General features: G+C 37.0%; 1 protein-coding gene across 3 annotated transcripts; it reads left to right on the top strand.

Moving 5' to 3' along the window:
- Positions 1-1524: 1524 nt before the first annotated feature.
- Positions 1525-40753, top strand: LOC145990307 (uncharacterized). Of its 3 annotated transcripts, none has more exons than XM_083126000.1 (7): positions 1525-1675; positions 17547-17659; positions 23072-23162; positions 30792-30836; positions 31934-32019; positions 33629-33782; positions 40238-40753. In XM_083126000.1, exons 2-7 carry the CDS (start codon positions 17585-17587, stop codon positions 40348-40350), a joined length of 564 nt encoding a protein of 187 aa, XP_082982126.1. In that variant the 5' UTR covers positions 1525-1675; positions 17547-17584; the 3' UTR covers positions 40351-40753. The 3 variants fall into 3 exon arrangements, with proteins under 3 accessions (XP_082982126.1, XP_082982128.1, XP_082982127.1); XM_083126001.1 differs by lacking the exon at positions 1525-1675 and adding an exon at positions 14888-14976; XM_083126002.1 differs by lacking the exon at positions 30792-30836.
- Positions 40754-55307: the final 14554 nt, after the last annotated feature.

Below are 55307 nucleotides of genomic sequence, written 5' to 3'. Positions count from 1 at the left end.
TTGATGACTTTTCGGCGGGGGGGGAGATTTATTCATAAAGTACAAGTAAGACTTTACTTTCATGGTAATCGAATCGTCTTTCGGAAAATAAAGTGGACAGACTCGCGCATTCTTCGCAATTTCCTTGCAGCATTTACATGCCATCCCCCATGTAAATCTTCTTCTTCAATCAACTCTGTTTTCCCTGATTTATTTACAAATTTCATTTTGTTGATTCCACGGGGTGAAAAACACATGTAAACTTTTCACTTTTCCTGATCCACAAAACTATTTAGAGCAAAAAACTGAACAGTAAACGATACCTTTTCGAACATTTCCCATGCTTTTGAACGATTTCAACACAATGTAGTATCCTACATAGAGTAAAAGTAAAAAGAAAAAAAGTCTTCCCCTGTGCATAGCACCACGCCATGAAGGCGTATAGGGGGTGTGGGGGTAACGCCCCACACTTTCTTGATCCGGTCGTGAGTGGGGGTGATGTGATCAGCATCACGCCCCTGACCGCCTTTACCCCCCAGGGTTTCCCCCAGGTACCCATGTTATTCGACGCTGGGTAGGCGCCGGGGCCGCTTCCACCGTTAGAAAAGTTCCCGGATTTGAACCGGCCGGGGATCGAACCCGGGAGTAGTTCCGGAAAATCCCACCAGATGTCATATAGGATAATTTTAATCGCGAATAGTTTCTATCTCAGGGAGGATTAGAAATTTAAAACAACAACAAACAAACAAACAAGAAAGAAAACCAAATAATAATAAAAAATGTGGTTCCCTGTAGGGAGTACATAATACAGAGAGATGGTTTCGAATATTTATATAACAAGAAAAGTTTTATAATCGAACTTCTTTTTTACCAGAAACATTAATATTTCTGCTTTGGTTTTAACATTTATCGCATATTAACTTCCAGATGTAATTTTTTCATTTGTATCTATGTGCTTTCATCTCATCCACAAAAGTAGAGCTGTTAGACAGGAAATTGTTATGTACAGGACTGAATAAGAAGACGCTTTAAGACTGATACTGTTTAGTTTTATTTTTACAAACATTTTTTAGTTGAAATTGAGAAAGTCGGAAGGAAATTTATCGAAATACGTGACCAGTTTAGACATTTGTAGATACGTATAAACATGTTGTTTTCAAACTCAAATGCGCAGTGGTAGAAAAGTGCTAAAAGCAATATTGCCAAATACTTGTTCAAATCTGAGCAAATAAAACGCTAGTATATCGGTTTAGTCACTTTCCGAATAGGTTATTTTCATCAGTGCATTTTCCGGCTTCCTATTTTATTCGATCGACAGTGCGAGGAATGGGTGTGATACTTTCCCAGTTTTCCTTTTTGTTCTTGAATCAGTATATCGTAACGATCTCCCACACAGAGAATAAATGATACATGTCATTTTTTTAATGGTTCCCACGTGATTCTGTATACATCGATAACATTTCGTCCAATCACGAAACATGTTGAGACTTGCGCAAGCGTCTGTGAACACTGATGTATACTTATCTAGTGCCAGGCACTTTATCATTATTGCTAGAAGTTTTACCATTACCTTTGCAGGTAAAAGTTCTCGCGTAAACACGGTAACGTTTGACCACAATGTCGATCCATTCCTGAAATGCACGAGTTGTATTCAAGCTCTGCGTGACTTGTTGCTATGGAAGTATGTGTTTAGCAGGTAAGTCATCTTGCCCGTTAGTTCTTTGACTGTGCAAGAGCAAAGTAAGAAATCTTGTTTGAAATCTTCAAGGGTGTAACCCTCCATTAGGCGCGTGGGTTAGCAATGTCCCCCTTCGATATTCATGGCAAGATTGCAACACTGTGAACTACACTGCACAGGGGTTATTTTGGATTGATTTGGTGTTTTAATTCCACTTTAAAACTGGGGGAGCAAGAACAGTTTATTTTCTCTTGGTAGACAAAGGTTAGAGACTTTAGTACGGGGCTAATGGTGGGGAGACAACTGCCTTTATCTACCAGAGGCGTCCGCCACTGGTCACCTGACAAGCCTTCACAGCGTAGAAATGTCATAAAGGCAAACAAATGTTCTTATCATCATTTTTTCTTCAACGCCTCTCTTTGACATACGAACCTTGCAAAACGGAATATTATCCTGAATATTTATTTATTTGAGAAATCCTGAATACAGAGAGAATCCATTTTATATCAGGATATCAACAGAGAGAAAAATAGAAATTAACAAATGAGAAGCACGCACACATATGTAACAAGAATAATAAAATAAAAAATAATAATAAAAAAATAACAAGGGTATAACAAATATTAATTTCTCTTCAGCTGCTTGATGCACGCATTTCTGAAAGCCTGCTTAGATAGATGGAAGCCTGGAGGATCATTTAGTGTATTGTACCTTGTTTGTAGCCTATAGAGAAATTACCTTTGTTCTAGGGATAGCCTTGAGGCTTTTGTGTAAAAGAAGTTTTTGCATTTGCTGTTGGTACGTGGGATCCGGATGTGAAGATGTGGCAAGAGTTCGTTAGTGAAAAATTGTCCATTCATGATTTTGAAAAGAAATGTTAGATCTGAAACTTGACGGCGAAGGGAAGGATCGTGAATTTGAAGAGTGGATAGAATTTCATGTTTGGAAAAGTTTGCAAGGGCTGGACATCTATGTTTGACCAATGTGATAAAGAAATTTACCACTTTGTTTGTTCTTTTTATATTGCTATCACAATTTTATATTGCTATTGACCAAATACAGGAACCATATTCAAGAATAGGTACAACGTACGTTGTAAAGTAGGTTTTGAGGGCAGAAACATGTGTGATATCTGTAAATCTGTAAATTAGCCCAAGGGTTTTCATGGCTCTCGAAGTTATACGCAACCTCGCAATACAGGTCTGCATAGTAAAATAAATTTGATTTAGTTAGGATTTTTAATATCGTACTAAAGCCTCGATGAAAACCGTGAATCTCGAACGCTAAGTCTCGGTCGGATCTCGATTTTACAGAGTTCTGTCTTATTCTCCTCTCGATTTGTTTGTATGTACAAGTCCGTCTCGGTCTAAGTCTCGCATACAGCTTCTATTCTGTTTTTTATGCTTTTCTTTACCTCTATTATCCTTTTTTCTTTCTGTGTTCCTCTGTCTCTTTCGTTCGTTTCTCCTCTGTTCCTCTTTTTCTTCGGTTCTTGCTTCTTTCTTCTTCTTCTTCTTCTTCTTCTTCTCTCTCTCCCTCCTTCGTTCATTCTTCTTTTTCCCCTCTGTCTTTCCTCCTCTGTTTATCTCGTTCATTCTTTATTTTATTCTTCCTCCTTTTCCCCGTCTATTTCGTTCCTTCCTTCTATATTTCTTTCTTTGTTTATCCTGCCCTCTGTTCCTTTTTTTTTCGTTCTGTCTTTCCATTCTGCTATCGTCCTTCCTCTCTTCATCTACCACTGTACTAATTTCTTTAATTCTTCCTCTTATATTCTTTCCATCTCTTTCCCTGCCGCAAAATTACAGTCGGGACGCGTCAGCAACCGGCGTGGAACCACCCACTCTGGTAGCGACGCGCTATTGCCGGATTGACCTCCTTCAGAATTTTCGCGAGCCCATAGAAACACGTGTAGGATTAAACATCTGGTTAAACAGTCAACAACGGGACACTTCCATTGTTCTCATTCCGACTCTGTTCATATTTGAAGGAACAACGTTAATATGCGGAGAGCTTTTGGCTGAGTGAAGTGAGTTTTTCTTAATATTCAGTCCGATTTCTGTATTGAATACTTTTGTGCGTGAGCGGGCGTTCGTGTGTGTGTTTGTAAGAGTTGTTTGGAGAAATTGTTCTGCAATGTCGGAAAGAATAAAGAAAGTAATTGGTACACAGGATCCCACTTCCAACTGTAGGTCCATCCCAGATTAGCCGTAGTGTGCATAAAGTGGACTTTAGAACACCAACTCAATCAATCAATCAATTCACACACAATTGATTTGTTCTTGATAAATTCTTCTCCGTAATACAGTAACTCACTTCTCTGAAATTCTGTTTCAGAGGTAAATTTTTGTAGGTTCCGCAAAATATAATTTAAAAACGTGTTAACGAAACGAAACCAAGTTGTACGTAATTTGTTTATACGTGATTTCCAAGAAATACATACGTTCTGAAGCTTCAACAGTGTCACAGAAGAATACATTCCATGTCGTTACATATCAAGGGGTGAGTTTCGTATACAAAAACAATATGCTGGCATAGCTGCGGTCGGTATCGAGTTTCGAAAAAGAGGAACGTCGCGGTGTGACAAAGGCAAAGAGAGGCGGCATGAAATCAGAGGAGAATGATTTGCCACAGTTGTTCATAACACAAGACGCATTTTCTTTTGTAGGTAATTGTGATACGATACAACACAAGTAAAAAGATGCCGGTAGCTGATGCTTGCAATGTACCATAATAAAAACACAACAAAGGTTCTTTCAGTGAAGGTTTTCGGTTGCTGTGTCGAGCAGGAAAAGAAAATGTTTCATGCTTGCCAGAAAGTAAAATTCACACGTGAAGTTAACGTTAACCTACAAGAAACTTCAGATTCAAACTTCTAGATTCGTTAATTTATCACTTAACGACGGAAATAACATATATTAGCATACTGATATGTACGTGCTTAATTTCGCGTGACGTTTTATTTTTTCCCAGAGCTTGCCAACAGCTGATTAACCTGTCTGCCTGTTTGTGCGAACGTGACAACGCAGAAAACCCCCAGCCACATGGCAGCCAACGAGGAGACAGAATTTGGTCACGTTCTGCGGTTCTGCGTTCTGATTGCACACCGCTTGTTATCGCGTCGCGACTTTTTGTAGTTTGTTATTGAGAGCTGAAGGAACACGCATCACGGTGTTGCCATATCGTGCAGTACGGCACGGTACGCAGTGCAGCCGTCTGACGCTGTGTCGAGGAAACGTGTTATGAAAAGGAACAACAATGATGAAATGTGTTATTGTTTTTCGAAGAGAAAGCAGAATAACAATGATGACAACAATGATGAATGTGTTATTGTTTTCTCTCTTCATTCCCATCTCCCTTACAACATGAACGAATTAACGAAACGAGCATTGTTTACAGGTTACCTTTTCAACCCATTCTGAAAATATTGAATATATACACTTGCAATAACCATTTCTTTCCGAAGTCGCCGTTAAAGTCTGCCCATCTTTCAATTATACCGCAACTGAAGCGCACAAAAGTTGGTGGGGCGTCTGACCACGCGGGAGACCCACGGTGGTTTGTGGAACTTTTTCAAATACCCCGAGCGGCTCCGGGGTCGACTCAGCCCAAGTGAGTACCTGGAGCAAACCTGGGGTAAAGGCGGTCGAGGTCGAGAATGTGTGGAGCCCTACCTCCACATCCCCATATGCCTCCATACTTTACATTAGAGGCATGTTTAAAATATGGCTAAAAGAAAGATAAGACAAGTCAGTTACATCAGATATATAACATAAGATAAAATTGTGCTTCGTAATTTCCCTGAGGAATCTACATCGCCATGCAGGAACGTAAGGTTTCTCCATCAGTATTTTGCGTTCATTATTTTTTTTGTATGAGAATCCCAGAGATTTTATGATTGTCCTTAAAGATTATTCCCAACTTTGAAAAAAGTCCCGAATCTTTCAATGAAAGTTTTGAAAAAACGTCATTGTGAGCGGTCGAAGACCGCACGGCAATCCATAAAAAGGGAGGTGTTGCTTTCTCAATATGTACGCAGTTTCCCAACAGTGGGGTGATCTTTCCTCCTATAATAAGAGTAAGTATGACAACGAGTAGCGTCTTTTCCGAAAGGTATCTAAATTTGTCACACATTTACTGATATTCCTCTTCTTTCCTGGGATTTCCAATTTTGAAGCCTCGCATTGATTTACTTCCACCACAATATATTTTTTTCCTATGTTAACAATAGTGTTCTTAGACACGCCGACAGCAGCAGTCCTGTCCAGAACTTTATTTACTGAAATGATTGAACCTCCATTGTTTTTCTCTTGCTCAAAATATTTGCGCGCAGAATAAACCATCTCCCGCGTTTAGCCTTTGAGAGGAATTCCTTTACCGAAGGCTTTCTTTCTTTAAGTGAATGGTCTCTTTGGTACATTGTCATCTCGAGTATTGTCTCCTGTGTTTGACATTCATCTCACAAGCACACGGACACACACAAACAGAACACAGAAAATTATGTACAAAAAATAATACACTAAAACAACATGCTAGATACAGTGCATCACACATATCTTTGCCGTTGCGCACATACCAATTTTCGTTTCGTCTCCCTCTCTCTTAACATCACGTGTTCTACGCTGCTCGCCAACCTTCGTCATTGTTGCCATATTGTCATTCCATTCCTGGTCACACTCGCGCAAACATCATTGAAAACAATTGAATAGCGCTCCAGCTCGCGGTTCACACCGTTCGGCAGGGACGGTAATGTGGCAATATAGCATGACGAAGTGGTTGCTTCTTTTATGCAGTGCATGTTCATTGGCTAGCTAGTAACTAGTGTTGCCAACTGTAATAATGAAGCACTATTTCTGTCACTGAAGAAGAAAGGCAGTTAAAGTGACGGTGAGTTTTGTTGTATTCGAAGCACCATATTTTTATTCATACTAAGTATTTGACCGGTTTGACGTTGTGTGCGTTAATTGGGTGTGTGTATGTGAAAGTGTGCGTTTGTTAATGAACGTTAAATTCCATAATGCCTCCAGTGATGTCAAAGTTGAAATCAAAAACCTTGCATAGCCAAGCTCGGGAGATTCACAAATTGTTCATATTTCATAATTTTGGAATTGTTCAAAAGAAATACATTATGTGGCTCCATGAGCATTTCAACTCTTAGCTCCGGCACGTGTTCTTGTAGAAATTGCATAGAGGAGGCTGTCATTTTTGCTGCTTAATGCGATGCATATTCTTTTCTGTGTTAAAATTGCCATGCTTTGATGGGTGACAAATTCATAGCAAAAAAAAAAGAAGCGCAGCTTATCGTCTAGAGTCGACGAGCCATATGAAAGCGGCTGACCTTGAACAAGCCTCGATGCGCAGTAGCAAAAGGAGGTGGTGGAGACTGCCGTGCAAAACGCGCGATGTCGTTCTTTTGTTTTACGAGCGGCAAGAATCGGTTTGGTTTTCGTTGTGACTGTTCGTGTTTCTTCAGTGTGATCACAAAAATTTGTCAATATACGTGTGCAAGATGGCTACAGAAACACCTAAGCGTCGTATTCTACACAAACAAGCGCGAGATATGGTGTACAAAGTGTATCAGTTCTTCCAAAGTGAATCTCGCAGTGCAGACAGTGCCTCGTGTTCGTCAGGGAGCAGTGTTGCCAAATGTCGTAGAGAGAGAGGAAAAGGAGAGAGAGGAGCGTACAGCGGCTGCATGTGGGATAGGTCTGCGTACAGTTCAGACGATTGCGAAGGAAGCCAGGTCGTCGATCGGCGATACAGGGTCGGTTTCTTTTCGCTCACCTGGCAAACGTCGTAATCGGCGAAAGAATGTTACGCACTTGGACGATTTTGATAAAGGGGTATTGCGTAATATTATATTTGATATGTACGCAAATGGCGGATTTCCTACTGCAGTGAAACTTAGGGCTAAATTGAAGGAAGCTATCGGGTTTGCAGGCAGTACGTGGTCAGTGTTAAAAATTTTGAAAAACATGGGGTTCAGATATAGGAAAGGCAACGACGGGAGGAAATTTTTAATGGAGAGGGGTGATGTTGTAGCTGCGAGAGTGATCTTCCTCAGAACCATGCACGAAATCAGGAAAGCTGGTACTGCAAATATATACTATTTAGATGAAACCTGGGTCAACCAGAATCACACGAAGACGAGCTGCTGGAGAATGAGTGATGGTTCTGGTGGGTTAAAGGTGCCATTAGGAAAAGGTGCTCGTCTTATAGTGTGTCATGCTGGTTCAGCTGCTACAGGCTTTGTGCCCCAAAGTAAATTGGTTTTCCGCTCCAAAACAAACAGTACTGACTATCATTCAGAAATGACGTCTGCCGTGTTTCGAAAGTGGTTTTGCGAGCAGTTCTTGCCGTTTCTCGATCCCGAATCCGTGATTGTAATGGACAACGCGAGCATACATTCCTTTGCAAGTGGATAAAACGCCTTGTTCGAATACAAGGAAGGCGGATATTATGGCATAGCTCTGTAACAAGAACATTCCCCACACAAGCACGCAAACCCGAGCAGAATTGTTGCAGTTGGTGAAACATCATACACCAACTCACAAAAGTTACGAAATCGATATAATAGCAAGAGAATATAGTCACAGAGTTGTTTGTCTCCCACCTTATCATTGTCAGTACAACCCGATTGAAATGATTTTGGCCCAGGTGAAGGGGTACGTAAGAACAAGACTTTCAAAATTGCCGACGTACAGAAACTGACTCACGAAGCAATAGACAGAATAGGTGTTTCCGAGTGGGCAGATTGTGTGGCTCACGCAGAAAAAATACAAGAAGATGACTTCCAGCGTGAAATAGTCAGAGATGATGTCATCGAGAAGGTCATTATAAATTTGCAAGACACGGATTCCGAAGAACTTGAATCAAGTGACGAGGTTGACAGCAGTACGGAATGAGCGTTATGTAAGTAAATGGCATTTTATTTTTTATTTTCAGTTCATGTTATGCATGCCAGACAGTTATTTTGTTATTGCGAGTGGCACAAGACTGGCGCATGATATCTGCGGCAAACGAAGTTGCCTTTGCCGCGCCGCGAAAGAATGAATCAAGTTCTTCTCTCGTTTTCTCAGTAACCAAATAACATATCGCTGTAAATATTATACGAACTTAAAATTTGGAGTTTTCTTTGTAACTTTCTCACTGGAAGTTATTTCAAATCTAATTTAATAAAAATCGGCTCGCAAGAGAACTTTTTCTCTATATAATAATGGTCAATAAAATATTTAATTTCTTTCACTTACTTTCGAGATTCTACACATTTAATTTACAGCACAATATGATTGTCTAAATCTTTCTGGTAATACTCGTGCAGGATTGGTATCGATTGTTGCAATAATAGCCGTGCAGCGGCAATTTACAATTGTTCGAATGTAAGCCATTGTTTTTTTATTTTGAAAGAATGGCGAGAAACTCGAACGGTGAGTAGGTGGCAACAGCGGAAATGTATCTCCCTCTCTCTCTGCGCGGACTTGTCAAGGTCAGCCGCTTTCATATCGCTCGTCGACTCTAGTTGCAGTATATGTACTTGTTATTGTCGTGGAAGCCGGCATCGTTTGTAAATGTACAACAAAGGCAACCGACTGTCGCCGATCACAGAGAGGCAATAATACTGCTTGTGGTCCAATTGTCGAGGTTTAACACGTTCGCATGTTATTAGTTCCAGGGGCGCCGACTTGTCAAAATTATTGGGAGGGCCTCTGATCACTGAATTGTAAATGAATGAATGACTCACTCCCTCCCTTTTTTAAAAAAAATAAAAATTAGGTCTTCGTATAGCAGTTTTTAAGCAGCTATTATATTCCTCATGCAAATGAAATGTATCATGAAAAACGTGTGTCTGCTTATTTGTTTTTTAGATAACAATTAACATCTTTATTTAAAAGTAGGCTATGTATTTACATTAAGAGGCCAACATAACAGTTTTATGCCGCCCTTGGTAGCTGAGCGTGTTGGGTGGTCGGCTCGACTCGCTTTGATCCGGAGGTCTCGGGTTCGAGTCCCGGCGAGGGCATGGATGTGTTTTAATGTCCGCAACAGACTTGTAAAGAAAGGACATGTGACAGGTGCAAAGAACCTTAGTGCTGACGTACCCATAAAAATAGCGAATATTTACAATATTTAACAGTTTTATTTAATTATTTGCATAAATGCTAACACAAATCGCAGGCAAATAATTTTACTTTTTTGTTCTTGCTACAATATTTTACTTTTTAAATTTAATTTTGCAATAATAAATAAACACATAGCACGCCGTGCTTTAGCAATAATGCCTTTGATCATAGCCTGTTCCCGCTTTCGTAATTAGTGTTGCCCACGATACGAGACTTTGGCCTGTCTCGTCTCGTGGAAATGCTGTGAAATGCTGTATCGTCTCGAAAATATTCGTTTGTCTCGGGACACATGATCAATCTCGTCTCGTCTCGAATTTTTAAAAGCCTGTCCCGTCTCGGCCCGTGGGCAACACTATTCGTAATACAGACTTGTCATAAGCTTTCCTTGCGTACTTTACTGCAAGCCAGTGTTAAATAAACTCGAAGACTTTAGAATTATTTTCCCCTTATTCTTTGGACTAGAGAAGAGATTTCGAGGATAACCTAATATCGTACATATCAATATTGCCTGAAAGTCGTGTTTACGACCTCAAATTGTTCAGAATTCACTAAACAACATACTGGTATAATTGTCATATCACCTCGTTATTTTGAAACTTTTTTTAGTAAAAATGTTAACAATACTCATAATTATATACTTAGTATATAGTAATAAGTCATGTGTTTTGCTGTCTCCGTTCATAACCCCTCCCCCCAAAGTTGATGGTTTAGCGGTCTCAGCCTCCCAAATTTGATGGTCTAGAACATTTCAAATGTGTGTTTAAAGTTAAGTTCATGTTGCACAATTCAGAGTAAACTTTACAAGAGAAGCAAAATAATACATTAGATCCTCTTAGGCAAAATTATTTGAGAGACTCTGCCCCCCATCATTAACATGGGGGGGGGGGGGGGCTAGAGCCTCCCCAAGCCCCTGGAGTCGGCGCCTATGATTAGTTCTCAAAGCAGTGGTAGTGTCGGTCGTGTATTATCTGTCGTTGCAGTTCCGTACCAGTGTAGACGGGTTTTGGGAGTGAACAGTTAGAACGCCACCAGTGCGTTAATGCAATGGAAAATAATAAAGTGTTTATTTTGTTTGAAATCACTCAAATAAGGAATCACTATGAAGAAGTCTTCTTTGCAGCATTTTTGGTAATTTTACGTATATGTGTTAGTCCATATTTTGCAAATTTTTAGTCCATATGTATGTAGCTACATACAAAGCCACTTGTTAGTACATATTAATCCTAGTCCTGGTATAATGCATGACGTTTAAAGCTCAACGTTAGATAGACCTGAATTCTCTAATTTTCTTGTTGTACGTAACAGCTGTGAATCGGCGCACTCCAGCAATTTTTCTATCTGCTCCATTAGCAACACTGCTTCTTGAGTTGTGTCGCGCATCGCACGGCAGAAATATCTGTGTTGGGCTCCAACAAAGAATACGCTAAATTCAGTTAACACTAAACAAACGGATCGGTTAAAACATCACAGCAACGCAACAAACAAACAACACGTCCTCTCCCAACAACATGAAAACTGATCGCAAGAAAATCGCCAGATAAGCGGCAACACCGTGATAAACGTTTTCTGTTGCTAGGTAACCAGAGCTTGGATGAAGCACTGGGAAGATTTTGATTGGCTCGCAAGCCAGCAATCCAGTCTCCCGGAGTGAAGTAGACCCGGTTTCGCCACGTGCTTCACAAGCGTCAATACCAAACTAATTTCGCGGCAGGTATAGTAAAGAATATCGAGGTTGAACTTCACCCATGAATAAAGGAATTTCTTTTTCCATCATTAGACGTGGTTTAATTTCTTAAACTCATAATACTTATACATTTGGACCAAGGATTACCTATTACAGGGTGGGACACTGAGCATATTCTCTATTGACTTGTGCGAACACTTTTCTAAGGCCTTATAAACCACATACTGACTATACATACCCAGTACAAGCAGAGCCATCTGGCGGGGGAAGACAACGTACTCGAACAATGACGAACTATCGATTAATACGCATATCGATGTTTGAGCTCGATACTTGGAAAGCAAATCGACTTTTTTCGCTGGAATGTGTTAAATAAAGAAAAAGGAATAATTCAAATTGTTGCGTCTTGTCTTGGATTGTGCAAAGAAAATACCTGGAAATATTCTAACTTATATATTTACTAAATATACGATATTTACTCGTATATGATATTGGATTTTTATCTATATATTATCCTTGCTTGGACCGTATAGAGCTTTCCTAATGACCAATAGATGGCAGACTAAAACAGCTTTGATCGAAGAATCACTTACTGTAAACAAAATGAACACACGCCTATAATTAGGTTGTGTGATAGATATGTTGTTATTGCACGAGAAAAAATGAGGTGTTTGCGTGAAATCCTATCAGATAAGGTCTCGAGTACCTTTAATAATAGCTATATCGCAAATAGTCTTCTTGTTTTGCATGTAATAATAAAAGGAGAATCTGCTTTCCGTTGTGTAAGAGTTGCTGTTCAGATTCTGTGTAGGATTATTGTATGTACAAAAATGAGTTTAAAAGTAAGTCAAACCTAAATTCATTTCTTTTACGGTATGTTGTAGCCAAATGGCTATTGCAAACGCATATTTCCGTTGCAAACAGTGCAGAAAGGTCTACCACTCTGTGTGCAACATGAGCGAACATTTTGGCCAATGTCCTCCTTGATATGGCTTTTACGAAAATGTTCCTTCTTGGATAAATTATTACCAGCAAAATTACCTTTCTTGTGAGAAAATAATTATTGTTATGGAATTAATATTACACCTCGCAGGTTAATTTCTTGTGATTTTTTTTCAATTGTGTCATTACTTCTTTGCTTACAATTTATTACTTTTCAACTTGGATAAAAAGTTTCGAGTTAAGGCTTTTCCTTAAACAAGTACCTTTAAAATGAGATACGTTTCACGATTTCGTCACTACCTTTTACGGCATGATACACAGTAGTAATATTTAAATATTATAAAAAAATTAAAAGTGTAATGTGTAAATGGAAAAATACTCTAATACTACAGACTTCCATGACCAGGAGGTAGTAGATCGTGCTCTGAAACTAGAAGACCTGGTTTCGAATACTCAAATATTCATCATTATGTTTACACAGTTCATTTTATTTTTATCCGGAAATCTTTCTATTGTATTTTGACAGGAAGGACCAGCCTGATTTTAGGCCCACTATGCCCTCCTTAGCGCTGCCTCTGCAGAACCCCTTTTTGTATTAGATAATTCCCCTGACGAATTGGCGCCATTCATTTTTGTTTCTCACATCAAATTAATCAGTTTTATCCATTAATCTTCATAGTTCTGACAAACATTTTGCTAGTTTTGCTAGTTTTAAAAATAAATATGTCGGAACAACTTTCACGCGTTCTCATTCTTAACTTCGAGAAAACTATCCAGATCTATTTGTTTGTTTTCCAAATTTATCCAATTTATTCATCGAATAAAAAAACATGCGAAATTGCAGTGTGGAAAATTTCACATTGGTTTTTGACCAGACAACTGTCCTTATCAGTAGTTGGTAATAAATGTTTCTTAGTTTTGATAGCCGTTTCGTTAGTTTTCCAAACGCATCCAGTTTGAAGCTTGCTGACCCATTTTACATTTTGGTTTTATTTTCAATTTACACCTTTATGTTTGAAGATAAACTGAATACCATTATATCTTTATGTAAACTTGGAACGTCGAGTGCAATAAATTAATTATGTTAGACATATACGTATGTTATAATATATATACAGCGTTATTACAAAAGAATGGTACAAAAGTAGCTAAGGTTAATTTATTTTTAAGTGAAAAGAGATACAAAAGCAATTCTGATGGGAAAGAAGAAAGGAAGGTTGTAAATTTATAGCCTGTGGTTGTAGTTGACGTAAAATCAGCTAGAGGCGCTACTTGTTGTTGATAGCTAAAATGGCAACAACAACGAAGGTAGAGCAAGCTGACCTGGCCTCCACGATCCCCAGATCTTACTCCATGCAACTTCTTTTTATGGGGGTTTGTGAAAGACACTGTGTACGTTCCTCCATTAGCACATGACCTGGATAATTTAAAGCAGCGCATCTCTCATGCAGTGGAGCTGATAACCGAGGATATGTTGGAACGCGTCTGGCAAGAAATGGATTATCGTTTTGACATCTGCCGTGTTACCCAGGGTGTAATTGCCCAGGTAAATTTTCAACCTTCCTTTCTTCTTTCTCACCAGAATTGCTTTTGTATCACTTTTCTCTTAAAAATAAATTAACTTTACTTTTGTACCATTCTTTTTAATAACTCTGTATATGTTATGGTAATTGTTATATGTACTAAACATAAAGTTTCAGTGTTATTGCATAAACAGCTAACATTGTATTGTTATTTTTCCTCTTGTTTGCAAATTTTGTTACTGCATGAAGCAGGCCGATTTCTATGCAAGTACGTGTATAATGCTCTTTATTTCTAAATGCACATAGTGAATAGAACCTGCTGTTAAGTTTCTCATCCGAACCGATTGTGAGAATGTTTACCCTTCATGCTATTTTATCCATTCACACAAAACCCAAAATCTGTCAATTGACACCTTTTAGTGCATCAAAACACACACAGAAATACATCAAAGGTTAATTTTATGAGCTGCAGTTCCGTGCAATGCACTTAAATGCATTATTTGAGAAGATAAGACACGATTATGTCGAAGAAACTAAATTACAACCTTGATACTGTTTGATTATGAAAACGAAAATCATTAGTAGCTCTGTTATGTAATTGTTTTTTTATTAAACCTGATATTTGCATTTCAAGATAATTTTCCAATGTAATATGTTTCTTTTCATGTCTGGAGTGATAAAAATCCATCGTCAACAACCCTAAGACATCAATAACTTTGTCACCCAACCTCATAATTCAAAACATTCCACTGTGTCATATAAGGTGCTGCAAACGTAGTCGTGGAAATAATATTGCTAACTGTCTCCTCGCGTGTTCCCCTTGCACCTGCCAAACATGACAACAGCTTATCTGTACAGAAGTTACAGTTCCTGGCCGAGTATGATAGATATCCCTCGTTCTGTTTTATTTAACCCGGGAGTGCTTCGATATTCGTGATTCGGCCAAAGTAACTTTAATCCCTCTGCAACACAGAGTTCCGTGACAGTGTGCATTTCGCTCGGTAGCTTTCACAACGTGCGTTCGAAAGTCCAAGGTTAATTCTAGCGGGCGAGGTAAGTTCCGATCAATTTGCTGTACACGCTTTCTCTTGAGTAGATATTGCTGCACAAGAAGATAATTCTGATGGTAATATCAAACTTCTTTAGTTTTTCATACGAACAAGTTATATTCTTTGACGTAGTAAATACGTATTTTAACGTCTTAGTGTGCTTTTATCACTGGAAACAGAACGAGCGAGAATAAAGTGAAAACTTTGTTTAGGTTCTTTAATCCCTTTCTTCCACTCTCTCTCTCTCTCTCTCTCTCTCTCTCTCTCTCTCTCTCTCTCTCTCTCTCTCTCTCTCTCTCTCTCTCTCTCTCAATCTTCTTTTCTCAATTTTTCTATTTATTTTTTTCTGCAGTTTTCCTTTTCTTCGCTTTCTCTTTTTCTTCCTCTGTGACTTACCTCTTCATTTTCCTCCGTGTATCTTTCTTTTTTCGCTTCCTCTATCTCCCTTTTTCCTTTTTACGTTTCTTTTTCTTTATTTCCCTATTTCTTTCTTTCTTCCTCAGTTTTTCTCTTTCGTTTTTCCTCTGTTTATCTTTCATCCATTCTAATTTATTCCCCTATATCTTTATTTCTCTCTTTCTTCTTTGTTTCTTCATCTCTTTCGTTCTTCTTTCTTCCCATATCTCTGTATTTTTCATTCGATTCTTTCTTCCTTCATTTCTCTTTCCTTCTTCTTTATTTCTCATCTTATCAACCTCTTCATTTTTTCTATCCTTCCTCCTCCTTGTCTGTCTTTCTCTGACTTGCTGTCCCATTCTTTGTATCACTTCCCCTCGCTTATTATTCCTGTGTTTCTGTGTGTAAGAGTGATTCCTTCTCTCCCATAAATAATTCTAGACTTTCATTTAGGCTACAAATGGTCGGACGTGAGGGTGGGCGAATAATAGTCCATGCTAGAGCACCCCCCCCCCCACGCTTGCGACGCTACTTGTTACTTTTTATGTAGCATTACTGAATAATTAGTTGTTAAAACGCCGGTAGAGAATTATACAGGGTGATTCAGAAGTCCATCTTATGACAATTCCGTTATTAGTACAGATAGCAAGAACATAAAAAGGGGAAAGTTGTTGGAGGTTTTCGCCATGCCGTTGTATATACTAAGTAAGTTAGGAACTGATGACGATCTGCTTACGTCAGAAAACAACAAAAGACTGTCATGAAACAATATCAATTGGAATGCAGTCAGATTTTCATTTGTGAGCTTTTTACCTTTCTTGTACTGGTCGAGAGGTGGGGTGAGAGCTGCGGATAAAATTTTATCGGGTAATTTTCTGTTCGGATTTCAAATATCCAGATATCGGATATTCTGATATCCGAATTGTCAGGATTGTACAGTCACGGATACTTCTGGGTTGTAACGATTCCATTGAGAGCCAATGCTATTGTTACTACCCAGAACTGTCCCTGACTGTACGCACATCCGAATTATCTGAATGTGTGGAGTATTCGGATAGTTTTATCCTTTATTCGTTTTGCGGGTTACGGATTACCCTGATATTGTGGCCATGTCTAGTTCACGCTTTGTACCTTGCCTCCAGTCGTCATCAATTCTTAATTTACCTAGTGCAGTGCTGTACTGAGATAATGTAAATGCCCCCTTTAAGGACAAAACATGTGTCAACACATCACTTTTTGTCCCCGTTGACGCTATTGTACAGTTTCAATGTTGAAAATTCCGATACATTAGATTGAAAACTACATTTACAATTTCCCTCTCTTTCCATTTTTCGCTACCTCTACTAATAACAGAGTTGTCCTATGGCGCAGGACTGAAATAGTGTTTCGCTATATATCGTCCAGATGATATATCGCGATATTGAAAAAAATATCGTCCAGGAGATATCAACTAGACGATATATTGTCACGATATTTGATTGATTAATTGAATTGGTGTTTTAAATCCACTTTATGCACAGTAAGGCTAATCGAGACTGGACCTACAGTTTAAAGTGGGATCCGAACCACTATGTGCCTCCACCGGGTGTCGAATCCGGGACCCCTAATTACAAGGCGGCGACGCTACCGCCATCGGGGAGGCCCCGTCACGATATTGTGGCGATAAATATCGTCACGATATTTGGATATATATATCGTGTCGGCGATATATCGTCACGATATTTGGCGATGTATATTACGGAGACGATATATCGCCGATTTCACGATACGGAAACAATATCGTATTGTATCATCTGTGACGATAGTTTCTTGACGATATATCGCGATATCAAATTTCCGATATCGTCCATCCCTACTTTTGAATCACGCTGTATGTTATGTATGTGCCTCCATTAAACCTTGTAGTGGTAACGTGATGGTAAAGCTCCCCGTGCATATAGCACTGTGCCATGAAGGCACATTGAGGAGATGTGGTGGTAGGGCCCCACACATTCTCGATCTCGGCCATTTTGGAGGTGATATGATCGGCACCACGCTCCGGCCGCATTCACCCCTCAGGGTTGCCCCCAGGTACCCATTGATTTGAGGCTGGGTGAGCCCCAGAGCCGCTTTATTACTTTTTGACTTAGATAAACTGACAATTAAAAATGTACTGAAATGTCTTATTTTCCTTTTCAGAACTTTATGACTGAGCAAGAGGAAACTAGGATATAGCAATGTTCAAAGTCGATTCCTGTTGCTTCTGTCTGAGCCTGACGCAGGGCACCGTCATCATAATTGTTATAAGTTTCGTAAGTATCAGAGCATCATGATTATCGGTGGGGGGAGACATGCTTTCAAATTTACCAACATCTTACATATACATAAGAGTACTGCATGGAGCCACTTTTACTACACTCGAGTATTTACATTACAGGGTGATTATAAAGTCACTATACATTTCTGCATCAACATGATTTATCGCACAAAATACAACATGTACTGAAACATATATCACGGTAGAACACAAAGTCAGTATAACTCAGTGTGACCACCCCTCAAAGTCTACGCACAGATGCCCTCTCCAACATAGATGGTGTAATCTCAGCAACTGCGGCCGTAATGCGTTGTTTCAACTGGGCAATGCTGTGGATCTTCACCACGTACACCTTAGACTTGATAAACCCCGAGATGAAAAAGTGTAAGGGGGGTCAGTCAGGTCGAACTCACCGCTGTGCGGCACGACCAATCCACCGGAGAAAACTTCGTTTAGGTTATCCCGAACGATGATGGCAAAATGGGGTGGTGCCCCATCCTGTTGGAGTACAGTAAGGAGCTTTGTGTTCCCCAATCCACCGTGCTACGAGCCACAGTTGGTAGCTGATGGGATTATGGATACTGAGTCTCCTGGTCCATGCGGTGGGGCTACGTGTGATCGCGTCATGTACACTTTGCACAATTTGTGGTGTTAATGGCTGGCTTACCAGGATGTTCTTCATCCACAACACTACCAGTTCGCTTGAATGTGTTGACCAGGTTCTTGATAGCCAGCCTGGTGGGGCCTGGTTATCTGAATTTCGGATGAATTCCGTCCGTACCTGTTCATACGTCATTCCACGCAGACAAACACAAACAACGGTTGTTCTTTCTTCTACTGTTAGCATTGCTTCACATAACTTGCAGAAGAAATGCATATTGTCACGATATCACTAAAATGTATAGAGACTTTATAATCACCCTGTATAATATAATTTTAATGTGACAGTACTCGCATACATGTGTATGTAAATATCCATCCTGACAGTTTCAGCCCACAATCATCTATTACATTTTTACATATCACTGTACTGGTAAGATAGACTAAACTACATTTTAACATGGAGATAATGACTATGTTTACTTAAGTTAATTTCACTGTCTTTCACTTCACGATACATATTTGAGGGGCCACTAGCACAGACAAATTACGGTTATACGTGTGCTTGGAGTGTATACCGCTCGTTTTGCCTGTTCGAGCGTTATTCGCTCGAGCGAAGAAGCTCTCAATTCCGTACGCTATCTAGCGTTATCTGTGCGAACTATTTGGCTGCAATTTGTCTACCTTACTGGAGGAGATGCGGCCCCCTATCCTCCAGTTAACGACGCCCTTGCAAAGCATCTATTCATTGTTAAAAAATCAGTGTTCGAAAATTAGGATCGCAAGTCACAAACTGCGACTAATTTTCGGGTCTACGGCCGTTGAAACTTCTCAGCCGCCACGTTTCGCGAGTGCTCTGAACGACTAAAGAGCAGCTGCTTACAATGAACATATATGTGGAAATACCGTTTTATGCCATTTGCGAAAAGATTTGAAATCATTGTGATCACATGTTTTTTTCTTTTCAGTGTACCATATTACATTTATAATACGGATATAAAACCTGACAGTTCTTCCTTTGACAATAAAATTAACTCTTTATTTCTTTTTCTTCTTGTACGCACTGCCATCTTTCGGTAAAATGTGAAGCCGTCGTCAAATTGTTCTTTGGTCATGTAATTTCAAAGATTTCCAATAAGAACGTTGTTCAACGCGTTTCAGTTGTCGGTTTTGTTGGTTCTTGAACGCTCTGTTTCATTGAGTGAGTGATGAATTCAAGAGGTGGCTCGGGAGGGAGGGAGGGAAATCCCCTCCAGAAATTTAAAAATCCACAATTAACTGGCAGTGGCAGAGCATCATTTGGACAATAGCTAAGAAATTTGGCAACCCTGTTCTTTCCTTCACTTTAATTTAACGTAGAATGTAGTTTTTTCTGGCTTTTTCGTAATAATAAGTACTGATTCGGTCCCCTTCATAATTTAAAGTTTAAGAAAATGAACTAACTTACATTATTGTCCGTTTTGATAACTGACTGCCGGTGTAGAAGGGCCATTCAGCATCATGTACTATAAGGTGATGCGAAAATTAGTAAATAGGGTAGGTCAGGATACGCTTCAAGCTTCAATGAAGGTGTCCACCAGGACCGGGGGGGGCAAGGAAACCACAGATAGTTTCATTGATGATTTCTTCCACAGACACGCACATGTTGTAAAAAGAAAGCCTCGATCCATTAGTGTGCTGTAAGCTAATACTTACATGCTATAATATTGAGTCTCATAATCTCATGTTTAAAATGATATTTATACCTGATAATACTTAATTTATTTTAATTACATGTCAGAGGTAACGAGAAATTTAAAAATATTAGTATTATAATTTGATGCCTATGACCCCCCCCCCCCTCCCCCAAGAAAGTGGCTGTATTCAACACTGACGACAATTGAATAGTGTACGGTCGGCTTTAAGCAATCATATTTATGCACGATCTGAGAGACACACACATGCATGGCACATGCCTAGTCCCTTCCACTAAGCTATCACGAAGTCTACAGCGCTCTATGGAATTGAAAATCATTGATCGGCTTCTTCCATTTCTTGTGTTGAAACCTGAGAACTCTCAATTTGTATGCTTATATGGAATAGCTCTTACGACTCACGGAGCAATCAAATCGTAATTCTCTCTAAATTGCTCGTAGTGTATTTATGTTGCTATGGTTACCAAGTTATTACACATTGCCTGTTTTCAACCATTCGCATTCGTGTGTCACAAATGCGTAGGGATCATTGACTTTATGTGGGCCTTGTTCGATTTTTTTCATTTTTATGACTGTTCCGCGTCAACTCATGCAAATGGACGAAGCCATTTTGTAATGTTTTCATTACAAATGACGATACGTTGTACATGGAGTCCATCCATCATATGCTCCTTCACGGCTCTGTATTGTTTATATACAGGGTGCTTCGGTGACCTTAGAACCAATATGAGATAAGAACCCTTTTGCAGAAACGCATCATTAAAATGTTATAAACGAAAATACACCTGAGGTTCCACTGACGATGAACCAAGTTGCAATGTCCTGCAGCGCGTTGCAGTTTTCTGGGTGAACTGCCATCACCCCCTAGAGCTAGTTCCAGGGGGTGATGGAACTGCAAGGCAGTAACGACTGACGATTAGGTGCCGAGCCGAGGGACACCCCTTGCATCCCCTCCAGGCAAGAATCCTTGCTGGCCGTGATATCGTCAGAGCGACTCCAAGGATGTTAGAGAGGATGTTTGCCTACTTTAGGTTTATGCGCCTGAATCGAACCTTTTTTATAGGTCTTTAATTATTTATTTAGGTTTTACAGGATTTTATATCATACAGAGGTATTTACCCTGTTTGGTGACGAAAAAATTCAATGACTAGCGTGTTTCGAAACATACTTTCTGTCGATTTTCTCCCTTCAAGTCCATGATGATTTTTTTTCAGAGCTCTAAACAAAGCAAAATGCCTGTCGCCACTGTTGGCAGCACAGTCCAAAGTGCAAATTTAGATCCATCTGGTCTTGCTCACTTTCGCGTGAGGTCGGTGCTTTTTGGCATACACGCCTTGCGAAGTAACGTTTCAGCATTCAAATTTGCACCACTGACTATGTTTCTGTTTAAATATAATTTTCAGCATGTAAGATGATTCTCACAGAAAAGAAGGACTGTGGATAACATGAAAAAATTATGTGCAGAAAATTATTCACACGTAATTTATTCTTCATATCAACAAGGAACTTTTGCTAAGAGCACTAGTATAATATTACAATAATTTGTGAATACTTTTGAAAATGATGTATGCAAATGAAAATTAGGTTAGAAAATTAATATTTGGTTGTTATATATACCAATTATAATTTATGAAATTTTGTTTTTAACGATTGTACCTTATCAGTACAGGATTTTTAGCTTAATTTAAAATTTTTTAGAACCTATTTTATGATTTACTTACTTACTTACTTACTTACTTACTTAGTCGATCCTCTTCTACCGTCAGGTGTAGAGGTTTTGCAAAGAGCTCTCCATCCTTCTCGGTCTCTGGCTAACATTTTTGCCCTGTTGGTATCCAATCATCTTCTCCTCAAAACTTCTTCCATCGAACCGTCCCAGGTCTGCCTTGGTCTTTCCTTTGGTCTCTTTCCATCTACTTTAGCTTGCCATATCTTTTCAGGTATCCTTTCTTCACTCATTCTGTGAACATGACCAAACCACCTCAACTGCGACGCTTCTATTTGTTGTTGTAAAGGTTGGGTCTTAAGGCTCATTCGAATTGTCTGATTCCTTACTCTATCTCGTTTTGTTTTTCCTTCTATTCTTCTTAGGTATCTCATTTCAGTTGCTTGAAGTTTGCTAGAATAATTAGTTGTTAGTGGCCATGATTCACACCCGTAAATTAGTGTAGGTGCATACGTTGTTTTGTAAACTGTCAACTTTGTTTTCTTCGTAATTTCCTTTTTATTTATGAAGTTTCTATTTAGAGCATGATATAATCTTCCTGCTGCAGCAATTCTATTATTTACTTCTTCATCTATTTTCCCACTGCTGCTTATTATAGACCCTAAATACTTGAACTTTGTTACTTGTTCCAAGCTCTCGCCTTCTATCTTAATGGTATGAGTTCTATGTTCTCTACTTATTATCATTGTTTTTGTTTTACTGGTGTTAATTCTCATATTTACCTTTTGTAGTTCTCTGTTCCATACATCTAAATTATATTGTAAGTCCTTTTCAGTTTTAGCAAATAAAACGAGATCGTCTGCAAAAGCTAGTTCTGATATTTGTACAGGTCTCATGAGCCAATTCCCAACAGTAAAGGGTTTAATCTTTCTCTTGCAAATTTTTGTAATTTCATCAATTAAAATTATGAACAGAAGTGGACTTAAAATGCAGCCTTGTCTTACTCCAGTTGATGTATAAAATTAATTAGATTTTATGTTACTTGTACGGATGAGCATCAGGTTATCATTCACTTTTCTTCTTTGCAGCACTTCCCATAATTTAATCCAAGGTACCCTGTCAAATGCCTTTTCCAAATCTATGAAACACATATGAATTTCTTTATTATATTCTATTTTATGATTTTTGGAACCTATTTAAGGATTTTTAGAGCCTATTTTAGGAACGCAAAAGCACACTTCTTTGAACCTAAAAATCCGAGATTTACTAATAAGGTCTGGTCACCTTAACCAGAGAGCGGATGCTGTAATCAGAAGGGGAAGGGTACCCCCTCCCCCCCTCATCCCCTGTCAAAAATCACCATGAAATAATAATAACTGCGTTTAGATTACGTTTGACGTGACTTGCGCATGCAGCAATCAAATGATTCATTGTTTCCATATTTCAGGCAATCTCCATAATTGGCCTTACGTACGGTTCATCGCAACTGAGCTGCCTGTCCGATGTTATCGAAGGAAAAAATCGAACAACGTTTTCAGGTAAGACACGCAAGCAAGATAATATATATTTTGTTTTCGTGGTGGTTACTCGTTGATGTTTAGATTAATATTCGGAATAGCCTCAGTTAGTATTGATCTGGTTTTACTTCATATTACAATTACTATCTTCGCATGAAGACCTTGTAGTGTTATGAAAATTGTGGAAAATCAAATTTAGAAGACTTGTTCGTACAGTGGGATCCATGAGAATTACCGTTCAAATTGTCCATGGCTATTTTCATTAATTTTTCTCTTACACCCTATATGTTTACAAGCGATGGATTTATATGTATGTTGGTGCAGAAGTTGTCAACAGCTTGTTTTGAGTTTTCGTTTACTTCTTGAAGCTCTTATTGGGACAAATAAAGTGCACGAACACGGTGGACAATTTACAGGATAATACTCATGGATCCCACTGTACAATTTGATGTTTATTACGAGTTTATAGGACGCTGTGCTTCCAATTAAGCAACTAATCAGATTTTTTATGACTTCAGGAAATGTTTTGGCATGCTTAGAAATATCCAAAATTACTGAAATCATATTCTAAACTACATAAGGTACAAGAAACCGTGTCCTAATTTCAATCAAAATTAGTTTATATGCACTATTCGTTTATTTATATGATGAAATCGTATAGTGAAAATATATTTCATATGAAACAAAGTAATTTCAAAGTATTCTCTCTTATGTAGCACTGGTGTGTCAGCGCTTGCCATATTTTTAAATACTTTAACATCATCAGCAAGGATTAATGTTTCAGCTTTAGTGACAAAGTGTGGCAAATCATTAATAAAATAGAAATATAATAGGGGTCAAAGGTTCGGACCCTGTGGAACTCCATAAATATAGCCATGTTGTCAGTTGACCTGTAGCCTTGGTACATGATATATTATAGGTAAGATTAGAAAAGGTTTAGAAAGGTTGAAACGTCTGTATGTAAAATGTCAACTTGCCCTTCACTATCAACACATATGTCAGCTTTATCAATGGCTCTAGGAACTGGACAGATTTAAATTGTTTTCCAGTTTTCTGGAAATCTCGAAGTTCTTGTAGCTAGGTTGAATAGAGTGTAAAGAAGGAATTTATGTATTTCCGAATCAAGGACCTATTTAGGGGGTCCGGACCCCCCCCCCCTCCGAAAGGATTACCAAGTACTAAAATTAAATAATGAAAATAATCTTGTTTAGCATTTGTTGTATAATCGATGGGGTTATTAATTTTCTCTGAGCAAGGCAAGGATTATACTGAGATCATACTGCTTTGATGGACAGCAAGGACATATGTAGGGGTCCGGACCCCCCCCCCCCCACCCGAGAGACTTATCAAGTACTAAAGTTAAAAATAAAAATATGCTTGTTTAGCATTTGTTGTATAATCGTCAGTTATTAATTTCCTCTGAACGTATTGAAAGTCAAGGATTATATTGGGATCATGCAGCTTTGAATGACATTACAAAGATTTATGCACACTACTACTCATAATAATGTGCATAAAATATTAATCAGAAACTTTCCTTTTCTCCAACCGCATCTAACATTGTTTTTGTTATTCAATAAATATTCAATTCTTCGTGTATTTGGCATTAATTTCATTGCCAGAGCACTTGTTTTAATGTAAATTATTCCGATCTTAACTACAGGTAAGCTACATAATGAATATGCGCTGTTATATCTTTATTCTTATACCGTCTCTTTACCTATTCATGTAATAATAATACAATATTAATTTATATGTTGTAATTAGTATTAATTTGATTTAATCCAATTATTTCAATTAAAACATTATTATTATTATTATTATTATTATTATTATTGAGACACTTGGTTCGGATCCCCCCCCCCGAAACATATTTCTAAATACGTGCCTGTACCGAATATATTTTAATTACATAAGTAGTAACTGAGCAAGAGCCGGCGGCTCTTTCTTGGCTTAATTTTTGTTAATGGCTTTTTCAATTTCATTTAGTGAAATTTCTGATGTATTTAGGATTTAGGAATGTGACCGCCTACCTATTCTCCTAGCACTTCTGGCAACTGGAGAATCGCAGGGTACCAATTTCCTTACTGTCATAGGAGGTTGCGAGTTCATGTTTTAGGATACGAGTTCATGTTTATAATTGCATGTATATCTTTGTAAGAAAACGTGTCTTTGGATTACATAGATTCAAAATAGTTTGCGAAGATATATTGAATCTTTGAACTTATTTTAAAAGTGTTAATTTTTATTATATTAACGCCAGAGGCGTGGCGTGCATGTAGCCGCTGTTACCGCAGGTAACACCAAAATATAAAGAATTGAAGAACCCGTCTTAAAATATTATTACGTACATAAACTGGTAATATTGTCGTAAAGTAAACATTGCAGACTGACATTTTTCTGACACCGGAAAAAGCGAAGAGGAGGACTGATCCGGTTCACTCCTCAGGCAACATGAGGAAAGGGCCCTGAGCCCACGCAAGGAAGACTTCGCGTTGCGGCAAAGACTGACCGCGGGAAGAGGAGGCGGGTTATTGCCATACCTGTTTATCCGGCGCAGTTGCCGGTGATCCTTACCGGATACAGATCAGTGTTGCCATATTCAATTGACAGAAAAGAGCTAAGTCGCCTAATCGGGTCTATCTTACTCTGAAGGTGTCCAGTTACACTGGGGAACGATGGCGCAGTGGTAGCGTCGCCGCCTTATAATCAAGGGATTCCGGGTTCGATACCCGGTGGAGGCACACGTGGTTCGGATCCAACTTTAAACTGTCCCGATTAGCATTACTGTTCATGAAGTGGACTTAAATCGCCAAATCAAAATTTTAAAAAATCAAATCACACTGGGGCAAAAGCAAACTACCAAGTGATATTTTGTATTTACACTAAATACACTGGTCAACAGCCAAAATGCGACATGAGTGATATATACAATTTCTAGTCAATATTGGTCCCCTAAATACGAAACTGTCGTTAAAAATTGCAATTGACTAATTATAATTGAGTTACAGGGCATTGTTGATTTGGAGTAGTTCCCTATATATATGGTATTGCATAGATGTAAGAAGTAAATGTTGAGTTTTTATTTTTTTACCTTATCTTTGTTTATTTGTTGTAATGAAAGGGGGAACTCTTCAATACCAGCCACAAAACCTCTTTATTCATTGTTTTGTGAGGTATTCATTTCTGCAGACGTTATTGTGGCTTTATAAAACTAGGTTGAGTGTGTGCATTTATTGAAGATCGTGTTTGTATATTACGTGGTCCCTTTATGGTAAGGTTGGCATTTAAATTGCTGAGTGATTTGGTAAAAAATGCCACGCAAATGCATTAACAATGTTAACAATTTCTGCTATGTTTGTGGTCAAATTGGGTTTTCTGGACAGCGGAGAAATATTACCCCTGCTGTAAGAACAGCCTACAATTTGTATTTCGGTAAATACTGCAAATTTGGAGATGAAGATAAGACTTGGGCTCCACATTTCTGTTGTAAGACCTGCTACATGAATCTGCTGGACTGGTTGAATCACAGAAGACCATCGATGCCATTTGCTATTCCCATGATTTGGTGGAAGCCCACTAATCATACAGACGGTTGTTTTTTTTGTATGGTCCCACCAATACAAGGTATGTCCAATAATAAAAAGAAGACAATTGTATTTCCAAATATTCGTTCTGCTACTCGTCCTGTGGCGCATAGTAATGAACTACCTGTTCCAACACCCCCTGAATCCTATTCCGTAGACTCACAAGACGAACCGTACGATCCATAACCTTCCACATCTACAGATCCGGATTTTGCAGGTGATGTTAAACTTACAGAACAGCACAAGGTTAGCCAGAGTGAAATGAATGACTTAGTGAGATATCTTGAACTTTCAAAAGCAAAGGCAGAGCTATTAGCCTCCAGACTTCAACAATGGAATTTTCTGGCTAGAAATGTGAAGGTGTCATTTTATGGTGACCGTCAGAAAAAGTTGGAAGAATACTTTGCTACCGAAGGAGATCTGATATACTGCAGTGATATTAATGGTTTATTGGGGGCAATGTGCATTAAGCACATTTGTGAAGAGTGGCGGTTGTTAATAGATGCATCGATATTAAGTCTAAAAGCAGTACTGCTTCATAACAGCAATCAATTGCCGTCAATCCCTATTGGTTATTCTGTGCAAAAGAAAGAATCGTATGATAGCCTAAAATTCCTCCTTCAATTAAATACAACAACTACAAATGGAAAATATGTGCAGATTTGAAAGTCGTTGCTATTTTAACTGGATTCCAACAAGTCTATACGAAATATTGCTATTTCCTCTGCGAATGAAATAGCAGACAGAGCTTCTCATTTCATTACGTCAAAGTATGGAAACTGGAAATATGAATGTACAAATTGAACCTCTCGTTGAATCTGTAAATATTATACTTCCTGCACTTCATATAAAGCTTGGACTGATGAAAAACTTTGTCAAAAAGTTGGACCAAAACTCTTTGGAATTCAAATATCTACTTAAGAAATCTCCAAAAATCAGTGAACAGAAGATCAAGAAAGGAATTTGTGTGGGCCCTCAATTTCGTCAACTTCACCAGGACGAGATCCTGGAACACCTGCTAAGTGATGTTGAGAAAGGTGCATGGAGTTCTTTCAGAGAAATCTCGTGCTGAAGACTATGAAAAACTTGTAAATAATTTGGTTTCATCCTATCAAAAAATGGGTTGCAATATGCCTCTTAAATTGCATTTCCTACACTCTCATCTCAATTTCTTCCCGAAAAGTTGTGGGGAGGTAAGTGATGAACACGGTGAGCGTTTCCACCAACAAATATCTGTAATCGAGAAAAAATACCAAGGAAAATGGAGTAGAGGACTGCTTGCCGACTATTGCTGGACAGTAACCAGGGATGATCCTGAACTTCACTACAAGAGAGAAGCAAAGAGGAAGCAGATTTAATCCCACGTAAGTAAAGAACAAACCATACAGTAGTATAGTAGAAAATATTTATTTTGTGATTAATGTAAAAACTTTGATTCATGCATTTACTTGGAAAAGGCAAATGGAAATGTACCCATGTTTTGTACTGTTCGTATAATACAGTTAAAGCGTAAAAGTCACATGCACACCAAGCATACGTCATTCCACTACGTTACAACATTGGGAAACACGACTTTTCGACAATACCTCGTATAATTCTTAAACCGGAAGTCGAGTAGCATTTTCATTGTCAGTTTCGTGTTCAGCATCATGGATTTATAAAGAAAAGTGAATTTTCATCCATGTCGCAAAAAAAAAGGTAAAATTTGTTGACCAGTGATATCAGCGATTAGGAAAGTCCTCTTTGTCCTTCTTCGACATCATGGACGAGAAGGAGAGGAGAGGAATGGGTATGGTCAAGGGGTCCGCTGTCCTTCTAAAAATGTCAACCTAAAATTCTATATTTCACACATATAATATTATTTCGGTTACAGGAATTTGTGATAATTGTTGATAATACTGATTGAGATTGACATACGTTGTCGCAGGCATGCAATAATTTCGGGTTGAAGCAATGTTTTTGAGGTGGTAGAACTGTTTTTGGGTGAAAACAATACTTACAAGCATAATTTCCCGATTGTTATCTTAGCACGCTCTGAAGTGTCAGGTGTCGCAGGTTCGAATCCTCAGCAAGAAATAGTTATTTCAATGTTCGTTGTTATTATTTTACTTACATAATTATAAAAATTAATAATTATATACACAAAGAAATAATAATTTTATTTCAATAATTCAACATGCATCCTCATCGTCACGATTATCCTATAAAGCGAAAGCCTTAAAGGTAGCAAAGGACGTAAAATATACGAAATAGTAGTGGTGTCAGAAATGAGATTTCAGTGGATTTAGCGACACATGGGAGTGGGAGTAGTTAGGAAACAGATGAAGACTACATCTACTCTACATACGTCTTATTTGAAACGAAAAGTTTCGCGATTTGGGCAAATCTGGTTTCAAAAGAACTAAGATGGCAACATTAGTAGAACTGGACTTCTTGCAGGTTCCGAAGGAAATATTGGGGAAGTGCCGATGCTGAGAGGGGAGGGGGCAAGGAGGGTGCTTCACGTGTTACAAAAGTAAACAACGGTTTGTGGGAGGGACTGTGCAGTGGGAGATTTGTCACTGGTGTCTTTCGTCTTTATGTTGTTTTCGGGCATTGTCAATTCATTAATGAAGCTTGCTCCGAGTTCCGAGGTGGCGGGTTCATCCTATCTGGACAGTGTGTGTAATCGTGCGATAGAAGATATTTTGAAGCAATCTCTCGGTTCGTTATTTTGCAGAAAAAATCGAAATTGTAGCGAAAGGGAGGCCAAAGCCTATTTTGAACGATTTAAAAACCAAGTCGTCTGCTGGATATGACCGACATTTCAATGTTTCGTGGTGTAACGACTATCCGTGGTTATGTGGATGTGTGCAGTTGTCGAAACTCTTTTGTTGGCCATGTACTCTATTTTCGGGTGAAAATAAAAGTGTCGAATTCAGATGTGGATAACATGGACCATGACCATGACGCACCCAAAAATTCAAATTCAAATGAAAAACTTCTCTGTATGACAACATCATAGAAGTTTTTTGATTTGATTTGATTGAATTTGCTTCGCTTGTGCCACTTTTGGCTAATTTGCGAAGATGGGGATGAGTGATGATATGATTAAATTGATGAATAGACATCACAAACGCCCATGCCCAAGCTAGGTTTCGAACTCGGGATCCCAGCATCATATAACTATTTTCAAAGTCGGATTGATCTGCTCTATAAGTAGCCTTCTATGTTTCTGTAAGTATCAAATTACGTATTATTGTGTCAACAACCAATGTTTGCGATTTCACTTTAGTCCTTATGTCAACATTTTTTTTTCCTGATTAATAACTTTACCAAAATCTAGTATTGAATTGCATACGTACCAGATTAATATTATTAAAAATCCACGCCACGCCACTGTATTAACCATTGTATTTTTTTCTTGTTTACAAACTTCTTATTAGCCTTGCAGGCAGGGCGTAAATTAGTCATATGCTTTGTGTCAAACACAAGGTGATCACAAATTTTTGAGCTCATTCCTAGAAGTTATTCGTCTCTGTTATGTTTACATCAGGTCACATGGTACTTTTTAATGGTTGACTCCACCACTAGATGGCTACAGTGCATCACTTAAAGCAACCAGTATCAAAATGGTGATTGTGCAGGAAAATACTACTGTATGTGCATTCTGTAATTTCATTAACAGAAATTAGTAATAACTCTTAAGAGATAGCCGCTCTCAGCGCTTAAATACTCAAAGGAGCGCTGTTATCAGCAATTTAATACTAACTGAATATTGTTTGCACTAGTCTAATTTTGAATTGATTTGGAACGTGAATCGTTTTTAATTGTTTTAAAAATTGTGCACACTTCACTTGTCAAGAAAACTATTTCAGCTGCTCTATTGTTTATGATGTATAATAAGCATGGGTAAAGAAAGTTCCTTGGCTCTTTTGCTACTAATCACTGAAATGTGTTCAATGATTTATGATCACTCTGTATTCTTCTTGTTAACTGTCGTTTTCAAATTATCCACTCAAGTGCGATGCATGAGAGAGGGGCTCACTTATGTGTTATTATTTGTGTCATGGATCTTTTGTAGGTAGTAGCGAGGAACAGAGCGACGAAAATAACAAAGAAACTAGCGGTACGTCATTATTTTAAAGATGCTTCGTCACTATATCTCTTTGCACCATATTGGTTTGTAGCTACGTTATTACATTATGATGATTAATGCTCAGGTATTTTGTCAAAATGATTTCATCGGATGCATGTATTGGAAGCTTATTAACGGATATACTTTTTTTTATATTGCTGATAATGTGTCACAATCTTTACAATATGTTGTGTTCTTTTGTCCATTGTATATTTTGAAATATAACATTTTTATTCATTTCACACTGAAGCGAGTAACGACAAGACAAGGTGACACGCGATACACCAAAGTGTCAAGTGGCACTTCACCACAAACTACACCAGTGACAAATGACAGTTCACCACAAGCTACCCAAAAGTGACGAAGGACACTTCGACACAAACTACACCGAAGTGGCAAGTGACACTTTACCACAAACTACCCAGATACTTCACCACAATGTTCACGAAAATGACAAGTGGCACTTCATCACAAAATGCCTCAAAATGACAAGACACACTTCGCTACAAAGTGTATCAAAATGACAACTGACACTTCACCAAAAACACCAAAGCGGCCAGTGACACTTCACGACAAACTGCACCCAGATCAAGTAACACTTCTTCACGAACTTCACCAAAGACGCAAATAACACTTTGCCACAAACTGCACTAAAGAAGCAAAGTAGCACTTCGCAACAAACTGCACAATAGTGTCAAGTGATACTTCACCACAAACTGCACAATAGTGTCAAGTGATACTTCACCACAAACTGCATAATAGTGTCAAGTGATACTTCACCACAAACTGCACAATAGTGTTAAGTGATACTTCACCACAAACTGCACACACAGCGGAGTAGCTACTTTCTCCGCCAGTATAGAAAACCATTCACCCCTCATGAGCGACAGACTGAGGTGACCTTTTACATGTCATAGAAAAAGTTGCCCAATCCGAGTGACATTAAAATGACAAGTACAGCTTGATGCACCTGATAGGGTAGCATTTTCCAGACAATATGCCACGTGTTGCTTGTCATATTTTTCCTCTAGCTACCTATTATTATTATTACTATTATTAAATATATCAAGCTACACATTTTCTTTCAGTTGTTTGGGCTGCTCTGATGGGAATAGTTGCAGCTCTTTTGCCCAAATTCCTCGCAACATTTTCCCTTTGCTATGGAACATGGAAGGTAAGTTCAATTAATCACCTTGGTCAAAATTTAAAATCAAAATTTAATTGAAAATGAGCAACTCTCACTTGTCACAGATCTTACATTTCAGTTTTCCTTTTAATAATAAATTTTATATTATAGTCACAATGTCTAATTCAAACCAATTACTGAATTACTGAAATTGTTCCACTGCTACTTATACTCCAAACCGATTTTATGCTAGTATAAAGAATCTGGTATTTTCCCCTACCCCCACCTTCGGCTCATTACTAGTGAACGAGGTTCCCATTGTTCTACTGGCTGGCCACAGGGTTGCCCTGTCAGGAAAAGTTAAATTCAAAATAATTCAAGAGTAAAATTAATTACTTAATAATCGGGAAGGTGGTGCAGCGTATGAAAATATCAAACAATCAATCTCTAAAAAAATCCTGTCTCGGTGCTCAGCTAAAATTTGAAAATTTACTGTCTACTGTTTCTCGAGATAATCGTGACCGAATCTACACCGTAAGCTTACACAGGAAAATACTAAATCTTCACTAGGGTAGCTATAAGATCCCCTTAAGAAAACTTTCTTATTGGTTGTATGCGTGCAACGGATGTTGTAATGTAACACGTAACATGTGTAACACACGTTCTCCCAATACCTGCAGATATTGATATCATTATCATTTTACCACTTTCTCCTTTTTATTAGTTTATATTACAACATAAGCTTATAAAGTTTTAACTTCGTTTCGTGTTGTTTCGAACGTATATTCTAGGCTACTGTGAAGTCGGTGGCCAGACACTGAAACGCAGAATTAAAATCGATAATAAAATGTACATAAAATTGTTCATTTAAAAAAGAAGCTAATGCTTGATAGTTCAGATAGTTGTTTTAACAGCAATCATACGAAGGGCTCGGGGCTAAAACAAGGTAAGTGACATTTTTGTCATTATTGAGTTACATAGTAACAAGAGCCAGTGTTTATTTCCTCCATGTCATGCAATTTGCAATAGACTCATTGAACTCTTCTCAAATTGGTAAACACAATACGAAAACAATTTATCTACAGCAGTGGCAGCGACCCCTCCACTTTTTGCCCCAGTTTTGGCACCCATTCGCCGCTACTGGTCTAGGGTATAACTTCTAATAATCTTACTGCTTAATGAAGTCAGCAATAACCAAAATGTCACTTACTATGTTTTACCTCCGGGCCCTTCACCAATATAAACTTTTCCCAAATCATAAATAAACTTCAGATAATCAAATCAGCTAACTTGACTTGCTACTATTCACATTTAGTACATTCATATATGGGTTCAGAGCAAAAGTGGCATAACTACACTTTTCATGAAAATTGAGTTCCTTGTATAACTTACAACTGTGAAGTATCAACATTTCAGTGCTAGAAGTAAGTATAAGTATCTACTAAGTTTCAAACATTTGCTCATAGAGGCAGCACTATGTTGTGCTCCAACAGTTAAACATACTACTAAGTTATTTAAATGTGCCTTTTTCTCAAAACTGTCTTGAAAGGAGTTACATCACTTGTGCTCTTAACATCTCGCATCTAATTCGTCATAGCTTCGTAATAAGACATTTCTTGCTATCTCTTGTACTTTATAAAATGTACCCTTTTTCCAGAGAATATTTCTGTGTGTATTGTTGTGGTTGGTGATTGAGGTCCTGGTTGCACTTTCAAATGGGGCCATGCTACTCCTGGTATGCGTCACCGCCTTTCAAAACCATGTTGAGATGGCAGGGATTATCACCCTTCTGGTTTTTATATATTATGAAGGTAGGATATTGATAAATATTTTTAAATGGTAATTTTAATTATGTAGCATCAAGTTTCCAAAGCTATTGTATTCAAGGGTAAAGTGACTAGAACACCTAATAATGACGGATTGTAGCTTGAAGTCTGTGCACGAAACTACTGTTCAACCAGTTTCATCATATTTTTCCCGTATTCGATACCCAGTGGAGGCTCATAGTGGTTTGGATCCCACTTTAAACTGTAAGTCCAGTCATTTCGGACATAATTTTTTATGTGTATTTTGTAATTATATCTTCCTACATGTCTTCATAATATGTACTGAAACATTGAGTGATCTTCATCAAACCTAGATATACCCGAAGTATTCTCCTCTGAATTACTTCCAATCGTTTCAATATTCATGCTGGAGCATTTTGAAATCTAATAGGCTGGCTATTCCATGCTCTATTCAATAAAATTTCATCATAGTATTGGGCTAAGAGCGAAATATATATTATATCCATTAACTGCATATAATGTCTATACTAATTTATTAAATATCATCCCTAAATGTTTCACAGTATTTTCTAAGGTATATGCAATTTTTTGTGTAATTAATTACATTTTAGAACCTTTTCTTTGTTAAATATTATCAATTTTTGTTTTTCAGAAGTTATATTAATGTTCCCGTTCTAATCAATCCATAATTTTATTTATTTACATTTTACTTGGGATTACCGCTAAGCAGTTTTTCCCATATCTATATACATATGTACTGCACATAAACTTACATTTTTTAGTACATTATTATTAAAGGATACTATGAACAATTTTTTTTTCTATTAAATAGTTAAGCCACATTTTCTAAAAAAAGATAACAATATATATCCAACTGTAAGGTTAGGTTCACAAATCAAAGATTCCAAACACTGAGGAAAAGGAATTTCACAGTTTATAAGAGTTTTATAGAATGTCTCTCTTTCTTGTGTGTATCTATTACACTCAAATAGGATATGGTGTATATCTTCCTTGTTGCCACATGTACAGTTTGGGTTTTGTACAATCCGGATCTTTTGTAAATGACTTTTAGTAGTTGTATGTCCTGACCTAATACGATTTAGTAATACTATCACATTCCGTGAACCTTGAACTTTTGTAAACCAAGGTCTCATTCTATTGAAATTAGCTATCCTCTGATAAAAGCCGCCTGCATTTTGAAATTCACCTTTGCACCATTCCGTCCAGTTTTCCTTCAACTTTTTCTTCACCCTCGGTAGAAGGTCTGTGTACCAGGTTTTCAGCTCCAGTACAGGTTGAATTACCCTAGCTTGTTTTGCATACAAATCTGCCATATCATTTCCTAAATTTTGACAATGTGCTTTAACCCAGGTTAAATGAATTATCTTTCCCCTGCTCCTTAAATTTTGTAAAGTTTTTACACAGTTTATAATGTATGGGGAGCATTTAAATAATAAATCATAATTGGACTGAATTGAATATAATACACTTTTGGAATCCGTTAATATTAATATATTTTTTCTTGCAATTTATATGTATATATTAGTGCTTGGTAAATTGCATAAGCTTCAGCTGTAAAAATGGAAAAATCTTCCGGTAAATGTACCATAATTGATTCCTTCTTCTGTACATCATAAACAGCACATCCTACATTTTGACTACTTTTTGAACCGTCTGTATATATAAAGTAATAATCTTTCCATCTTTCCATGTAATCATATTTTGTATATTGCTCAGGAAAATAAATATCTCTATATTCACAAACAGGAAAATCTAGAGTATATATGGGCTTACTCCTTACTTTCAATAATTTTTGATGATCCTCATAGTACTCATTATATAATTGCACCCATCCTATATCTTCGCAGTTATTAATTTTGCCTGTATCATATAATTCAACCAAGTCGAATAGAATGTCGTTAAACGGATGATTAACTTCTGACATTGTTTTCAACAGATATTTAATAGCCATTTCTCTTTTCCTATAACTTAAGTTCCATTCGCATGCTTCCATGTATACAGCAACATTGGGAGTACTCTTCATCAGTCCTAGACACTTTCGTAGAACTTTCCTCTGCATTACTTCCAAAGGTCGAAATACACGTTCCGAAATTGTATTAAAGACTATAATCCCGTATTCTATTGTTGGTTTGTAATAGTTTTTGTAAAAATTCATCATGGTACTAGGATGACTTCCCCATTTTGTTGTAGCCATAGAACGAAATACATTGTAAATTACTTCTGCCTTTTTCACTAACATTTTTACATGAGGTTTCCATGTTAATTTACTATCAAATATAACGCCTAAATATTTCACTGAATTTTCTATGGGAATGTGTAACTTTTTTGTATATTGATTCACATTTTTCGGAGCTCCTTTTTTACTAAATATAATCAACTTTGATTTTTCTGACGATATATTCATAGACCTATTCTCAAGAAATTTCTTTATCTCTATTATTTTCGCTTCCATGTTGGTGACTCCTTTATCTACTTGCTTGACACTCTCATATATACATAAATCATCTGCATATTGTATAAATCCAAATGGCTCAGGACATATTCTTTGAACATCCATTAAATATATATTAAAAAGTAAAGGACTTAAAGGGCTTCCCTGTGGAAGTCCTCTTGTTATCCATCTAGGACCCTCAACTTTATTGTGAAAGTAAAAATATAAACAACGATTTTTTAATAAATTCCAAATTATTTTTAGATGCATATAAGGTATTTTCAGATTTTGTAGAATGTTTAATAATTTATTTATATTTACATTATCATATGCCCCTTTAATATCTAAGAAAGCAGCAATAAGACTACTTTTCCTTTTCATTGTATCATAAATTTTTGATGATAACATTGCCAACGCATCTGTACACCCCATTCCCTTCCTAAATCCAACTTGAAGCCTTGAAAATAATTCCTGTCCCTCTATATGCCAACTTATTCTCTTTAGAATTAATTTTTCAAAAATTTTCCCCAGTACTGAAGACAAAGCTATCGGTCTATAAGATTCTCCTTTATGTGGACTTTTGCCAGGTTTCAATATTGGTAAAATCATTTGAGTGTACCACGATTGCGGTACATTTCCTGAATGCATTATATAGTTGTAGATGTTACAAAGATATATTATACCACATTCCGGCAAGTTTTGAATCATCGAGTATGTTATTCCATCTTTTCCTGGAGTTGTGTCCTTGGCTCTTATTATTATGTCTCTTATTTCATCGATCATGATATTGGTATATAATCCTTGTGAATGTCTATCTTTAGGACTGAAAGAGAAAATTTCATCAGGGGCATCTGCAGGTTCTTGTTTATAATTACATGTTACCTTCATAATAAATTCATCTTTCCAGGTTTCTTTGAGTGGTATTAATCGAGGGGTATGTGGTTTGCGGATTGATTTAAATTTAGCCAACACTGTACTGATACTCTCTTTGTTATTTATGTCTTCACAATACTTTGCCCATGATTGTCTCTTTGCGCTGATATAACATTTCTTGGCCTGCGCTATTGCTTTCTTATAATTAATCCAAGTTTCCTGATTTGGTATTGTTTTATAAACTTTCGTAGCTTCAATTCTCTGTATTTTAAAATTTTGGCAATCTTTATTCCACCAGTGTACTATTGGATACTTTTTTACAACTTCCTCTTTTGCCCTTGTACATGATCTGTCCATAACAATGCTAACAGAATCTACAAAATAATCATATGTACTCTTATCAATATTATTTAAATCTGTTTTTTTAAATAAGATTGTAAGTAATTTAGAATATTTATTCCAATCAGCTTCGTTAACTTTCCATTTTCTGAGCGGAATAGTGAAAGATCTCGCTGAATTAGTATCAGTATAAAAGAAACATGGATAATGGTCACTGGTTCTTTGATCACTGTCTGTTTCCCACTGAAATTGACCACATATATCATCTGACATTAACGTTAAATCTATAGCTGTTGGCCGAGTACCTAATCTTCCTATATACGTAGCAGAACCGTCATTAATTACAGTAAAGTTGTACAAATCCATACATTCTACTAACACTTTCCCCAACTTATCTTCATCCTGATCTCCCCATATTGTGTGATGGCAATTGAAATCCCCTGCTATAATAAAAGGCTTTTCTATGCATTGAAACATTTGCGATAATGTATTTGTCGTTAATTTCTGTGACTCTGCACCTGTAGGAATATATATAGATATAATACTAACTTTTTGATTCATAAAAGCGATTTTAATTCCTACGACTTCAATTTTGTATGTGTCGTATATAAACAATGTATAATCAAAAGATATAGGTTCAAATGGAATGCTTTCATGAATCATAATTGCAACTCCTTTACTATCATCTTTAATCTTTTCATAAATTATGTGATAATGATTTACTTTAAAATAATCTATGTTTGATGGGTTCACAGAGATTTCCGATAAACATAAAAGTTCAGGTCTATATTCATCTATTAATTTCACCAGATTTTGCTTTCTTGCTTTCAATGATCTTACATTCCAGTGTACCCCCACGAATGTTTTCCATTATTTTTCCTTCCACACCCTAAGGTGTCTCTCCAAAAATTTCCAAATCCTCAATAATTTTCTGCACCTGGCCATTTATTTGTGAGCATTTCTTTTATGCTTAATAAGTCAGAATTTTTAGTTAATGTCGCCATAAGTTTCGCCATTAATTGTAACAAATTATACATAAGATCCTTCTGAGATGTTATGTGAGGAAAGTACACGATTTTTTTCTGTTCTTCATTGTTGTAGATTCCGGTGCTCACCTCCTGCATGCTTCTGTTTGTACTATCCACATCTTCCTCATTTTTCCTTGTCTTAATTACAGTTCCTGTAGACTTTCCATTTAATTGTTTTTGATTACTTTGTAATTTCTTTAGAGAACCTTTACTTGATTCTCCTTCAGAATTTCCATTATAATTCTTTGTTTGTGAATAGGAATTTAGTCTGAAATTTTTTCCATATTTATTTTCAAATTTGGAATAGTCTCTATGATGTTCTGGAGCAACTCTTTTCCATGAAACATTTTCCAAGTATGTATCTGATTTTCTTTCACCCCAATCACTTAAGGCTTCAAATCTGTTTTGTATTGTTATGCTATTTCCTACAACACCAGTCTTTCTTGTGTCAATTTCACTTATTTGACTTTTGTTTATATGGTTTTTTATTTGATCAGCATATGAGTTGCCTTGAACAACATAATTGCTTGGAACATTACCTGTTATTACTTTCTCTCTTGCATCTTGCCGGGATAAATTATCATATGCCATAACTCTCATGATTTCTCTTTCAATTTCCCATTTTACACATGACTTATCAGTAGCAACATGTTCTCCTCCGCAATTTAAACACTTCGGAGTTTCATTACAATTTTCATGTTCCTCTCTTCCACATCTAGCACACTTAGCTTTATCCTTGCATATAGCTGCTGAATGTGCGAACCTGTAACATTTCTTACATTGCATCACATTTCTAACTTTAGGAGTAACATCGAAAATGTGACTAACCACTATAATCTGTTTAGGCATTTCTTGAGATCTAAACGTGATTGATATTAGCTTAGTAGGAACAAAATAATATGAACCATCATCTTTTCGAATTCTCTTTTTCATTCTTTCCACTGATATTACTGTCGGGTCTTCAATACTTTCCTTGATTTCCTCCTCTTCAAATTCAAATTCAATCCTTCCTTCACCAATAAGGATTCCGGGATGAACACATCAATATTATTTTCTTTATGAAAATGCATATTTTTCATGAAATTGTTAGCTTCATTCCTGGTGTAAAAATAAATCTTTGCTCTAAATAAACCACTTGGTTGGATATATCTGACCCTTATATCTTTCTTTCGCAATTCATTGCCTATTTTCATAGAGTTAAATTTCTTTTCTGCACCTTTAGTACTAGTCATTATTACTAAATATGGCCCATTATGTGTATCATAATACATTTTACACTTGTCTACATTATTTTCTCTTCGACCTTCTCCAAACGTGTTTACTTTATCTCTATTATCTAACCTGTCTATCCTTACCGCTTTTGCTGGAACTTGATCATCTTCAGCAGATCTGACTCTTTTAGCTTGTTTTCTAGATGTTTCTTCTATAATGTTATCTTCTATAACAATTTCATTGTCTTCTACCAAGTTCGTTATAATTTCTACTTGGTTATTAAGTTCCATATAACCTATGGCATCCGCCATGACGTTAACAAGAACTGCCTTACGAAAATCACATTAATGAGTATAATTCCTTTTACCGTAGTTTTAAACTTCAACTTAAATAAGTATATGGGTTTAACTCAATTCCAGTCACAAAATTCTCTCTTTATAAACAGAACTCACTTAATTAACAACTATTAATATTACCACAATATTACACAAACAGCTCAGTTTCCATCAACCACAAGCTATTCTTTCAATCCATAAGAAGAATCTAAATCTTATCTCCGTTTACTTTTTTTCTAGGATTTGTAATCTGTGAGTTCATAATAGTGTCCAGCTTTCTTAAGGAACTAAACGATGAAGAAATCGAAGAAAACCCAGCGCCGCCCGTGGTGGAAGTTGGAAATGACACCTAATTCCCGAAAGCTACGCCACAGAGCATAAGTCTTGTCCTGGATTTTATATAGCTTCAAGGCTTGAGAAACAATGACGTCGTTTTAGCTAAGACTCAACTTTTTTGTAGTTCCTACGATGTGTTCGCCGAAATACAATACTTGCTGTGATTTTGTTTCATTAGCAAAGTGCTCTCCGTTAATACACAGCATACATCTGAGTTTTAATACTAATGCAAGTTTTGCGTCCAGGTGTACATTCAATGAATAGATATAACAGTGTTAGTAACAGATGAGTACGATTCAAGTAACAATTCAGCACAGAAGTTGATGCTTGAAATACGAAACTTGAGAGTGTATAGGTGGCACCGTCAACATCGAAGTATTAAAAACGCTACAAACTGTAAAAATTGACTGATTGATTGATTGATTTGTCTTATTTTACTTCACGGTTTGTGTATCTTGGCTAATTTGCGAAGATGTAGATGAGTGATTAAATGATGAAATCAGGGTGCGAAATAATTGAAGACTGGTGGGGGAAGAAAATCTTAATCTACACCCCATATACGAATATATATATATATATATATATATATATATATATATATAATACACACATATATACATACATAAATTATTATGATATGGATATTTATAATTTTATTAAATATAAAAGTCAGTTAATTATTAAATATTTTTAAGAAACATAAGAAAATATTTTACACATAAAGTAAATAATTAGTTACTTTTATATATATCAGATATTATGTGTAAAAGCAAATTAATTCCTTTACTAACTGGTTAAAGATGTCAATAAATTACGAAATAGTTTTGTTGTGTACAGTGTCTCTCAAAAGTTTTAGGACAACAACATCTTAAACTAGGCACCCCAATTTACACAAGCCGTTGGTGGGTTGCGTGCAGAGTTAGGCTCAATTTCAGGGTTGCCACGTGCACAATAGATATTTATAAAATACGCGAAAGAAATATAAACAATTATTATTGTATAAAATTATTAAAAATATCACTATTATATCGCAAATGACAAAATTCTTTCTGAAAGAAAAAAATAGGTTTCTAGTATTTCATCGCTGTTGAGTCTACAGTAAGGAAAAGAGGTGAGAGGAAACGAAAGGTTATAAAGGAGATGAGAAAGAGAAAGCGAAAGGAGAAGAGGAAAGGTAGAGAAGAAAGATAGGATAGAAGAGGAGATGAGATGTAGTGTGGAGAATGGAAAAAGATTCGAGGAGAGATGAGGAAAAAGAACAAAGAAGAGAAAAGAGGAGGAAAACGAGAGGAGAGGAGGAGACGAGAAGAGGGAAGTGGAGAGTAGAGTAAAGGAGAGAAAAAGAGAAGAACGAAAAAAGAGAGTGCAGTGGAGTCGGAAATCTAAGACAGGAAAGGAGATAAGAGGAGTGGAGAAGAGTGGGATGGAGATAAGATGCGAGAAAAGTAGGGAAGGCGATATGAGATAAAATCAGAACAGAGAGAGGGGAGAGAAGAAGGAGAAGGAACTGGAGAGAAGAAGTAGTTGCAGAAAATATCGTCTGAGCGTCAAGAATGGATGCACTAGTAAAATTATCGACATGAAACATTCAATAACATTTTTAAATGTATTGGAGAATATATTAGATCGGTGCGAAATGCCTTTTGGCTGAGTTCAGAGCAAATTAAAATCTTCCATGTAAGATCTTTGATTTTACGTTCGATTACACCACTAGAAAAATGAACGTAATTTTTAATATTTATAAGAATTATTCAATTTTTCTCCACTTCTCGATTCGTTGAAATTCAATATTTCCCCTCCCCCCATCGTTAATTCCAAACTGAATCATTCCCTTTCACACGGCGTGGACAATGAACACAATGGGATAGGTCTAAAACTTACGAAAATTTTCTGCTACCGGAAGGGTTTGAACCTACGACCATCAGATTGACAATCCTGAACGGTAGCCACTACCCTACAAGCTTTCGCTCCTTAAGCCAATGTGAAATGTAGTTGCAACTCTCCTGCATGTAACGTGCAAACAAGTATTGTTTGTAACAAAGAAAACGAAAGTAGTAAGACTCGGCGAAAACATTTAATGGAGAATTGCACATGGTGAGAACTTTTCATTCGATATTTGCTGAGGTATCCTTGCATTGAACTCAAGTGTAAAAAGGGGTAAAATTAGCATGTCCTGAATTGCCACACATATAAATAGTTATTTCATTAATATTTGTCAATGTCTTTGAAGCAGTACACAATTATCGTTAGAGTATCATAATTCACGATCTTATATATAAAAATATCCCGTTGAACGTGTGTCAATTCATTTATTTGTTTATTATTTTTTTATAAATTTCATATGCAGAACAATGCAGCCACTATATACTGCTCTTACAAATAATGTTACCATGCTCTTGTTTAATGGAAGGGATTCTTTTTTAAGGAACATCTAGTATGGAGGATCGAACGTGGGACCGCAATGCTTTCAAGAACTCTAACCAATACATTACACCCTTTGTTTTCTTGGAGCTACAGTTCCTAATTATTCTGTAGCCTCAATATTGTAAACGTTATCTGCAAAAAAGAAGTTAAATACTCAGATATAGCTCTGCACTTCTAGAATTACTTTATACACATGCATTTGAAATTTAACTCTGAATTTCTTTCTTCGTATTGGTATATCTAAGCTTGTGAATATATTTTATTTGTAATTTTATAACGGTTTCATGAACATCTACGAAATAGTTCCTTATAACTTGGAATATGTTGAATAGATATGAAATGTCTTGAAATTAATTTTCGACCACTAGATTTTGGCAAGGGAATTATGTGTGATCCGCTTCCAGTTATTCATTGCTTAAACAAACGTTTTAAAACTACGTGGAATTTTCATTCTGGGATACGTTACTTGCTACATGTATGCGAACTACACTCTGTCCCACTTATCTCTGGAGCAGGTGAACGAAAAAAAGTATCTGAGCAGCGATGAACACGTGAGAGAGGAATGGGATTGAGTAGTGGTATTTGTGGTATTACCAGGACAAGAAAGTATGAACCCCCCTCAAGCAGATTTGGCTACACTTAAAACAAGCTCAACATGCCCATACGAGCTTATTGCTCAAGTGTGGAACCCTGTCTAATCCAAGATTTTTGTAAAAAAGCCCTCATGGACTCCATGAGAAAGTATGACCCCCCTCAGATTGATGAGGCTACACTTACAAAAGGCACTTCTGTGAGATTGTTGTCCATAAACTTGTCAAAAATATGCCCCTCTTGATATTTTTTTTGGCCACACTTAAAACTAAGCCAAGATACACCCATATACACACCCACACCCACACACACACATATTTACTTCCAGTTTAAGTTTAATTAGACCCCAGCCTCAACTTGCATATCTAATATTAAAACAATGTAATATGCAGAGACCCTCTAGAATTGCTCTGTGACCCACTCATTTCTTACATCATAAACATATGATTTTTCACCTATGAGAATAACACTACATATGGTGTCATCAGGTAATCCCTCATGGAATTCACAGATAATTTTAATATTTGTCCTGTCATTCACCACAACTTGTTTCCTTTTTGAAGCATTGATTACAAACATGGGTCTCTGTGCTTTGAATTCATCTGGTGTGTAATACATATCAGTATTGCCTGTAGTGACTCTCTTGAAAGCCGAAAATGCCTCATATAATTTAAGGAAATCATTCTTGGACATGTCTAAATTGTAATTTTCTCTAGGAAATACCTCATTTCTGCCATTTTTAAGATATATGTTCTTGATGTTGCAGTTATCAAATTTACTTGAATTTTTTTCCTGATTGTTGTGTCTCCCAGTCTGAAACAATACTACTACAAAATCAGGCATGTCATATTGTATGCTGGAGAATGAATTTGTGGCACCAAACTCATAATATGTACCAGATGCGGGCTTCTGTACACATTGATATGTATAAAATTGCAGAGGAATTTGTGGATTTTTTATTATATCAGCTTTGTATTTAAGAGCATAACTGGCTTCATACTCAACAACAGGGATTCTTAACTCCATAGTCTGAATAATGCATTTGCCTGCATCAGGTAAGGTATTAGGCAGAGCTTCCCCTGTAGAGTTTAATGTGCTGTACCTCATCAAAGCATTGTTATCATTTGCAGCTCTTCTGAATGTAATTCTTAACCCACCCTTCCACATAATTTCTTTGTAATCTGAGAAGAATCCTGGCAATAGGCGCATGGGGAACAGCACAGTGTGGCTCTTGGATATAATTTTCTCACCAGCCTCGAATCCTCCTATTTTGTAGTATGAAGCCTCGGTTTTAGATAATTTTAGTGTGGCCAAAGCTGTGGAGGTAATGCCGGGATAATCCACTCTGTTTATAACAACGCCATGCTTTCTGATCTCAATTTCAGAGAATAGATGAGGCACAAAATTATCTACCAATCTTATATTTGAATTTGCCGCATAATCTGTTCCATCGAGCTTTACAACATCAAATTTGATGTATAGATCTGCTCTGTGGGGGTGTATAAATCCATCCCCTACATCAAGATCAACCTCAATTTCTGTGTTGGGTTGATTTAAATTTGCAAATGTCCTCCTGTTTGGGGGGAATGATTGTAGCTCATAACTCTCAATATTTTCCATTGTATGTATTTTTATTTAAATATTAATCTCCATGATTGCAGTTGTTGTGGCTCCAGCAAAATCAACTAATTCTTCTTTTTCATTAGTGACCATCAATTCAATATAATCTATTCTATTATGGCACACAGGAAAATATAATGTTGGGGATGGATTGTAGATAATAGGCTCCATAAATTCAGAATTAGGCTTGAATGTTGCAATGATGCCTGTTTGTTTGTGAGTGCCTATGCCATTTGATTTGGTGATCATACCCTCAGCCACATTACAGTGAATATTCAGAGTCTCTATGGCCAAGAATTTAGGTATATTCATAGCAGTGTGTTTGATGCCTGGTTCAAGTTTTGTGTTGTTCTCAAAGCCTAACAGCTCTCCAATAGTACCCAAATCCACTGTTTCTGTAGCAGATACAATCTCTACTCTGTGAGTGACAGAATTTTGACTTAACACTACACCTCTGGGTAATTGAGCATTTAGAGTGGAGAGATTATACTGCCCTGGAGTAATGACAATTTTTTCATCCCCAACTGCAATTGTGTTGTTGTGGTGTGTAATATTGGGGATTAGGTACATGCCATAAAATGCCCTGAGAGCTATTGTTTTGGGATATACAATGTCATCATGCAATTTGAGTTTCAATATTGAATTTTGGCTGGTGAGATGGAATACCCCCATGATGTTTTAAATACCACAAGACTTTTTGAAAATCTTCAATTGATGGTTTATTTATTTGAGACATGTATCTAAGAACAGATAAACACAAATGTCCACAATTAACATCTTTGAAATTTTGAACACGGGCATTATTGTAATAAAGATTAGTTGATTTTAGATATTTTATTAAATTTTCAGGTGGAACACCTCCAAATGAATCAAACACAAATGCCTCATTTTTTAAATATTTAAGATAACAGATCCAGTGAGTGCCCTGATTTTTGTACTCATCCAAATTAACAATGCCACACTCTTTGTTGAGTGGTTGTTCTGGTAAAGAATCAGACATGTACACACCTCTAAAATGTTTGATGCCCAATGGCTTGATTAAAGCTTCAATATCTTGGTTTGTAAGCGGCTCTTGTTTTTTTTAAACTTATTCATGGCTTTTTTAACACCTTTGCCTTGTTTCTCCATTGCCAGGTTATGGCGCCTCTGCTCATCTAATTCTGCCCTATTTTTCTTGGCATCTATTACTGTTTTTGCTATTGCAGCTGATCCCCCCGCCAAGCTCCCAACAGCCCCGAGAGCAGCTAAGATGGCAGGGATGGTAAATATAAATCCCCCCACATGTGATTTTTTTCTTGATTGCTGTAATTTTTTTAATTGGGGGTGCTAAGCAACAATTTCATACCATGCCCTTTTGCAATACAAGAATTTTTTTTCTTGCGCTGCTTTTTGGTTAAAAGACTGTCAATAGTTTTAAGAGATTTAAGACCTGCATAAGGTATTTGATACATAACACCCTTGGCCTTCATTGTAGGTTTATTATATACATATTCACAACCCCCACCCCAATTTTTGTTTGGTGCTCATAGCTATGGTGGTTCCCAATGCTGCTATTTTTTCACTCAAAGAAGCATCTTTGCTTACAAATCTGCCAAATGCGGCCTCTTCTAATTTCTTGTCTGCAACATGTCTCTTGTCAAGATCAGAATGTGTGTTGTATGCAATATCATGGTCTCTACAAGCAGCATCTAAGGGATTAACACCAGGATCCCCTCTGTTTAATCTATGATCCAATTTTGTGCCTGGACCACAATACTGATAGCCTGGAATGTGTAGTTCAAATGGCAGCTTGTTTATAATGTCATTAACCAAGCCCCGACCCTCAGAAATATTCCAAAATTTAGGTGGTAGAGTATTAATAATTTTTATGAGATATCCAATGCCCTTAGTGTCATTCACTATAAAATTAGACAATTTTGTGCTTATCATGTCCATAATTCCAACCTTTTCATTGTAAAAATTGTGGTTCCCAGCATTTTCCTCCCCAGCTATCACCAATAACCTATCTACAAGTTTCCTGACATCATCAACCCACACAAATTCTTTGGGCAGGGTGTTGTATTGTTTGATTCCACTGCCAGTCTTGATCTGTGACCATATGGGCTTGATTAAATTATTGTATTTTGCCCCACTGCTAGACTTGACTCTTTTTTGTGTGGGATCATTGTTCTGGTACAGAGCATCTGATTTTATTAATATTTCTTTGTAATCCTCATAATCTTGATCTGTATAGCTGCCAGGCCTTTTCCTAGTCATCAATTCCCATAATCCAGGCGTGCCGGTGTACTTAACAAAAGCACCTTTTTCTCCGAGTCGAGATTCTGAATATACAATTATATCATCTCCCATAAATGTTACTCTGAAATTGCCAATTCTATGTATGATGCTGCCATCAAGCTCTGTGTCAGCATATAAGCCAAACACCTCATCTTTATTGTCTTTAGGTGTGGTTAAATATTTTTGAGCAAGAAGACCCAATTCAATAGGATCCTGACTGGCTTCAATTCTTCTAGGAGCAATAGGACTAGGTATATGAATACTGGAAAGTGGGGTGAGTGGATAATCTAATATGTTCCTAGCAGCTACAGGTACAAGCTCTGTGATCAAGTTTTGATTTTGCTCTGTAACAGTTTTGATATTCTTACCTAAATTATTAATAGCATCAATTACAGGCTGTTCTGTTTGTTTGTGTTTTTCATAAATTCCACGGTTCTCTGATTTCCATCCCTTAAATCTTTTTACAAGATAATCTCTTAACTTAAGATCATCAATGATTGGCCTTTTCATGTTTATTTATATACGTCTCTACGTCTAGAAAATTGTTGATTTTATTTCTGTATTTGCCACTATTGGGTGTTCTTGTCATATCAATTGTGACAAACCCATAACTGTCCTGGTTCCAGCACCTGCTGCAAAACTTAGAAAAATCATTGTAGCTCAGGTCCCCACCTACATATTCATCATGTATGTGTTTGAGGTTGGTATGGTCTTGATGAAATACACATATAAAATTGCTGTTGTCTCGGATCAGCTGCTTCGGTATTTTTGAAAAATTCTGTGCCAGGTAGAAGCAATCAATGTTTTTGTGCCGGCCCTGTGTAAAAAAGTTTCTAACCTTGTTTTGATTATCCAATATAATGTCATCAAACACAACAACAGAATTATCGAGACATTCATGGAGTGGCTTAACATCTGGTTCAAAAGTGGCAATATCCAATCCATCATAAAGCTTCATCAGCTGCTGATATTTTAATTGTTCCAAGCTCTTAGAGAAGATATACAAGTGCCTGTTTTTCCAGTCTAACCAGTTGGGTGCCAATAAAAAATTATCAACCATTAGTGTAGTTTTACCACAAGCAGATGGCCCAACAATAAGACACCTAATATTATCAGGCAGCAATTTGCCATTTCTCTTATTCTGTTGTTCAGGTTCTGGGAGCCTTTTTATAACATCCCAGGTGTTCATATTATTATTTTGTTTGCATCGATCCAGCTGTTTTCCGGATGACCCAGCCATTTGACAAATAATTTGTTGCCTTTTCTGCGGATGATTTTTTCTATGAGATATGTGTCAGGCTGTTTAGTTTTGCTGAGCTCTTGTTCATAGAACCTGCCTTTGAGAATTTCTCCTCTGTGATCCTTTATTATATATGTGTTAAGGGTCCCGGGTTTAACTTGAACCACTGTAAATAATTCAGTGCTCCAGTTTCTTGTAAAGCCTCTCTTGAATAAGTGCTTATATTTGCTTATTCTTACTTGATCCCCCACCTTGTATTTGGGTTTTTTTGCTGTTGGCTGATATCTAGGATAATAAACAGTGCTGATCAATTTTTGCTCATCAGATGAAGTTACTTCAGAGGGTTTCATGTTGATTGTGGAATGGACAGAATTGTTATATTTATGTAGAAGTTCTGGAAGAATATTAATCCATTTATAATTACCCTGCAGTGTAAATTGTTTATACATAAGATTTTTTAGGGTTCTGTTGAATCTCTCTACAATTGAGGCCTTGAGATCACTGTAACTCGAATAATGTTTTATTGCCTGGCTTTTAATAAATTGTTGAAACACTGAATTATAAAATTCTTTGCGATTATCTGTTTGCAAATAGCGCGGGGATCTTCCACTCTGATTGATGATTGTTCTAAAAGCTTCTGTAACACATGTTCCAGTCTTGGATTTGAGTGGCACAGCCCAGGCAAATTTTGAAAATGTGTCTATTACAGTGAGTAGATACTTGTGGCCCTTGTTGATTTTGTCTAAGTTTTTCAACTGCCCACTTGCCATTTCAATCAAGTCGCTCTGCCATAAATCATCTATGCCCTTTGTGACTACTGGGAGTCTCTTAAAATTATGTCGGGCCTGTCTGTGTAATTCATCAACAATAATTTGTCTAGACATAATATGTGAACAAGAATATTGCAACTATGGGGTGTTCAGCAGCTGAAACTGCAGGATTTTCTAAATATAATTTGTCCCCTATTTGTATTTTAAATTCCAAAGAGCCATCATCTTCAACATAGGCTGTTTCTAATGTATTGGGATCTGTAAAATCCTCTAACTCCACACTGGTGATTTTCACTTTGTTATCAGCATTTGTTATTGATAAGGTGGGGTAGTGATGTGCCTGTGGCTGAAGCCAATATTTGATCTTGATTGGTCTCAATGTGCCCCCAACAAAAAATTGATAATAAAATTGTGCAGGGGACAGCATATATATTTTGCCTCCTGGTGTAAATGGCGAATCATATTCTTTGTTGGGGATGCTGTACAATTCAAGAATTACTGAATGTTTAGGATTCTCGATTATGCCTGTTATTTCTTTTTCTGCTGTGAGCAATCTGTTTGTTACAGATTCAAAATGCTCATTGATAGTTCTAACAACATCATCATGGCCCGGCTTGATTTTTATGTCCACAGCAAGTCTCTTGTATTGCTGCACAATATCTTGAAGCTGGGTGGCAAAAACAGACAGAGCATTTGCTTGATTGGATTCCATGGTCCCTAGCTGTTGCTTGATATTAGCTACAATTTGTTGCAAATTTTCAACAACTGCCAATTTTGAATTTTGAGCTGTAAGATCATGGACCTGTCTTCTGATATCCTCAAACAGGGCATGCAGTTCATTAATATGTTGATTGGTTGGTAGAGTGGCCACTGTCTGAGTGAGTTGTTTGATCTCTGCTTGGATATTCTTGATATCTTCTGATTTCAATATCCTATTAACTGCTCTCTTAATATTTTTAAGTTCCTGTGATGTAGGCAGATTTGATACTGTATTTTGCAAAAATTCAAGTGCCAATTTTACATTGTTTAATTCAGAAGCATCAGCCACATTTTGCATAGCATTTTGGAGCAGGGCTATATCTGCCTGAGTAGGTGTGGATTGTTGTAAAATTTCAAGTTTTGTTTGGATATCATCGATCAAGTGATGAAAATGAGACAGTTCAGATTCAGTGTTGAGGTTTTCAAGCTTTGTGATTTGTTGCTGGACACTAACAAGGGTATCTACAATCCCGGGCAATCGGGATTCTAGTACATTTGCCAAATCACTTTGCACTGCTGCTATTGTACCTTCAAGATGGGTTATGGAACTTTGAATTTTTCCAAAATCTTCATATGTTTCAAGTTGCAGCTTAATATTTGCTACACTCCGAGTTATTGCATTCAAAGCTTCAGAAGATGGCAAATTGTTCATAAAATTTTCAAGTGTCTCAATTTTTTCTTTAACCTCGGCTATGGCATTGTTCAAGGGGTCCAGATTAGGTATCTGGAGTGACTGAATCTGTTCTTTTAGAGTGGAAATCACGAGATCAAAATCTTCTTGTGATTTTATGCTTTTGACAATTGTTTGGAGCTGTGCCTGGACATTATTTATCTGCTCTTCCAATTGTTGTTTCAATTGCTCAGAATTGGTGGCCTGGGTCTTAAATTTGGCTTGAAGAGCTGCAACAGCTTCTTCTAAACTTTGAAAATTATCCAATGTCGCCAGGTCAGTATATTTCTGAAGCAGCAATTTGAGTTCAGAATCAATTTTAAGAAGAGGGTCCATGCATTGTGATTGCAAATTTGTAATTTCTAATTGAAGACTGGCATTGAGTGTGGTTTGTAAAGCTTGTAAATCACTTCTTAATTTCTTGACTCTGACATCAAGCATAAGAATCTCATCACTGTGATCTTCATGTCTTGTATGGCCAAAAATATCATTAGGCATTTTGTTTAGTAGTTATTTACTATTGAATACCTGATTCTTAATTCTATAAAAAAAGGTATAAGCTTGTCATAAGATCCAGGGACCTCAATATATAAGCAGTCACCAGCAGAAACAGTATAAACAGTGCCAGAAACCATGTTTGAGTGCTTAATTCTGTAAATATTTCTCCCTACTGAAATCTTGACATCACCCTCAGGGGTTGTAATAAATTGCAATTGCCCACCTACAGGTAATTGGTAATGATTTAAATTATTGTTAAATATGTACAATGTTTTGCCTGTTTCATCATCAACATCTGTAAATATGCTGTTCAGATGAATAATTAACAAGCCACTCAGTTTAGACTGCACATCAGGAGAGGGTTGTGGGGTTGGCAGCTCCATAATAGCCTGTTTTTTGAACCCAAATAAGTTCATAGGCATGTTTATTTATTTCAAATCATGCTCTGTAATTGGGCATTGATTGCCATTTTTCAAATCACAATGACCCCATGGTAAAGTATGTATGCCACATGATAAAATGCATCTCTTATCATCATGTGGGTCCAGAGCCACTTTTCTTACAATATTGCTAGTCAATAAGTGATCTTCACTCTGAATTCTGGATTCTGATGTTTTGATCAAGCTCTGGGATTTGAGGCAATTTTTATAATCCTCAAATTTAAGCTCTTTTTCCACAGCTACTTTGCCAATGCCCTTGGCTTTTTTGACAACAGCACTACATGTTTTAAAACTGTACATCTTGGCACTTAACCCAGCAAATTTCACAATAACATCACCAAGTGTCTCATCTTTTAACTTGCCAGGCACTTTTTTGTTGTGGGGTTGAATATTCAAATGGTCTGGCAATTCACTGGTATCAAAATATTGAAACAATTCAGGCTGTGCTATATCTTTATAAACATCTTCTGTTTGAATATCAAGAATAAAACTATCCGTGTCCATGTACATCAATTTTATATTATCACCATAAAAAGGTTTCAGCACATCATAATACAATGTTAACATATGTAATTTGGACAAATCCAATATTGCAGCCCCTACATAAATAGGTTTATCAAACTTAAACTTTGTTTTTTTCATGTTGAAAAGTGCCATATTTTCATCATAAATTCTTCTATAATTGAAATTAGGCTTTGCAACCAATTTTTTGCTCAGGCTGGGGTCAGTAATTATTTTAACATCGGTATGTTTTCTGACATTTTCAATTGTTTTGCCATATACAGAATTGACCATCAATTTAAACAAGGTCTTATCAAATTGGCTCTTTGCAGATGTTCGAAGCTCCGTATTTGTATTAATATATGGTTTCAACCATTCTGAGTGCCTGAACCTCAAAACTTTTCCAAGTTTGGTCACTTGAACACCATGTTTCATCAGGAACTGGAGGTTTTTGTAATATATGACATAGCCTTGTTTTGACTCCAGTGTCATCATGAGCTTCTTCTGTTTAGAGCCAGGTGAGCACTGAACCTCAGGAATTGGGGGCAGATCAGAAAATTTGTTGTGTAAATCATCAGGAATTGTCAGATCAACCTCTAAGAAGAGTCCATGTTCACGGTCATCAAAGCCCTGAAGATCTTCAATATTAAAATCTTCAACCCATTCAAGCCCTGCATATGGCAATTTATCCATCATAGCGGAACCATAGAGGCTGTTGGCATCTACATACACTATATAATTTGATGGCCGTGCTGGATCATAATCATCACGCATATATATATTATTTGCTCTGGCATATCTCTGAGAACATTGCACCATCCCTCCTCTTATACATTGCTCCATAAACAGATACATATCTTGATCTTGGATCAGATCCAATTGCATTTTAGTGTTCAAAAACATTGAAGACCATGCTAGGCCCGGGGCACTGAAAAAATACACTGGGTCCAGTCCATAATTTTGCATACAAGATTTTCTGAATGTCTGCATTATATCTGCTAAGATGGTCACATCAAGTTTCCAATATGCCATGTGATAATCACCAAATGTCTTGCATTTTAAATTGTTCCACACCAATTGGGCATGGTGATAATCCTCATCAGTGATTCCAGAACCTCTGATTTTGCTGTAAAACTCATGTTGTGGAGGCAGGGAGCACTCATCAAATTTAGAAAAATCTGTAGCATAATCATAAGGATATATACCCTTCCGCCTAATTAATTTCAGATCCTGATTTGGAAACAATGCACGTGTGATTTTGAATTGATCATCAGATAATTGAGTGGCCAGTGTATCCAGGCTAGCAGATAAAAATCTGTAAGAATCAAGAAATCTCATGTGAATAGAAACACCATTAACTTTAATTGTTTTGCTAATAGATATATATTTCTCATCATTTTCAGCTAAAATATTTAAATTCTGCTTCTCAAACCCCTCGTACCTGATCAGATGATGGAAATCATAATTGGATGCTCCATGGCAAAATATGGGGATAAATTTTGGTCTCTGGATCTTAATATTACAGCTATTACACAGGGCCATTAAGAATTTACCATCTGTATGAGAATGGTGTTTCACCTTGATATTTGTATCTGAAAATTCAGAATCACATACTGGGCATTTTTCTGCTTTGTTGAAATCTTCAATCTGTTTCTCTGTTAAAGGCAACATGGGTTTTGATTTTAATAAGATGTTAGATGCTATGTCACGGCACTCATTTTCTATTTTATGTGCAAATATTTTGATGGCATCTGGCCCCATGTATGAATATTCTTTACTAACAACACCATCCTGTACAATCACATAACAAAAGCTGGAAGGTTCATGTAGCTGGTATGGTGTAACTGAGGATTCTTCAGGATCTGGGCTACAAAATGCAAGAGATTTGAGGTTTGATTCAAAATCACAGACAATATATGCTGGGTGTTCCAACAAGGCTTCAAACTTTTTGAATTTGGCATTTTCACTTGGCATTGGCATCACCATATGAACAGGTTTATGGTTGCCGCAGTATTTCAGATGCTCAATTAACTTGTTTTTAGCAATTTCTGCATTTTCTTCAGGAACCCTATTTACCATTTTCCTGCCATCAAATACACTTAAACATCTTCTGCACAACTTGAATATTGTATTGGATTTGTCTAGTTGTGTTCTCACTAAAGCTTCAAGACTGTGTATCAGAGTGTAATGATATATGCAATCCCCTTCAATTAAGAGCAAATTAATAGGAACATCAGAATCATCATCAAATGCACTGATTCTGAGAGGTTCTATCAAGCAATTGCCACGGCCAGTAGAACAAATATATACATTAATAGATAATTGTTTGCCATTAATATCCCGGGCCTTTTTTTCAAATTTATCAATATTCTGAACAGACATTGGATATTCTAAACCCTCCATTGCTTCATCAAAATCATGTTCATGTTGTTTGTAATAAGTTATTCTCTCAGGATGCCTTGAAACTGGAAACAAAGCAGCTAATATACACCACAAAAAGCATTTCTCATCATTATTTTTTATATTAACCACGGCTTGTTTGTTTTTAATATTTGAGGGTAATGGCAGATATGTAGATCCTTGCAATGGGCTGAATTCAGAAATATTAACATATAACTTGTGAGGAGAGCCGCATAGGCTCCATCCAGACTCTCTTGCCGCAAATTCAGAGTGTTTAATGTTCAATTGATCCATCAACCTGCTTATTATTGTGTCTAAATTTGTATTTGAATATGCAGGTACAGTTTCTGTTATGTGGGGCTGTGTAAATTTTGTGCCATTTGGTTTCTTATATTGAGTATACAATTTGAGGGAGAGCTTATAAGAGCCATTTTGTGCATTTAGAATTGCCTGCAGATCAGGATTTATACTGTTCAAGAAATTCTCAATACCACATCTTGGCTCTGATACAAACCGATAATCCCTAAGTTGGGCATTAAAACTGCTATGGATGGGTTCATAGCGTGGCTGCTTTGCTGCTCTGGCATTAACAGGTGCTTCATGCTTCCTTCTGAGACCAGATGTAGATGCTTGTGGGGGCAATGTTGATGACTGTACAGAACAAGTATCTTTATGTGTATATGTGAAGTATTGCATGTTATATTTTCTATGGCATTTGGGGCAAATTTTTGTGGGAGCTCTGCATTTGTCTGGGTTACAAATCTTTTGGTGCTTGGCCCAATTG

The sequence above is a fragment of the Lepisma saccharinum genome, chromosome 7, assembly GCF_977018435.1.
Source record: "Lepisma saccharinum chromosome 7, izLepSacc3.1, whole genome shotgun sequence".
Classification (NCBI taxonomy): domain Eukaryota; kingdom Metazoa; phylum Arthropoda; class Insecta; order Zygentoma; family Lepismatidae; genus Lepisma; species Lepisma saccharinum.
The sequence above is the reverse complement of the archived record's forward strand: the minus strand, read 5'-3'. Positions and strand labels throughout refer to the sequence as shown.

Coding starts and splice junctions, on each gene's coding strand:
- LOC145990307 (XM_083126000.1), top strand. CDS start 17,585: ATGTTCAAAGTCGATTCCTGTTGCTTCTGTCTGAGCCTGACGCAGGGC. Junction 17,660..23,071: donor TCATAATTGTTATAAGTTTC/GTAAGTATCAGA, acceptor TCCATATTTCAG/GCAATCTCCATAATTGGCCT. Junction 30,837..31,933: donor AAATAACAAAGAAACTAGCG/GTACGTCATTAT, acceptor ATTTTCTTTCAG/TTGTTTGGGCTGCTCTGATG.